Genomic DNA, 72,089 nt, shown 5'->3' with positions numbered 1-72,089 from the left:
TAGATCAATGTTGAGTAAGACTATAATCTCAAATAAGGAATAAAGCCTGATGATCACTCAGTAGGCACTGGCCACGGTGGGCATTCAATGTGTATTTGACTGAAATCTAGTGCATGAAACTATAGCCAAATGCCAAAGGATGCATAACATTTGTGACTGTGGTGTGAAACAGCTAGTCTTCCAAAAAAAAATAGTGGGCATTCTCAGTGGGGCCTTCAGAATCTACCCTGCCATCCCCAATGTTTCCACCACAGAGTATCAAACTTTTCAGTAAAGGAAACTTTGTGCAGTGATGTTCTGTCAACTTTGCATGTGCTGATAGTAAGATAGAAATAAGAAAATAAGTTTCTACTAGTCAAAGAAGCTTGGGAAATTCTATAGCCACACACTGCATCTGTGGGATATGCACATGAGCATATTATGTTTTGAAAGTCACAAAGGTTAATTTTGACAAATCTAGGATAATTCTTGATATTTTAGCAGCTGAACACAATTTTGAGCAGTACACATGTTAACCTTCTCACTAGTGTTCTGGTGACATCATACTGGGAAATGTATGATCCAAATATTGCCTTCAGAAGGAAGATACATGTTGTCATGGCTGTTCATTTTTCTACATTTGTATTGGGATCTATGTTTCTGGAGTGTTTGTAGTGTTTCTTGTGGTAGACATCTGGTCTTGTAGTGATATTTTGTTGGTAATCTAATGTAGTCCACTGGAGCTGGATGGAACATTACCTGGTAAGCAACAGCCACGTGCCAATACACAGATTAATAGAAATAGGTTAAATTAAGATGTAAGAGTTTGCTAATAATAAGCTAGAGCTAATGGGCCAAGCAGTGTTTTAAATAATATAGTTTCTCTGTATTTATTTCGGTTCTGGGTGTCCAGGACAAACAAACAGCCTCCCTGTTACAAATTGGCATGTGAACATGGAGGACTAAATCGATGTAAAACCCGAGAAAGCTTAAGAAGGAATCCTAGACACAAAAGAACAGAGTTCGACACCCAAAACTCCACCAAAGAATTTGACAGCTGATAAACACCTTTAGTAATGTGGCAGAATACAAGATCAACTCCAAAAAATCAGTCGCCCTCTTATACACAAAGGATATGGAAGCAGAGAGGGAAATCAGAGAAGCTTCACCTTTCACGGTAGCCACAAACAGCATAAAATATCTTGGGGTAACTCTAACCAAGGAAGTGAAAGATCTATTTGACAAGAACTTTAAGGCATTGAAGAAAGAAACTGAGGAGTATACCAGAAAATGGAAGGACCTCCCTTGCTCTTGGATTGGGAGGATCAACATAGTAAAAATGGCAATTCTACCAAAGGCAATTTATAGATTCAATGCAATCCCCATCAAGGTCCCTTCAAAATTCTTCACAGATCTTGAGAGGACAATAATCAACTTTATATGGAAAAACAAAAAACCCAGGATAGCCAAAACAATCCTATACAATAAAGGATTGTCTGGAGGCATTACCATCCCTGACTTCAAACTCTATTACAGAACTACAGTGATGAAAACAGTGTGGTACTGGCATAAAAACAGAGAAGTCGACCAATGGAATCGTATAGAAGACCCGAATTTTGACCCACAAACCTATGAACACCTCATTTTTGATAAAGGAGCCAAAAGTATACAATGGAAGAAAGAAAGCATCTTCAACAAGTGGTGCTGTCATAACTGGATGTCAACCTGTAGAAGAATGAAACTAGACCCATATCTATCACCATGCACAAAACTCAAGTCCAAATGGATTAAAGACCTCACTATCAGTCAGAACACATTGAACCTGATAGAAGAGAAAGTGGGAAGTACCCTACAGGAGATGGGCACAGGAGATCGCTTCCTATGTGTAACCCCAACAGCACAGACATTAAGGGCAACATTGAATAAATGGGACCTACTAAAACTGAGAAGCTTCTGTAAAGCAAAGGACACTGTCACCAAGACACAAAGACAACCTACTGACTGGGAGAAGATCTTCACCAACCCCGCAACAGACAAAGGTCTGATCTCCAAAATACATAGAGAACTCAGGAAACTAGACTTTAAAATGCTAAATAACCCAATTAAAAAATGGGGCACTGAACTGAATAGAGAATTCTCAGCAGAGGAAGTTCAAATGGCCAACAGACACTTAAGGTCATGCTCAACCTCCTTAGCAATCAGGGAAATGCAAATCAAAACAACTTTGAGATATCATCTTATACCTGTCAGAATGGCTAAAATCAAAAACTCCAATGATAGTCTTTGCTGGAGAGGTTGTGGAGGAAGGGGTACCCTCATCCATTGCTGGTGGGAATGCAATCTTGTGCAACCACTTTGGAAATCGGTGTTTCGGTTTCTCAGGAAATTCGGGATCAACCTACCCCTGGACCCAGCAATACCACTCCTGGGAATATACCCAAGAGATGCCCTATCATATGACAAGAGCATTTGTTCAACTATGTTCATAGCAGTATTATTTGTAATAGCCAGAACCTGGAAACAACCTAGATGCCCTTCAATGGAAGAATGGATGAAGAAAGTGTGGAATATCTACACATTAGAGTACTACGCTGCAGTAAAAAACAATGACTTCTCGAATTTTGCATGCAAATGGATGGAAATAGAAAACACTATCCTGAGTGAGGTAACCCAGACCCAAAAAGATGAATATGGGATGTACTCACTCATAATTGGTTTCTAGCCATAAACAAGGGTCACGGAGTCTACAATTGGTGATCCCAAAGAAGCTAAGTAAGAAGGTGAACCAAAGGAAAAACATATAGTTGTCCTCTTGGCTATGGGAAGTAGACAAAATTGCCGGGGAGAAAATTGAGATCTTGGGGGTGGGGTGGGATGGGGGTAAGGGGAGATGGGGAGAGAAAAGGGAGAAGGGGAGAATGGGGGGAACTTGGGGAAAAAGGAGGATTGGGATAAAGGAAGATTAGATAGGGGAGCACGCAAGCACAATTCTTAGTTAAGGGAGCCACCTTAGAGTTGGCAAGAGACTTGAACCTAGAGTGGCTCCCAGATGCCCAAGCCGAGGTCCCCAGTTAGTTCCTTGGGCAGCTGAGGATAGGGAACCTGAAATGACCCTATCCTAGAGCAATACTGACGAATATCTTGCATATCATCATAGAACCTTCATCTGGTGATGGATGGAGATAGAGACAGAGACCCACACTGGAGCATTGGACTGAGCTCCCAAGGTCCCAATGAGGAGCAGAAGGAGGGAGAACATGAGCAAAGAAGTCGGGACCACGAGGGGTGCACCCACCCACTGAGACAGTGGAGCTGATCTATTGGGAGCTCACCAAGGCCAGCTGGATTGTGACTGAAAAAGCATGGGATAAAACTGGACTCTCTGAGCATGGCGAACAATGAAGGCTGATGAGAAGCCAAGGACAATGGCACGGGGTTTTGAACCTATGTAATGTGCTGGCTTTGTGGGAGCCTAGCCAGTTTGGATGTTCACCTTCCTAGGAATGGACGGAGAGGGGAGGACCTAGGACTTACCACAGGGCAGGGAACCCTGACTGCTCTTTGGACTGGAGAAGGAGGGGGTGAGGAGTGTGGGGAGGGGGATAAGGGTGGGAGGAGGGGGATAAGGGTGGGAGGAGGGGGAGGGAAATGGGAGGCTGGGAGGACATGGAAACTTTTTTTTCTCCTTTTCTCAATAAAAAAATGGAAAAAAATAAAATATTAGAAAAAGATTAATTATGACAAATCCAAAAAAAAAAAAAGAACAGAGTTAATCATGGCTTGGTAGTGGTATTTTCTTGGGTGGGATCCATTTGCTAGAAGCAAGCAGAGACATGGCCCCTTTAAGAGAGGTTTTCCTGAATCAGTGGTAGCAGAAAAAAAGTCATGCTGTTTTGAAATGCCAGTTTTCCGGGCCATGCTGTCAGCATGACCTCTGACTCTTTCAGGAGGCTGAACATTTAAATAGGGTTTGTAAGAAGCATGTTACAGACCGTTTAATGGATACATATAGACCTTCTACACACTTGGAACTGGGGCAATGTGCATGGCTTGCAGCTTTGGTGAACAGACTTCCACCATGTTGGGCTGCGTGGAGCAAGCAGACAATTCTGTATTTCTCCTAAGAATGCCACAGCTTAAGTTTTTAAGAAGCACTTAGCATTTTAAGAAGTGTTCTTGGACAGCAAAGAATTGAAGATATACAATAGGACAGATTCAGACATAAAAGACCTCAAACTGGGTCACAGTGTTGGATATATGTACGTAGGCTTGGAAGAGAGAAGAAAAAGAGTATAAAGAGAAGTAAATGGTTTTTAAAAGATAAAACAAAGTCTTTAAAAAGATAGAGTACAGACAGTCATAGAATAAAAGGAAAATAAATAATTCACGTAAATATGAAAAATACACAGATAGTATTTTTGTATATTATTATGTTGTTTTTTAAACTTTTTTGACTGTGAAAGAGCTAAGTACAGAGAGACATCTCTTTGTATGGGCTGCTAAGCTAAACCAGCATGTATATTATAAAGGTATCTTGACTTTAGACTTTGGATCTAGGGATATGTTGCTTTGGAAAAGAGGTTCTTCTTTTGTTTCCACAGAGGATGAGAACCTGTGGATTGCTTCCATTTGGTTTGATGGACCAAGACCCCCTGAAAGGTCACTGAGTTCACCCCCCAAAATTACTTTACCCCCTCAAAAAGCAGGAAGTAGTCTGGAGAACTATGCCTATATTCCCAAATATTGTTTAAAAATGTTTCTTTATATTTAAAGGGGGATATGCTATAAAGATTTGCATTGGTATGGATATTGGTTTATTGATAAAAATTTAAGGTCAATTCTGTTATAATTAAGAAATATAGGTTAATAGATAATCATCTATATTAGTTATGTTGTTATGTTACTTAAATTTTCTAGATGTACAGAGAGGTGTTTTAGATGGATAGACATTCTTTAAACCTTTCAAAGACCACAGAATATGGCATTTAAAATGCTTTAGGAACTTAGAACTTTTCATGACAATGAGTCACATCTGCTCCTGGCAGCACCAACTATTTCAAGAGGAAGATGGTCATTGAAGAGGTTCCTTATGGAGTTAGTTAGCCATTTGGGCAAGAAACTGCTCTTCCTGGAATATTTGATGAACTGGACATGCAGGACATGCAGAGAAATGACTGCTGAACTTGCCTAAAGGTAAATCCACCCTTCAGGGTTCCAGTTTCATGAACGAGCCTGCTAGATGTTCTTCAGGACACAGAAAAAAAGTGACTGACAAATTGCTAATATAGGCGAAACTGTCTTTAAAATTTTCTGCTTTGTGCAAAAGTCTGCTAGATACTATGGGCCTGTAGACTGAAGATGAATGCTTCAATGTTATAGAAGAACTTTGGGTGACTCTTCAGGCAGCAAGATGTCTCTTTTGTTTCTAGAGTTGTAGAAGTTGCTTACAATGCACTTCCTTTTTACTGAGGTAATATTGTATCCTTCTGGAGTCTTTGATGGCATTGAAGAATAGGTATAGTTCTCTTTAGTCATGATAAAAGATAAAATAGATATAAATGCTGTAACTGTAATTCTTGCTTGATACCTGTTTTGTTATATATAATTTTACAATGTTAAAATTAAAGCTTCTTTTTCATTTAAACAGAAAAGGGGAGGTAATGTGGGAATCCCCTCTGTATGCTGTGAATACTATTGGTTAATAAAGAAACTGCCTTGGCTGTTGATAGGGCAGAACATAGTTAGCCAGGGAAAACTAAACTGGATGCTTGAAGAAAGAAGGATGGAGACAGAGAGAAGCCATTTAGCCCCGCAGGAGCTGGATGGAACTTTACCTGGTAAGTCAGAGCCACATGGTGATATACAGATTAATAGAAATGGGTTAAATTAAGCTGTAAAAGTTAGGCAATAAGCTAGAGCTAATGGGCCAAGCAGTGTTTTAAATAATATAGTTTATGTGGGATTATTTGGGGGCTAAGTGGCCGGGAAACAACAAGTGGCTCTCTTCTCCAACAATCTAACAAATAAAGATTGTCTGAAGATCAGAGTGCCACTAGTTAGCCATAGAGGCCAGGCAATGGTGGCACACACCTTTAATCCCAGCACTTGGGAGGCAGATGCAGATAGAGCTCTGTGAGTTCAGGATCACCCTGGACTACACTCGATTGATCTAGTCTCAAAGAGAACCAGAGCCAGGCAGTGAGAACGCATGATACATGGCCTTGTCTTTGTTGTGCGGGTTTTTCATTCTTTGGTTGCTGTTGCTCACTCTGGATCCTAGGCAAGTATGGTCACTGTGGGGTCTGCATTAAAGAGTGGTTAATCAGGTCAGCAGGGCTGACAGAAAGGAATGGTGATAGTCTAGGAAGAAAGATAAAGAGGGGCAGTGGAAAAGAGCTAGTTATATCAAGTAACACCAGTTACACCAAGAGGTGAACTATTCAGGAAGTGGAGGTGGGGTGGGAGGAGGGCTGTGTACCAGCTGGTACAGGACAAAGAGTAACTCGAAGGGACTGGAATGTATGACAGGAAAGATATGAAAAATCCACTACCTGCATCTTAGTCCAGTGAGGCCACTCGGATCTCTGGTAGAAAGTATTTTTGTGGATCAGTAGCTGACACAAAGGAATGGAGATGGGCTAGAATGGAAGGAAGCAGAGCTGAAATGTATTATGGCTTTGCTATGGTTACAGTCAAATTGTTATGTTTAGAAATAAAATAATTCTGAAATTTAAATTAGACTTCTTCAAAATTAGAACTTCTTCTCTTTTCAGACACAGCTAAGAAAAAGAAAGGAAGCCATGATGGAGGAGGTTCCACTCCACATATAAAGTACCTGTGTTCAGAATCTATCTATCTTCCCCCAGATTCTCACAAATAACAATAAGAGAAAAAAAATCCACATTCAAAGGAATCAAAGTATTTTACTCTATATCATACGAAAGAGATGCACTTGAAAAATATATGGCAACATTATTCATCAAGGAAAGTAAGTTCCAACACCTGGTTAGAATGTTGACAAATAAAGCAATTGATATTGTTTCAAAAAGTTAAAAAAAAAAACAAACTACAAAAACCTAGAAACTTTTTTACACTGTTGGAAAGACTTAAAATGAAATAACTATTTTGCAAAAAGATTTAGCAGCTCCCTTAAAAATGAACCCCCCCCCCCGTCTCTTTATGTATGTGTGTGTTTTGTATGAACTGATGAGCACAAACTATTGCAGAGGCTAGAAAAGGACTTTGGATTTTCTTTGTGGATGGCTGTGAGCCATCTGATATGCATGCTGGAACTAAATTTGTGTTCTTGACAAGCAGTGGTAGGTTTATTTGTTTGCTTATTTTGGTATGTGTGTGTGTCTGTGTGTGGTTTGCTTTGTTTTATCAGAAAAAAAATACTCAAGCAGTATCTAAAATCTGCTCATTGACACTTAGATATCTCAGAGTAAAATTATTAACCAAGTATTGAAGAATTATACACAATAAAAATTTACATGAATGAGTGAACAACCTTACTTCTCAAATGATTTGTTAAATGTTAATGCAAAAGCCTTTGAATAAAAATAACATCCAATATTTCCAAGAATATATTTATTTGGATCCCCCGGTCCTAAAATTACACCACTGTCTGCACACATAGCTTCTAGTTGAAAATTTTACATAAAATAACTTTGTTTCTAGTGATTTTGGCATCAAAATCATCACTATTTGGGTAGCACCAGTTAAAGACACTTACAAATGGCTGTTCATTCAATGATCCAATAACAAGAAACAAAAATTAATCTATCTTCTCTGTTTCTGAATATGTTCATGCTGCTACTACTGATAAACTCTGGTTTATCAGAAAACAATGGCCACCATAAATTTAATATGTTTAGAAGAAAACAACTGAAAATGAAAGAGCCCTGGAGCAGAGAATTTCTAGCACTTACATATGAAAGATCATAGAAAACACATGGCAAATATATAATTTCTAACACCACTGTTTAGCTTTGAGCTTATACTTGAATGTTCAGTTTTTATTATCTATGTGTATATGAAAACTATGAGAAATATGACACATGTTTCTTAAACTTTCAAGAAAAAAAATACAAAAGAAAAACAGCATACAGCTGGAAGTTAAACCTTTGGAAACACATTGACAAGTGATGTGTTCCCATTCTATAGCCTGGCTTTAGCAGCAAGCAGTTCATGCACACAGCTGTAGAAGTACAGCTATTCCTGACTTCTTTTAGGTAAAATCAGTTATCTTTAAACAGGAACCGTCTTTGACACTATCAATATTGTCATCACCTTTGTACTCACTGTCTACTTCTGTTACAAGTATTCCTCTGTCTCATCTCTCTGTCTCTCTGCCTCTCTTTCTCTGTCTTTGTGTGTGTGTGCATCATACAGAGACATACACGACTATCATTTTAGTACTCAGAAATCAAGGAAATAGAAAAGTTCTAGATTGTAGCACCTGCACTGTGGGATGGTACACGAGGTAGGAAAGGGGCTGGAGATTGTAAACACACAAAGACACACACACAGAGACACGGGGACATGGGTCATCTTTGATACAAGAGTGCCACTTTATTGTGCTCCAGGGAAGCTTATATAGGGATCCTTAACTGATAGTCATGCCCCAGCTCCTGTAATTTTCATTAACCCCCCCCCCCCCGAAACCACTCCCCTGCCATCAGGAACTCATGAGGGTCTTGAGCTCAGAGCAGCTGCAGGCACAGGAAAACAAATTGTTTACTAGAGCAGGCAAAGGGTCTGAGGCAGGCAAAGAAAGTCAAGGGGCCAGGGGTCTGCAGTCCCCAACAGCTCTCTCTTTTCTATATAATTAGACCAGGCCTGTCTTGGGTTGCAGAAGCACATATTCACATCTTACCCATCATCAAGAACACTTGCCTCGGCATGCAAGGCCTCTGTCTTAGGTTGACTGTGACAGGCTCCTGTCTAACTCTGGCTCACTGGTCTTTCCATAGCCTGCTAACTCATACTGCATTTGGAGGAAGCCCACTCTCTTGGGCAAATAGTGATATTACATTGCTGCTGCTGCTGCTGACACCTGTTGTAGAGGCCGAGCAACAGAAACCATCCAGCTACAGGAGTTCCTAAGGCCAGCTGTTCAGTAGGCCTAGGTTGTATGGGAATGGCTGGACTGGCATGGGCGTGGCACAAATATAAAGAAAGGAAAGGGAGCTGCCAACCATATACTTCAACTGCTCTTATAAAAGGAGGTCTATAGGTCAAACCAAAAAATGCCCTGGTGAAAATTATATAGGGAATTCTGGATCTCTAAGGCAGTGGCAACTTGTCTGGCTAGGGGATCAACAGTGCTAGACACAGCAGTCATCTGACTGGTGGTAATTCTGGTTGTCCCAGAGGCCGCAGTGGTGACAATAGCAGTCACCCGTGATGATCCCAAAATCTCTGCCAGGATAATTCAGCACCAGTTGACTTCACTGGGACAGGCAACAAACTAGAACCCGGCCACAGTCAGTCACGGTCATCTTGTTAGCCCAACAGCTGTCCAAAATACATAAAACTTGAAAACAGTTAAGTGCAGAATCATCCAAGGCCTAACAAGCCACAGACAGCCTAACGAGAAGGCCCACATTGGCTCTGATTCCCCACTCCACTGTGACACCAAACAACGTCCAGGTGACAGACAGGCTTGGGGACCTTCTGCAGCTACTACATGGGTTTCTCAGGTCCTGCTGGAAAGCCTGACACTCACACTGCAGGCTCTTGGGTGCCCAGAGCCTGGAACCACCGCAGCGTTCTCCATTTGCCACATTTGCCACATGCAGATGGGCATCCCAGTGGGATCTGAGCAGCTCCAGCTTGCCTCGGTGGTTGTGGATGTGCCTCACTCCCTGTGGCAGCTCTTGGCACAGCTGCTGCCTAAGGCATTCCCCAAGGTCCCACGACCTCCAGTAAACAATCATTTAGGAAATTTGGGCATAGTTCTCTCTCCAGACTACTTTCTGCTGTTTATTGGGAGAAGTAATTTTGGGGGGTATTCACAGTGACCTTCAGGGGGTCTTAGTGCATTAAATCTCATTAATCTGGAACGAATCCACAGGTTCTCATCTTCTGTGGAAACAAAACAGAACCTCTTTTCCAAAGCAACAAATCCTTATACTCATTTTAAAGGCAAGATACCTTTCTTAGTAGTTCTCAAATCAAAAAATCAAAAGACAACACAATAACATACATAATCCAAATTATCTGTGCACATTCCATCTTTACGTGGATTATTATTATCACTTTTACTCCTTTTAATCTCACTGTCCATACTCTGTCTCTTTAAAAACTTACTCTTTTTCTTCCACTCTTTTTGAGGCCTTCAATTCACCCTCTCCATTTCCAAGGGTGATCTCTCAGCATGTCCCCAATTCCCAGTCTTGCTGGGAGCCTCCACATGTACCATTCGTCTGTACTAGGTGTACTACGGCACTGTAGTGCCTGTAGTACATGTACTATGGTACTATGCCTATAGCATAATGCCTGCAGTATGAGACCATTTGAGAGCTGGACAAGGGACTGGTAATTTAAACACAGAAAGACACACACAGAGAGACACGGGGACACAGGTCATCCTTGATACAAGGAAAGCTTATATAGGGATCCTTAACTCTATAGCCACGCCCCAGCTCCTGTAATTTTCAGGTGTAAAACCCATCAGAAACCATTCCCCTGCCATCAGGATCTCATGAGGGTCTCTTACACAGAGAAGCTGCTGGCACAGGAAAACAAGTTGTTTACTCCAGCAGGCAAAGGGTCCGAGACAGGCAAAGAAAGTCAAGTGGCCAGGGGTCTGCAGCCCCCAACACTAAATGGCAACCAACAGATTAAGGAATTAAAAAAATGTGGTTCGTATGCACAGTAGAATTTTTTATTCAGCCACAAAGAAAAGTAAAATTCATGACATTTGCAGGAAAACTTGTGGAGGTAGAAACTATATGAACCAAAGTAACCCCAAATCAGAAATACAATTAAGCATGCATTCTCTCATATGCAGAACTTAGATTTAGCTTTGGTATGTATGAATCTATGTGTGGACAGGGTGTGAATGCTGTCAATGCGCTAGAAAGAGTTCAATAAGAAGGGAAAAGAGGTCTTCTGGACAGCCAAGGAGGGGAATAGAATACACATGAGGATGAAAACAGAAGGGAGTTACTATAGGGATGAGTAGGAGGGGGTGGAGATTTGGGAGGAGTGGGGAAAGGAGGTCAATAATAACAAAGTATGAAGGAAAATGCTCTAATTAAACAGGTTACTTTGTATGGTACTTTTTTTAAATAATAAAAATGTTAAGTGCTCAAATTTTTTTATTCACAGACCAATTACATAACCTTCCTCCCTCCCTTCCTACTTCCCTTATTCTTTTCCTCTCTCCTTCCATCAATAGTTAAAAGGACTTACTGAAAGACAACAATAAATCATAAAATGAAAAGTCAAGGTCCGTGGCTTATGCATGCAGAATGGGAGACTGCTGAACAATTGCTCAGTGCTTGAGAGCTTTGTGCTAAGGAACTGGGGGCTAGGAGACTTGAGGGTGCAAGGAAACTGGGCCACAAAGGCCTCAGAGATATTTGCTTGTCATTCGATATGAGGATACGGAAAGTTCAGGATCTCTAGGAAGGGAGAAGCAAGAGGAAGACTAGAGAAAAACAACTCTACCTGTAAAGAGAGGAAGGCCAAGCAGCATCCAAGAAAGGTTCAGCTGTCTCTGTCTTGCCCAGCTCTGTCTTTCCATGTCTATGCCTCTCAACAGACTTGAGTCAAGGATCCATCTGAAAAGTACAATTAGGTGTGATTTCTATGTCACTATGATGACTTAATACTAAGGAGCAAAGGTTTCCATGTGCCTCTGAGCAGGTTTGATAAAAGCATCTCTGAGATGGTTGTTACTGAACAGTATGTGAACCAAAGGGTGGACTTAGGACTTCTAGAGCTGAGTCAGAAGGATGCACCTAAATTTCCAGTGTAATAAAGTGATACTGCAAAATCATGATGCCTTATAATGAAGGCATCACCATCATACTGCTGGGTCATGGCTCTTAACATGACACCTTGTTGATTAAACTTCCTAATTTGTAGGCATCCCTTCCTTAAAAGACTCTAGCTGACATATGATAGGGCATCTCTTGGGTATATTCCCAGGAGTGGTATTGCTGGGTCCAGGGGTAGGTTGATCCCGAATTTCCTGAGAAACCGAAACACCGATTTCCAAAGTGGTTGCACAAGATTGCATTCCCACCAGCAATGGATGAGGGTACCCCTTCCTCCACAGCCTCTCCAGCAAAGGCTATCATTGGAGTTTTTGATTTTAGCCATTCTGACACGTATAAGATGATATCTCAAAGTTGTTTTGATTTGCATTTCCCTGATTGCTAAGGAGGTTGAGCATGACCTTAAGTGTCTTTTGGCCATTTGAACTTCCTCTGCTGAGAATTCTCTGTTCAGTTCAGTGCACCATTTTTTAATTGGGTTAATTAGCATTTTAAAGTCTAGTTTCCTGAGTTCTCTATGTATTTTGGAGATCAGACCTTTGTCTGTTGCGGGGTTGGTGAAGATCTTCTCCCAGTCAGTAGGTTGCCTTTTTGTCTTGGTGACAGTGTCCTTTGCTTTACAGAAGCTTCTCAGTTTTAGTAGGTCCCATTTATTCAATGCTGCCCTTAATGTCTGTGCTGTTGGGGTTACATATAGGAAGCGATCTCCTGTGCCCATCTCCTGTAGGGTACTTCCCACTTTCTCTTCTATCAGGTTCAATGTGTTGTGACTGATAGTGAGGTCTTTAATCCATTTGGACTGGAGTTTTGTGCATGGTGATAGATATGGGTCTATTTTCATTCTTCTACAGGTTGACATCCAGTTATGCCAGCACCATTTGTTGAAGATGCTTTCTTTCTTCCATTGTATACTTTTGGCTCCTTTATCAAAAATGAGGTGTTCATAGGTTTGTGGGTCAAAATTCGGGTCTTCTATACGATTCCATTGGTCGACTTCTCTGTTTTTATGCCAGTACCACACTGTTTTCATCACTATAGCTCTGTAATAGAGTTTGAAGTCAGGGATGGTCATGCCTCCAGACAATCCTTTATTGTATAGGATTGTTTTGGCTATCCTGGGTTTTTTGTTTTTCCATATAAAGTTGATTATTGTCCTCTCAAGATCTGTGAAGAATTTTGAAGGGACCTTGATGGGGATTGCATTGAATCTATAAATTGCCTTTGGTAGAATTGCCATTTTTACTATGTTGATCCTCCCAATCCAAGAGCAAGGGAGGTCCTTCCATTTTCTGGTATACTCCTCAGTTTCTTTCTTCGATGCCTTAAAGTTCTTGTCAAATAGATCTTTCACTTCCTTGGTTAGAGTTACCCCAAGATATTTTATGCTGTTTGTGGCTACCGTGAAAGGTGAAGCTTCTCTGATTTCCCTCTCTGCTTCCATATCCTTTGTGTATAGGAGGGCGACTGATTTTTTGGAATTGATCTTGTATCCTGCCACATTACTAAAGGTGTTTATCAGCTGTAAAAGTTCTTTGGTGGAGTTTTGGGGGTCACTTATGTACACTATCATATCATCTGTATTATTTGTAATAGCCAGAACCTGGAAACAACCTAGATGCCCTTCAATGGAAGAATGGATGAAGAAAGTGTGGAATATCTACACATTAGAGTACTACGCTGCGGTAAAAAAACAATGACTTCTCAAATTTTGCATGCAAATAGATGGAAATAGAAAACACTATCCTGAGTGAGGTAACCCAGACCCAAAAAGATGAATATGGGATGTACTCACTCATAATTGGTTTCTAGCCACAAACAAGGGTCACGGAGTCTACAATTGGTGATCCCAAAGAAGCTAAGTAAGAAGGTGAACCAAAGGAAAAACATATAGTTGTCCTCTTGGCTATGGGAAGTAGACAAAATTGCCGGGGAGAAAATTGAGATCTTGGGGGTGGGGTGGCATGGGGGTAAGGGGAGATGGGGAGAGAAAAGGGAGAAGGGGAGAATGGGGGGAACTTGGGGAAAAAGGAGGATTGGGATAAAGGAAGGTTGGATAGGGGAGCCCGGAAGCACAATTCTTAGTTAAGGGAGCCACCTTAGAGTTGGCAAGAGACTTGAACCTAGAGTGGCTCCCAGATGCCCAAGCCGAGGTCCCCAGTTAGTTCCTTGGGCAGTTGAGGATAGGGAACCTGAAATGACCCTATTCTATAGCAATACTGACGAATATCTTGCATATCATCATAGAAACTTCATCTGGCGATGGATGGAGATAGAGACAGAGACCCACACTGGAGCACTGGACTGAGCTCCCAAGGTCCCAATGAGGAGCAGAAGGAGGGAGACCATGAGCAAAGAAGTCGGGACCACGAGGGGTGCACCCACCCACTGAGACAGTGGAGCTGATCTATTGGGAGCTCACCAAGGCTAGCTGGACTGTGACTGAAAAAGCATGAGATAAAACTGAACTCTCTGAACATGGCGAACAATGAGGGCTGCTGAGAAGCCAAGGACAATGGCATGGGGTTTTGAACCTAAGTAATGTGCTGGCTTTGTGGGAGCCTAGCCAGTTTGGATGTTCACCTTCCTAGGAATGGACGGAGAGGGGAGGACCTAGGACTTACTACAGGGCAGGGAACCCTGACTGCTCTTTGGACTGGAGAGGGAGGGGGAGAGGAGTGGGGGGAGGGGGGGAGAAGGGTGGGAGGAAGGGGAGGGAAATGGGAGGCTGGGAGGAGGTGGAAACTTGTTTTTTTTTTTCTCCTTTTCTCAATAAAAAAAAAATGGAAAAAAAAAAGACTCTAGCTGAAAGGTCCTATAAGAAAGGAGCAGCTGGAGAGGTTCTCTCTGGGGGCAGGAATCCTTTAAACTGAGCACTTACTCATTCAAAGGACAAGAAGGGAAAGGTTAAGAAACTGACAGCCTGTACGTGGGAATACCTTGGAGCTTGTCTGTATTGCTCAAAACAGACCAACAAGAGTGGCTCTGAAATCTCTAACTACTGAAGCTGATTCAACTTCACCTAATGATAAGGAAGCCACTCACAATATTACAATGCTTTGTCTACCGGTAAAAAAGTTTTTTCCAGAGAAGTGATTAGGCGGATCCTTTTCTTCTACTTGAAATTTATTTTATATAACCCTAGGCAATGAATTCTATGAGGTTATGAGTGATTTTTCTAGTTGAGTAGTCAAATTGCAGCATACAATGAGGAAACAGAACAGTTGGTACCCTTTGAATATTAGTTTAGCCTTCTCACATCTGCCAACAACACTTGAAAGCATTTTCCATGAAGAACCAAAGCTGAGTTAATTCTTGTAGTAAGACCACTGTGCATGCAGCTGAATACATTGAGATTGAAGTTAATGAATCTTGGGGTCCCTCCTGTATGTCCCCATGAGTCTCTGTTGATTGATTCTATTGAAGAACAAGGTAGAATCTTCATCAAAATGCAAAAATTTCTCAGAATTAAATATATCTAAATAACAATAATCACTTTGGAGTATACATTTATGTTTACGTATATAATTTAAACAGAGAAACTCCTGTGACATGATCCTTTTGAGTCAAGTATAGATTGAACTAAGAACCCAGTAATTTGTTCATTGACAAAGGCAGACTACTTTGTAACTGGAAATATGGAATTACATATTATTACATGGATCTCACTATAGCAAGTGGAAACTTATGTGAAAGTTTTATCTTAAAAATTTATTGTGCAGGGCTGGAGAGATGGCTCGGTGTTGCCTGAGATTTCTGTCCTGCCTGTCCTGCAGCCATTCAGTCCCAAAGAAACACACAGAGGTCTACATTATTTATAAACTGGTCGGCCTATTAGCTCAGGCTTTTTATTAACTCTTTCATCTTAAATTAGCCCATAATTCTTGTCTGCATTAGCCATGTGGCTTGGTACCTTTTGTCACTGAGGTGGTCTCATCTTGCTTCCTCTGTGTTGACAACTGCAGGCTGAGACTTTCTTCTTCCCAGAATTCTCCTGTTCTGGTTGCCCCACCTATACTTCCTGCCTGATTATTGACCAATCAGCGTTTTATTAAAACAATAGGAGTGACAGGGTACAAGACCATTGTCTCATAGCAACTCAGTCGCTAAGAGCATTCATTACTCTTGTAGAGGTCAGGAGTTCAATCCCAGAATCCACCTCACTGCTGACAATCACCTCTGACCCCCCAGCTTATAGAAATCTGACACTCTCTTCTGGTTGCTCTAGACATATGCATACACACACTTACTTAAGTAAAATTAAAATACATACTTAAAATTCATTATCTGATTACATCATTTTGGAGAGTCTTTAATGCACGAGGCTATTGAGGCAGTGTAGAAATAAAGAAGTGTGGGCTGGAGAGATGGCACAGAGGTTAAGAGCGCTGGCTGCTTTTCCAGAGGCCCTGAGTTCGATTCCTGGCAACCACATGGTGGTTCACAACCATTTGTAATGAGATCTGGTGCCCTCCTCTGGCCTGTAGGCATACATGCGGGCAGAACACAATCTTTAAAAAAAAGAAAAAGAAAAAAGAAATAAAGAAGTGTTGTTTGCCTAAATTTGGTTTGAGATAGTTGAATGCATGTATATCTGAGGCTTTGTGTAAGCCATCTTCAGTTACAGTGGATGAAAATGTAGGCACAACGCAATCATCCCTGTTTAGTAAGTACCTATGAATTTAATAAGGGCTATCTTGTTAAAATGGCTTCAGGTTGATTTGTTGTCTCCTTTGGGTACACAGCTGACAATCTCTTGACTTTGGAAGTTTGCTCATATTGAAAGAAAGGGCCCAAAGGGAAGAAGGGAGAGTGAGACAGACGTGGGGATAGCACAGTGATTTTCTTTAAAGTCAGTTTAATGGCTGAAGCTGTGCTGATCATCACCTCTGTGGCAGCTTCCCCAGTTCAGCCTCTGGTTTTCCTTTACTAAGTTTGCAAAGGAGAAGGTGCATTTCATATCTACTCTTGGGTCTGAATATGGCGGCTGACTATTCATGCCATTCACAGCCAGTCCTACCCTCTCAAACTCTCACCTGTCCTCCGTATTAAGGTGCTGGGCTGGACTCTACCTGACTGTCATGAGAAGCTCTATACTTTATTACTATGCAGTTTAATTTCCCAGAGCACAAGCAGTCATTGAAAAGTTGGAAGTAACTCAAGAAAATTAATTATAACTTAGGGAGAAATGAATTCTAAAATTGCATCTTCAATATGTCTGTTTCCTGGTCCAATGGAAGAGGGTAAAAAAGAAACAGACAAGTCCTTGACAGGTTCTTATTTAAGTGTACATTTTCTGTGCCTTGCTCTTCTTTCCCGCCCCTTGTCTCCAATATTCACTGACATCCTTTTTAGTAAAACTCTATTGTCCTCCCCAACTGGGACTTGTCTTGCCCTAGTTTCCATGTGTAAGAAACAGAAGAACTAAATGTGTAATCAGTAAAATGAAATATTCTCCAGCCATGTATTTGAACTCTCTAAGATGCTCAGTTTGAGCAACATGCTATGACTGTAGCTGAGGGTAGCAGAAATGGAGTGAGCTTTGCCATTTCAAATGATGAGTGTCCTAATGTTTCCAGGAGAGTTGGGTCTTTTCATCCTTCCTGTGGGAAAGCAATACTAATGGACAAAGTGTGTGTGTGTTGTGGTGTGTATGTTGTGGTGTGTGTATGTATGTATAGTTGTATGAACATTCACACACTTTCAGGAGGATGGACATAAATCTCACAGCAGACAAGGCTGAACTCATCACATGCTTGTTATATGTTATATAAGAAGCTGAGATACACTTTACATCAATAACCACAGCCATGTTAGTTCTCTCTAGATTACTTCAGCAGATACCCTGGATTTCCAATGTAAATGTTAATAAAAAGACTCCATACTGGATTCTCTTGATGATCCTTGGTCTTTGAAACAAAAGGGCATTTTTAAAAAATAATTTTAATTCCCCATGCATGTATTGCACACTAGTTGCTTTCATTCATACAGAAAGCCTAGAAAAGTAGATGCAATTCTATTTGCATGATAGATAATGGAAGAGTGTTATGTAGCTTAAACCATTCAGACAAGGTTACATGACTATAAAATTTGACTGCATGATTTCATAGTCCATGCTAATTTTTTTTGAGTTTTAGTAACACTGTATCTCATAAGAAATTCAATATCATGAGACCAGGTCTAGACTGTTCCAACTCACACAAGTGTGCAAATAGTTTACAGCAACAGAAAATAAATGCTTTGATTAAATCCCCACTAACTCTTTTTTTTTGTTTGTTTGTTTGCTTTTGGTTTTGTTTTTCAAGCAAAGAGTGGGTACTCAGATTTGAATATTTTCAGAATTAAACTGAGCAGGGTTTGGGGATATGTTTGGCAAACACGAAGTTCCAATACTGTAGTAGGAAATGGCTGCAGAGGGAAAACGGACTTGTGATATGTAGCTCAAGCTGACTTTGTTATTATAGACCTCTTAGTGCTGACATGTGTTATTATAGACATATGCTATCATGCCTGGGAGATTTCCCTTTCTAATGCATGGACCTAGAGCTCCAGTTGCCCTTCAACACGGATATGCTTGTGCTCCACGTATTTCATTATGCTTTACCATTCAATAAATAGAAACAAAAATTCCCTTGGGGATTCTTCTTTGACTCCTGGGTTATATAGAACTTTCCAAGTATTTGAATATTCCCCTACTATCTTTCTGTTAATAATTTCTAACTTGATTTCATTATAGCTGTAGAAAATTATCCACACAGTTTAATTTCTTTTGTATTTGCTGAAGTCTTTTTCTGTGAAGCAGGATGTAAGATGTGTTGGTATGTGTGCCAAGGCCATTAAAAGCACTGTGCTTTTTTTCTGTTCTTAGGTGATGATGCACAGTTAGAAGTTTGAGCCTGTTGGTTGGTGATATTATCGATTCTCAGTGATCTGTCTATGTATTTGTTCTATCATTGGTTAATAAAAAGTTTTGAAGCTGTCGGTCATTGCATATTTACCTACTCCTTCTCTGCTTCTCCTTGTTTTATATTACATGCTCTAAGTTCTGATGTTTTATGCACATATATTTGTTTTCTGGTTATGTTGACCATATAACATCATATAACATATAACATCCCTACCATCTCTGGCATTTTATTTTTGTTCTGATGTCTATTTTAGCTGACATTAATTTAGCTACCCTTGCTCTTTCCCCAACAGTTTTTATGATGATATATTTATCTTTCTTCCATCCTTTAATCTTAAGATATCTGAGTCTTATAATTGAAGTTATTTTCTTATAGAGAGCATATAGTTGAATGACATTAATAAACTATTTTGATACACAGAGAATTGCTGTGTATCGGGTAGAAAAAAAGAAAAAACTATTTTGCCAACTTCTTTCAAACACAAATTACTCTTATTTTTATTTTTTGCAAGTATATGTTTATTCTCTAGTTCCAAGCGTTGACTCCAAGGTCTTGTGCATACTTTGTCTTCCCTTAACCATTGAGATAAACCCTCAACCTAATGTTATTCATTATTGTTCTGATAGAGTTTGAACATGCTATTTTATTTTAGTTTGCGATATATTATTTTGGTGTTTCTTCCTCTTTTGTTTTCTTTTGTATAACTCGTGAGCATTTTCACAATCCATTTTAATTTTTCTACAAGGCTTTTTCAGTTAAACCCTTTTGCAGAGAACTGAGTAGTTGGGTTGGGTATTACACTGTCGATGTTCATACCCCCTGTGGTGTCATCCTTGAGTTGTCTTATTAGCTAAAGTGCAATTTAGGAACTTTACCATTTCCCTTTTCCCTCCCCCTTTTTAATTGTCCTAAGTCTATTCCATGAATGTATACTAGAATAACATCAGATGTTATGATATTCTCTCTCCCTGTGAAGAATTCTTAGAAAATGCAGGAATGGAAGAAAAATCCGTTATACTCACACCTATGATTTTGCTCACTTAATTTTTTTCCTGTTTTAATTTGGTGTGCCAATGTTCCTTCTTTTGTTGTTTTGTTTCCGTTTAAAAATTTCTTCAAACATTTATCAAGGTGGATCCAACAATAGCATCTTTCAGGCTATGTTACCTGTGGACATCTTGATTTCCCCTTCACTTTTGAAATATATTCTAGCAGGACATAGGACTCTGGGATGACCACTCTTTTCTTTCAGTACCTGAGAAACGTACTGTTGTTCTCTCTGGCTTCTCCTCTGACTCCTGCTGTCATTTGAGTTATTTTCTGTTACAATGAAACAAACATTATTTCCTGTCTCAAGGATTCCCCATTCCTTGTTTTCAGAAGTCAGAGGCTGATATGTCCTGTCCGGTATTTTGTTAGGTTTTTCCTAGGGATTTTTCTTGGCTTCTAGATGCTTTACGGCTGTGTGTTCTGTCTGACTTGGACAGTCTTCAGTCATTAGAGCAAAACCATTTCCCAGCACTGGCTTTGGTAACCTTCTGGAGACAGGGATGCTAGATCTCTTGGCACAGTTCCACAGGTCTCCAAGGCTCCATTTGCTTATTATTTCACTCTAGTGTCTCTCCATTATTTAGATTGCACTATCTGCAATGTTTCTAATTCCAGGTCTCCATTTATTTCCTCAGTCATCCCTAGTATGCTATCAAGCTCAGCCATTGAATTTTTTGTTGTTGTTTATTATTATACTTTTTCTTTTTATTTTTTTTATTTTTTTTTATTTTTCGAGACAGGGTTTCTCCGTAGCTTTTGGTTCCTGTCCTGGAACTAGCTCTTGTAGACCAGGCTGGCCTCAAACTCACAGAGATCCGCCTGCCTCTGCCTCCCGAGTGTTTCATTTCTCCTTATGTTTTCTATTTCCTTGCTGGATTGGTTTTTTTTTCCTTTATTTCCCTTCCTGTCTTCCTCTTGCTCATTCTCCTCCTCTCCCTCTTGGATATTAGGTGTAGAATTTTCTTGTACTGCCCAGATTGACGACAAATTCCTGGGGCTTGAAGGATCCCCCTTTCCAGCCTCCTAAATACTCTGCAAGCCTTTAAACTGCCCCCCCCCCCCAGTTTGTGTTTTTTATTTGTTTTGAGTATATTTGTAATTGTTAAAGAATTTTTTTGACGACTACTTTTAAATCTGTGAGCTGATCCTGCCATCGATCTCGCCTCCTATTGATTGTACATCACTCAATCGAGGTTGACTTGTTTTTTGACAAGGAACTTTAAAACTGGAATCTTTGCATATTATTCTGTGAGACTGTGGATGGTATTTAAGGTTTTGGTCTCATTGGGCCCTCTGTACCTCACTCCAGCAAGGTAAAGGAAAGCGCGAGTAGCAAAGGACACACCCAGATTCTTCATTCAGCACCAGGGATTCGTGACTGTCACTACTGATGCCACTTGGATAGAATCATTTTGTTCCTGTTTCCTGATATATTTATGTTAGTGCCGCCAGGCTCATGATACCAACTCCACGGGCAGAGGAGGACATACAGATGCGGTATGGATGTACTAATGGGAGGGACTTCTTCCCATGTGTCTGCCCCTGCCGCTTTGAGGGGCGGGACACTTTCTGTTCCTCACTCCACCTTCACTGACACTACCCAGGTTGTGGGGCCTTCGCGCTTGCACAGCCAGCAAAGGTGAAGTTCTAGCATCCCTGCTTGACTTCTGTTCATCCGGGTCAAGGGAAACTTGAAAACGAATTGATCTGCTGATGTTTTGTTGGAGTAGACTGGTTGGTTTTGAAATGTTACTAGGTTGCTAGTATGTTCTTCCCCTTTTCCCACGACAAGAGAGAATGGGACTTCTTTGGTGTCTTCTTCATGCCTTCACTGATACTTCTAGGCCATTATCTTCTCTGACATCATCTCTGTGGTATGTGATACATAAAGAAAATCCGGGAATCAACAATTGGGGCTGGTTTCCCGTATCTCCCTTACCGGTGTTTCTTTATCTAGTTAACAGTTTTATTATATTTGTTTAATAAATAATGTTGGTGTTGTTGCTCAGGAGTTTCATCATGACAGTAGAACCAAAGACAACCATATGCACATTTATGAAATTATCAAAGAATATTTACATAAAATAAATGCAATTGAATGCACACAAAGAAATTAATGTCCAGAATTTGGTGTCATGTTTTGCTGGAGGGCTAGGAAAAGGCCCTTCTACTTCATCTTCCCTGACATATCTCTTCATTTAATTTTAACCACAATGAAGAGAAAACTAGTTTAATGATAGTTTTTAGATGATGATATACTATAAAACATCATCTTACAGTTAATTTTTATTGATTATATTCAGAGGTTTTTAAACATCCATTCATATTGAGCTTCATTCTTCTTTACACATGCGTAATATCTCACTAAGCAAAATGTCATTACTTCTTTAACCAGGCTCTTACTAATAAACTTAGCTTTCACAATGATGTTGCAATGAATAACATTGCATATATTATTTCACTGCAGTTATTTCAGTAAAAAGTTACCAAATATTAAACTCAACTACTGTATTTCACAATAGGCAAATCAGAAGTACAAGGTGCTCCTTTTGGGTTTACTAAATTTTCTTTCTTTATAAAAACAAACTGTAAGTCCCATGGCTTACAGATAAAAGTCTGGCCACTATTTCCCTCTCACAGTGTCAACGAATGTCCTGATGTCATCTGCAGATCTTTGGCTGAGCAAGGAATTCTTTAATTCTCTTCCAGTTCAGGGTCCCTGAGTTGGTGTGGCTTGCGGACAAGTTGGTGCCTCCCAGTCTTAGAGTCTGTCCAGTCTTTTTTCACATTAATTTATATCTGTATTTGATGATTTGTGTATATGTGAGGAGTTTCAGAGAAGTTTAGAGGAGCATGTGTTCTTAAAACAACAACAACAACAACAAAAAACCCAACAACTTTTCCTAGAGGAAAAAAAATACATAGGTCAGTGAAATAGACAACAAACACAGTTTTCATGACTTATTGTTTTTTTTTTTTTCGAGACAGGGTTTCTCTGTGGTTTTTGGAGCCTGTCCTGGAACTAGCTCTTGTAGACCAGGCTGGTCTCGAACTCACAGAGATCCACCTGCCTCTGCCTCCCGAGTGCTGGGATTAAAGGCGTGCGCCACCACCGCCCGGCCCTTTCATGACTTATTGTAAATATTTTCAGAATTAATTTCTTTTTGTCCTTCAACAGAAATCACAAAATCAAGCAAGACTTCTAAGCACATCCTTTAGCATCATCTTAAGAAGGGACAGTAGTTTGTACACATCTTAATGAAACCACAAATAACGATGACATTTCTTTGTTGATTCTACTTCTGTGATGGGATCATTATGACCATCAGGCCCTATGGATTGGAAATTGCAGAAATTTCTCCTCTATTGAACATGGGATTAAATTTTGCAAGTTTGCAATTCTAAGCCTAATTTTCCCATATAATAAACATACTCTCAGAGATTCACAGAGAGGATTGTAGGCTATTAAGAAACCAAATTATAACTGCACAATTACTTACCTGCCTATTTAGTTGGCCTTAAACTCCTGGGGTGAGGAGGGAAAGGAAGACTATATCGCCTCTCTTTCTGTGCCTCAGTATGTAACACAGATCCGGTACATACTATGTCTTCAATACGCCAGAATGGGAGTGGGTGTGAAGATTCTTACTGCTCTGTGCAGATCCCTTTACATGAAGGTAGATCCATTACTACAACTTCTTTCTAATTTTCCAAGAAAACAATTCTGTCAGAGAATTGCATTTGTTCTACTTGGTGGGTCTCTTAGGATGGGGCACCAGAGAAAGAGCCAGGGGTTCTTAAATGCCAAATCTTTGATACGAGGACACCTTCCAAGCCCAATGTCGTCCATTATCAGTCTGAGATATGGGGATGTTGGCATTGTATGCTAAACTACGTTTTCCAGATCTGTAGAAACAACTGGCTCTATTTTGTCTATGCCTTAGTCTAATTTCTCAGTTGTTTGGAGTGGGGTAGCGAGAACTGTAAGACCAACCTCAGAATTAGAGATGAAGGAACAGAGGCCCACAGAATGGAGGCTAAATCCAATGACTAGTTTTTGAGTACTTGTGATACAAGGAACACACACGTAAAACACAGCTCAGAGGTTTCTGAAGCAGTTAGCGGTCAGCCTGAAGCCCCACAGCAAGCTACTGCCAGAGTGGAAGCCAGGAGAGGATTTCTCTCACTATGCTTACACGACTTTCCTCTAGTCTCATTTCCTGTTTCCTTACTCCACTCTTTTCTATCCTCTTTGATGATATAATTAAGAGCTAGATTTTCCTATGCAAACCATACAATTCTGTATTTTTCAAATCACAGGCTTTAATCATCTGACCTACCTTTATGCTCCTGCACACGGGAGGAACCCTTTAGTCATTTCTAAACGTCAGCTTATAAACCGACTCTTGGCAACCAGGACCAGTAGAGAGAGGTGGGACATCCTGAAGTCCTGCTTACTGGCTTTACCTGTCTCCTCAGTGGAAATGTCCTCTTCGTGGCTGATTACAATCTACCGATGACTTGGAACCAGCTTCTGAAAAAGCAACACGAAGTTCCAAGTTAGAGAAAAGCTACCTCCAGGAGGTCTTCCTGGGGTCATCTCTCCCCTTCTCGGTAAAAAGCAGTGAATACTGACTGAACATCTGTTAGAGTGTAAATCTCCGGGAGCATCCAGCTTCGAGAAATAGACCGTTTATCCCAGCACCATGTGGAGAGTGTTTAGCAATGAAAGAATACTGAGTGACAGGATTCGGGGTTCAGGGCACCATCTCTGTGACACTGGCCTTTAAGGACATCAAGGGATGAGTCTGGCTGCTCTGTGCATCTACTGCAGTGATGAGAATAGAGACAAACGTGAACCATACTCTCTTTGATGAGAGCTGAAGGGAAGCCTGCAACTCCCACTTAAGCTTGTACTCCCCATTTCCAGCCTCGTACCTGACAGCCATGGTCTGTAATTCAGACACATTCCACCCAAGCTCTTTCTGCCTCCCTTCTCAACACAGCCTATGGCATTCCTCACCTTTTACTTCAATGACTGGATAAGTATTTTGAGACGGTACTTTATTTTTTCCCGCTTGGTGCTTATCGTTACGTGACAGGGGATGCAGGCATAGCCCTCAGGACATTTATTCTTACTACATTTAGTTGCCCAAAGCCTGGATCCCAGAAAGAGAACCAAGTTTTCTGGCAAAGCAACTGGAAAGATAGAAGGAAGGGCAAAGGCTTTCCTGAGAGAGGTTTTCTTGTATCTGGAAAGGAGGACAAGAGAGAAGCCACAAATCCTGGAATACTGCGATTTGAGGCCTGCCTCAAAGAACACCACAAGGTCCTAAATTTGAGTGACTGATGATGTGGGATGCTTTCCAGCATGGTTCCAGATCCGAATAATGGCTTTGGTTTTAAGTAGTGAACAGAGGAAAAGAGCCAGTCATGGTGGAGCACACCTTTAATCTCAGTACGTGAGAGGCAGAGACAGGAGAATCTCTATGAGTTCAAGGGCAGGCTGGTCTACATAATGAGTTCTAGGCAGGTCAGGGCTAAACAGAGAGACCCTGTCTCAAAAGCAAAACAAGGAGTGTTTGGGAAAAGACCTAAAAAGAGAGATTATATGTTTAAATCAGGGTCATGCCGTTTATGACATGCATACTGCAATATTTGGCTCTAGGTGGTAGTTGATTAGAGAGCCTACAGGACACCTGTGGGGTACCAGGGCAGGAGGAGCGGAGACTCTGTGGTACATTTCCCTTTTCTCCTTGCCATAGATGCTTCCTTGGCAGTCATCTTTTACTCCTGTGGAGGCTGCTTGTGCCACCTGACCCCACAGGAGCCTCGGCTTGCATTTCCCCTGTCGGGGCTGTGGTAACTAGCATCTCAGTCTCTTCACTTTGGGAGACACTGCGTAGCCTCTGAGACCTTCACTGCGTCCAGTCACTGTGCTGGTAGACATCGACGTGGGCATGGTGGCCCTTTCTGATGACAACCTGCTGGAAACACCATGGTTACGGACAAGGCGATGTATTGCCTGCACAGCTACATTGTAGTTTCAGTTTTACAGCACTGTGTTTTTACCAAGTTCACCGTAATCTTGTTCTTCTTAGATGGTCGTTTGCTAAGTGGCAATCTATTGATATGTAATTCTTCTGAGACAAGTGATGTTTGAGAAGTGATTGTTTTGGGGATGGTTGCAGGGACGAAGGTCAAGATACAGTCGCATTTAGGATGGAGCACCTGAGCCCCAGGATCTGAAAGGCCTTTCAGAAACAAGTTCAGTTCAGCAATCGGAACTAGTTCTTTGAAAGCATGTCTTTTTAAAGAAATTATTATTTCTTTATGGATTGAACTGAACTGCTCTTCCTAGAACACACAGTAAGCTTGGCAAAGTGTCTCCATAGAGCCTTCCTCTTTCTCAGGCCCATAGCCACAGTCGTCACAGGCTCCACATAATTTAATTTAAATGGTCTCTAGATAGAACTCTCATGAAACGCACATAAAGCTAAAGTCAGCCTTGCCTGTCCAGTGAATAGGTGTTCTTTGTCACACTCAAGAACCAAACTAACTTTTGATTGGATAAAAACAAACAAACAAACAAATAAACTCAGATATCAGAACACAGGGCACCATGAAGCAAGGACACAGTTGGAGACAATGCTCTCTCATGGAGTTAGCCTTGAGACCAATGAACCGGGAGGCCAGTTGGGGTTTTATTGCTTCTGTCCAAAGAACAATGCTGAATTTTCAGAACAAAGGCCAACTTACAAGGTTCTCCTGAAAAGATTATGAGTTCAGGCAGGACAAAATGAGATTAAGCTTCTTAAAATAAAATATAATGTTTTTAAAATAAAAAGTTCTGATAAGAACGAACATCATAAAAGACACCACTGTGACAAATTCAAATGGAAAAGACTTCCAGTGCCTTCTCCAAGGAACCCATGAGGAAAAACAGAAATCAAAACGCAACAATCTCACAAATAAATGTTATATAAATCAACCGCTTATACATACCTATACATATATGCACTAGGGTCTTTTATCTGACAAGTTACATGTGTCCCATGTTGGAGAAAAGTAACTATTATTTTGAGAACAGTCATGAATCCGGACTCTTCTTCCGTTTTCCGACACTTATATCAGAGCACACAAGAGACAATTCAGAAAGTATCCTTCTAGTTCAGAGAAACCCGAAGCCATCTCTTGAATCCACCCACAGTGTTTATATACGTTTATTAATATGGTTGGGGACACAATTTATGATCCTTTATGATCAAATAAAGCATCCTTCCAAACATCACACAAGACTGGAACACAACTCTACATTTGTAAACGCATAAACATCTCAGCCGTATATTAAGTCTGTGACTTTAAGAAAGTTCCTTCCGTTTTCCGTATCTTCAGAAGGTGGATTAGAACGGTTGAGAGGTGTAAACTTGGAAATGTGTTTTAGAAGGGTTGCTACCTAGAGCTAAATAAATGTCAGCAAATACTTCTGTGCGCATTTGACCTCTTTGGGGAGACTTGCGAATAGAGAAAAGAAAATCTTGTTGGGAATGGCACGTCACTAACTGCAAAACCCGAGCTCTGAGAAAGGTTCTCAGGAGCTTGAATCCAGCCTAGCCTGCAGTGAGAGATGCTGTCAAGAAAGAAAAGGGAAGAAGGGGAGGAAGAGAGAAGAGAAACAAATGACTCTGAATCGAAATTTGGCCTTCACCCTGCCCCCCCATGTTTAGTTGTTTTTCTTTTTTTGTTTGTTTTTTAGAATTACAGTATAATTTGTAACTTCATGGGCTTCTGCTCTCCCCAACTTGTGTTCAAGCAGAAACTCACAAATGACAGCCATGCCCACACAGCTCAGCACACGGCTCTATGGGGAGCCGTCCGCATTCCCAGGCCTGCCAGCTGCGGCTCCCTGGCAGGAGCGCGGGGTTTTCGTCTGGGAGAGGCGGTGGCATCACGCCGCCTCGCGTCCGCGCCCGCCTCCGCTCCTGCGCTCTCCTGCCGGGCCGCCCAGCGCCTCGTCCGGCCGCCCGCCCTTCAGAGCGTGCGAGCCTGGCGCAGGAGGCGGGCTCTGCGCTCACCGGCCTCGCCTCCGCAGGCGGAGGGAGGGAGGGAGGAGGCGGGAAGGCGGGCGGGGGCGGGGGAGGAGGCGGGACTACGGCGGGCCGTAGCTGGCGCCTTGCGCGGTGGGAGAGCAGCGGGTACCCGGCTGGCTTGGCTGGCGGCCTCTGCCCGCACCTCGGCGCCGCAGCCCCGCGTCTCTCTCGCCCTTGGCTTCGACTCTGCGGCCGGGGACTTAGAGGAGCCGGCGGGAACCCTGGATCACTGGTACGTTGGACGGAGACCGCCACTCCTTCTGCAACCTTTTGTGCTGCAGAGGTGGCGGTGGTGATGGGTGGAGTACGCGCGTGAGTGTGGGTGCCCCAGTCAGCGAGCCACTGTGCCAGCCCCAGGCACGGCGCCGCCCCTTCCTCCTCGCCTCGTGTCCCGGCTGGGCGAGCGGTGTATGTGTGTGTGTGTGTGTGTGTGTGTGTGTGTGTGTGTGTGTGTGTGTGTGTGCAGCGCAGAGAAGCCCCGGGCGCGCCGGCCTGCTGGGTGGCTGGCATTGCAGCCTCGGTGGCCACCGGCTTCGAGGGGGGCCGGTCCCCGATCCCCAGTGCGGATGGCAGACTGGGGTCTGGAGACTGGGGTGGGGCCCGCGCGGGGTGCAAGAGCCCGCAGCTTCCTGGCACAGGGGTGGGGCTGGCGACGCCGGGAGTGTGCAGCGCGTGTGAGTGTGCGGGGGCGTGCGCCCCGTGTGCGCGCGGCGGGCGGACGAGCAGGCGGACGAGCGGGCGTGCGCTCGCCGCCAACGTGCGGTGCGGGGAGACTCTGCGGCCCGGAGCGGCGCTCCAGCGGTGCCGAGGTGCGGAAGTCTGGGTACGTTGGCGCATGCCAGCTCGGCCGCTAGCGGTGCCCGCAGCGCCAGGCCCAGGGAGGGCCCATTGAGAAGTAGCTCTTGCCCTGCCTGTCGCGCCTCTGTCCCCAACGGTGTGCGGGCTACTACTGCGGGGGCCAGATAACGCTTGGCGGGAGCCCAGACGACCTTATCGCGCCCGCCCTGTGCGCGCTGCACCCCGCGGGCGAGGCCGAGACCGGCGTAGCGGGGAACGGTCGGGCCACCCGGCGGTGGCGTCTGTGGACTGTGGATCGCGGCCCGGTGCTGGCCCAAAACTCCCGCGGCAGATGTCTCGGGCACCTCCGCCCTCGCCCCACCTGTCGCGGGTGGACTTTGGGGCGGTTGGGAAGCGTAGAAAAGGGCATCTGGTGGCGGGCAGCGGACAGACCTTGAGAAGCAGCCCATTGTGAAGCTGCCCAAGTCGCTCTAGTGGTGGAATCTGCAAATCTCGGCCACAAGGCCAGAAAGGAGCCCGGGTCGCGGAGAGAACGACGGCCGCGTGCTTCCCCTCCCTGGCAAGTGTCTGGCTCGCTAGAGACTCCAGGGCTCTCCTCCCACGCCGCTTTGCTCCGGGTGGGCTCTCGATCTCTGCAAAGCCGGGATTTGCGCGCGCGTGTGTGTCTGTGTGTAAGTGTCTAAGTGTGTGTATGTGTGCGCGCTCAGGCGCGGGCTTATGCGAGACTGGGAGACACAGGGAACACTGGAGCTGAACTTTTTCATCCTTTGAAAAGGAGTAAGAATGGAAACAGCAACACTGCACATTGTTAGCTGCTCCTAGCAGGGAGAGCAGATCCTGGAGAAGATCTCCGAGGTTTCTAAACTTCGTTTTATGTTGATTTTCCTCAAGAAAGCCACCCTGAAATTGACAGTGGCGAGGTACTTTATGGTGGTACAACAATGTAGACACTAGGGATTGCCACCTCTTCACAAAGTTTATTCTCGCAATTAGTTCAAAGCACAGTTATTATCCAGGATGCTTTGGGTCATAGTTTGTGCTTACTTTCTTTTAATGAATGGAGGTTCCGCTAATTTTTTTTTTAATGGTGCCTTGGATTATAAACAAAACAGAGAGGATGAAATGTAAGCGTTCATGAATGGGCATGAAGACCACATAACTTTGGCAAGAGCTGGTGCATAGATTGTGTTTTTGGTATGTTCATTTAATTGTAATTGGGACAGTTAGCAATAAATCTCCCAGAGTGTAAGGTATACCCACCGGCATTACTGACAGCCAGTTAGCTAACATTATGTGCTCCGTGTTTTCGAAGAGTACCTTAACATTAAGTCTTTTTTTTTTAAATTTATTTATTTATAAAACATTTCTGTCTCATCCCCGCCACCACCTCCCATTTCCCTCCTCCTCCCCCAATCAAGTCCCCCTCCCTCCTCAGCCCAAAGAGCAATCAGTTTTCCCTGCCCTGTGGGAAGTCCAAGGACCACCCTCCTCCATCCTGGTCTAGTAAGGTGAGCATCCAAACTGCCTAGGCTCCCACAAAGCCAGAACGTGCAGTAGGATCAAAAACCCATTGCCATTGTTCTTGAGTTCTCAGTAGGCATCCTCCTGAATATTAACCTTCATCAGGCAATGAAAGGAGACAGAGACAGAGACCCACATTGGAGCACCGGACAGAAATCTTAACATTAAGTCTTAAAAGTAATTGGTGTGATGAGAACAGTAATTTACAGGTGCTATTTAATGTTTTGTTTCCTCATTTGAAGCCTTGGTTATTTTCTCAATGAGTACCCAGTTTTCAGCTTTTCTTTGGAACTTGCATCATCTCCACCATAGATTTCTGTCTCCCTGTGGCTCTGCTTCCAGAAGAGGGAGGATTCTTGTAAAGACTTCGTGTAGACTTGTGGTTTCAGCTATTGTCAGACATGTTTAGGGGGAAGCTGAATATGATGTAGTAACGTGGGTTTGGTTTTAACTAGCAGAGGTAGAAACAAAATGAGTGCCGGGCACTTTAAGGGAGTTGCTATTAAAAGAACTGATACTAGAAAGAGGAACACGTTTATGTCTTACTAAACCAATTATGGGTCGCCTTACCATGCTGGGAAGGTTGATGGTTTGTTGGTAAGGTCAAAGAAGACCTGTAAAAAGTCACACGGTACTTACTAACTGCCCTTCCAAACACTTCGTGGTTTAATTTTACAAACTGGGGAAAGATAGGAAGGTCGGAAGTGGTCTCCATGGTAAGAGCCCATGGCTTCGGCTAAGCATTTTCTTTTCCACTCATTGCTGCAATCTGGCAGCTGAACCATTTTATTTTTGTACAGTGTTTTTCTACTTGAAGAATGTTTTGGTCCCTTATTTATTTTAGAGTAGGCTTTGAGAGCAGAAAAATATTTTGCTTATGAAGCATTTTCACTACTTGAACTAGAATTTCCCCTGCTCCAGGGTCTCTCCTCAAAGTTCCAGGTTTTGGGTGAATTAAAACTCATCACTTAATACTCTACTTTTTTCTCCTATGAAATTCTGTCTTTTCCCAATACCATCTTTAATTAGTAGTGGAATTTATTAAAATGTATGGTGCCTCCATATATATATATATATATATATGTAATATAATATATTGTGTTAAAATTTGCCATTTTTCTTGATATTTAGTTAGTGGATGTGGGTTGATGCCTCAAGTATGGCAATTTAGGATTTAAGAGTAGAGCATTTGTTTAGAACTGAACATTTCCACTTTCTTTGCTTTGTGGAAAGAGGAAAACTTTGGGGTTGCTGGCGTTATTCCCATTTGCTGTTGGACGGATGAAGTTTGTGTTTCCTGACGTTATGCTTGCCTCCCTGCTTCTATGTACTCAAGAAATATTGTTGAGTGGCCTGCTACGTCATTGAGTGAATGACTGGGTGGATGCACCTTCCAAAGTCCACAAGCGGAAAGATGTCTTTTCCTTTATAAAAGCCCATACCTTTTTACTGCTTTGTATGATTCTGGGATAGGGTAGCAATATGTTTCTCATCCGATGATATTTGAAGGTCCAAGAGGTTCCACAGATAGTTATGCCAGGGTAGGAACTGTGAACCGACATGTTTCTTTTTGAAGGACTTTATTATACTCACTGTAATGATACATATCATTTACCAGTTGGCGTTGGAAACTTTCTGTACTTGCGGAGCCTTCTTGCAGTCAGTGTTGGATGTCTTCCCCTCTTCCTCACCTGTGACTTCCTTGCCAACAGTAGTTGGCTGCACTTGGTGATGTTTAAGTTTCCTGTCCACATAGTTTACAGAGCAATGTCATGGAGCTTTCTGTTTGTTTCAGCTCTCGCTATTGGAAACATTGTATCTTCAAGCTTTAGGTTTATTGACTTTAATCTGTTTTTTTCTATGCCTTTTTTCCTCCTGTCTTAAGAATTTGTAACCAGTCTTTTCCATTCAAGCCTTCAAATGCCGAGTTAAAACCAGAGTCATTTTCGTTTTGGGGATGTATAGATTTTTAAAGCATTCTAAAAATGGATGATTTTATTTGAGAGTTATATTTTTGGGGTTGCTTTATTAAAGCTTTTAATCTCTGTTTTGGGAGTTGGTAGTGAAACCTTTGCTTTAATTCTGTAGTGGGTAGCTCTGTATACTGTCTCAAAGTAGGTATGTAACTACACTATTTCTTGGCTCTGTTGTACTTATTTTGTGTCTCTTTCTTCACTGTATCATTTTTCCCTTCCTGGTGCCTGTGTCTAGCTGATACTCAGTTACACATAAATAGCAATGTCAGGAGCAAAAATGAGGACCAGGCAGATGCTTCTATACTTGGCTCACCTTGGGTCACTGCTGAGGGATCTGTTCTATTTTTGACTTGGCAGTGGCAAACTAGGGATAATAAGTCACTACACTTTGCTCATTATGAAATTAGAGACCGTTTCCTAGACTTCATCATGAGCTCAGTGATGTTTGATAATTGCTTTAAGGTTCCTCTGCTTTCAGTTTTAGACTGAGGGTTTAACCAGGTCTTTCTATTGGTGTTAAAAAAATGTTCGGAAGTATAAATATTGTTCTAGTGCTTCTAAACGCTTGGAAAGAATATGCCACCAAATACCTGGCATAAATTATGTGACAGTTGAAAGGAAATTTAAAACTTTCTTTATTCAAAATTAAGGCATCATATAAGGCAGACAAAAGGCATTCACATTTTTCTAATGTTTACTTTTGCTTTTCAATCTAAGTTTGTAAGACTCTAGATCAGATATCTCTCACTTTGTAAGTAGTGTTGCCCTGGCATCCAACTGTAGAATAGCGGTAGCTTGCAAATATTGTTGGAGATTTTTTCCTGCCATACTATTTATCTTCCTTAGGATTACTGTTGCTGTGGTGAAACACCATAACCAAAGCAACTTGGGGACCAAAGGGTTCATTTGGCTTAAACGTCTACATCTTAGTCCATTCCATGGGAACACAAGCAGGGCTGGAGTCTGGAAGCAGGAAGTGATGCAGAGGACTTGGAGGAGTGCTGCTTGTTGGCGTGCTCCTCATGGCTTGTTCAGCTTGCTTCTTTTTTATAGACCTCAGGCCCACCTGTCCAGGAATGGTACCACCCACAATGGAGTGGGTCATCTCCCATCAATCACTAAGAAAATCCACTACTGACTTTTCTACATCTTGATAAACAGATCTAGCATATTATATAAATTTTAAAATATTTATCGTGTGTGTGTGTGTGTGTGTGTGTGTGTGTGTGTGTGTGTGAGAGAGAGAGAGAGAGAGAGAGAGAGAGAGTGTTCCGAGGATTGAACACAGGTTGTCTCTGTCTTCATACTGTAAAATCCTAACATTTAAAAAGTTTGACGTCACCTTGGAACTAGTAATAAAACCGTTTCCCTCCCGTCTTTACACCAAGGAGGTAATGCAACATTTATATGAAGTACCTTTTGAAACAGAGTAGGATTGCACCCACAGAAATGAATGAATGCATGCTTTCACGTGCATGATTATTGTGTGACCTGCTGTGCTTACACAGAAGTTTGAGAATGGGAAGAAGGCCTTGGAGCCAGGCTAGTTGGTATGCAGATTCATGCACTGCTCGCAAGTAGGAATACTTAACTGAATACTTCACGGTGGGAATAATAATACTTTCTTTAAGGGGTAAAGATTATATCACATAAAGTATGTCTTTTGACATATTTTTGACATAAAAAATGTTTCTTTTTAAGTCCCATCCCCTGTCACAAATCTATTTACTTAATATATCAGTGTGTATTTCCTAACAACATTCTGTAACTCTTTGAGGGGTAAATATGTGAAGCAAATATTTTTATCCTTAGGAAGCAGATTTTGTTTCACTATTCTTCAGCTTCTGTTAAGACCACGGGCCTCATTGGAAAGGGAGGTCCTAGACTTAATTACGCAGATTGCTTGTTTGCTAAATGTAAACATGGTTGGTGGTAAAAATAAATTAAATAGAACATGTCTGATCTCCACATGGCTGGTAGCATCAAGGTTCTTATCATGATGGTTTTGCTGTATTAGCCATTTCTGGATATTAAGCAAAATTCCTTGAGTTCAGTAAATTATCTATTTCCTTTGGTTGAAACTCCTCTGTGCTGGGAGGAAAATAACAACCTAGCAGTTCTTGGCCTGTTTCATTTGCTTTGGTCTTTAGTCTGAGAACATGTTGTATAGCACATTGCTACATTTCCCGACTTCACACAGCTATGTAGATAAAATGAATCCTAGCCACTCGTAGGAGCTCCCACCTACCTTATGTTGAGCACAACCTTGAAAACTCAGCAACCTCTGAAGCTTCTACACATTGAGAAAAGGACTTTGGGGAAGCTTTTGTTTTGGTTTTCGTTGTCTTAACAAATCAATCCAGTTAACTGGGGATACAAGAGGTAAAGACAGTTCCCTTTAATTCCCATGGTGAGAGGGGTATGATGTTGAAGACATGCTCGAGACCATGAGTATGTTGCTTTGTTTGTCTCACTAAAAATGTTTTCTGATCAGGGAGGTGCCTCAATGGGCGAAATGCCTGGTGTGCAAAACTGAGGACCTGTTTGTTCCCTAGCATCTACATAAAAGCTAGACATGGCTGTGCACTTTTAAAACCCCAGTTCTTGGCAGAGACAGGAGAGCCCAGTGACTGCTTGGCTAGTAGCTGAACCAAATTGATGGTCTGTCAATTTAGTTAGAGACTCCATCTCACAAAATAAAATCTGGACTTATGAGGATAGCTCAGTGGCAGAGTTCTTGCTTAAGATGTACAAGGTCCTGGGCTTACTTCCCAGTACCAATAGAAATAAGGTTGAATAGAAAAGAAGAAGATAGCCCCTGATGTTGACCTCTGGCTTCCACATGTGCATGTATGGTTGGTTGTTTGTGCACGTATAAATGCACGTGCACATGCACACACAGACACAGACAGACAGACACACACACACACAAATACACACATGCTATCAAGAGCCTTCCAGTCATTTGCCTCAAACAATCTAACAAAAGTCTAACAAAAGATACTTTTATTGTTGCTATTTTAGAATTCAAATGAGTAGACACCAAAATTAATTGTATAATAATGGATCACACATCTGTTAAGAGCTTGCAGCCTGAGTTCCCTCAATCCATATAACCTATGTTCGAGAGGAACAGGGGTATGAATGGCCTCATTTTAGAGATTGCTGTTTATGCACAGGAGGGAGAGTTCTTTGCAAGGCCACAGCTAAGATCCACTTTTTGTGCCTGCTTGAGCATTGCTTTTTCCCCTATACAGTCTTCTGAACACATCAGTGGGAATGGAGTGGGTACAATTATTATTTAAGCCTTTAGTGTTTTATGTGTCTTTATTTAACCTAGCTAAATACTCTTAGTTTGTAGGTAGGGTTTACACAGCATAACATAGGGGAACAAGTACCGTAAGATGTTTTTTGAGTACTCATTTAGCCAGAATAACTCAAAACAACTTTTGAATTGAATTAATTAGTTACAGTGTCTCATATACCCTGTACCAAACATTTTAGTACCTCCTGTGACTTTCATTCTGCTTTGCAGTTAGTATTAATATAATTGCTTTATAAATTGTGTTACTCATTAAATTACAGGCTTATTTTTGTGTCTCATGTTTAGTATCTGGAGTAGAACAGAAAAATTATTATGCCTGTGCTCCCTTGGGACTCTTTGGAAGTTGCACAGTGACATCATCTGGGATTTAGTCCGGTAAGTTATATTTTGCTGTTTCTGTTTGTTAACCATTAAATGAGCATAATGTCATGGGGTCTGTTAAAGATTACATAGGTAAACATGTGAAAATGGTGCCCATGTATTGTTACAGCTGTGTGTCACAGTCATAAGACTCATGGTTGGGATTGAGATTATGATTGTCGCATGCTAAAATTATTTGAAATGTTTAGCGCTTTTATATGGTTTCCTTCTTGTGAAATTCCTAGAAGATATGGGAGGTCTTAAGGAATAGTATTTCAGAATATATGGTAGAAAGAGTTGCTCAACTCTTTAAAACTCTGAGGGATGTTTTAATAAAAAAAATTTCCAAAAACTGCTCAAGTCTCAATGCATTCTATTTGTGTGTTTTCATAAGCAATGGTGGCTGAAGGAGAATTACTTTCACGTAGTTGTAATTGGCAGCACACGTGACTCCTCTCTATCTTACCGTACTATGGGTAACTTAAAAGTATGCAACACTTTATCATCTTTTAGTTTCCCTTCCCCCAGACCTGTGTTTATGCTCACTTGTTGTTTGTGTGATTTCAAGTCTGATGGGGAATGATTTAAAATAGCCTTGTAGCTCTTTAGCATTTTCAGAACTATATTAATGTGAGTGGCTGCTCTTTGAATCCTTGTGGTTTCTTGCTTTGACTTAGAGGTCATTGTGTCTGCAGAAGGCAGTTTCGTACTCAGTGATCGCCAAATGGTCAGCAACTGGAGAATGATTTAAAAGGATAATGGGGGAGTGTGCTGGCATTAAGTAGATGGATGGATCATATTTCATCCGTTGAATGCGCACGAAAGATTTCATTTTTAATTTTGTGTATTTGTTTATGTCTGTCTGTGGGTTTGTACATATGATTGGCTTTCAGAGGCCGGAAGAGTGCCTTGAATCCCCTTGGAGTTGGAGTTAAAGGTGGTTGAGAGCCAACCAACATAGATAGGGGGAGCAAACTTGGGTCCTCTTGGAGGGCTGTAAATGCTTTTACCTGATGAGATAGCTCTCCAGCTTCCAAGATGCACTTTAAAAAACTGAAAGCACTACTAAAATATCTAGTCTTTAGGAAGGGAGGTAATTTAGAAATTCCCAGCACATTTAGAAAGAATACAGTCACCAGCCCGCCCAGCTAAAGTAAACTAGAAGAAATGGGCAGGAGGCTCGGGGAGACATTTGCATGGCTCTCTATATGTATCTGTATGTACATAGTGTACATTTATACTGTTTCTATGCACACTGTTTGTATTTTCTTTAAAATAAAGTAGCAATCTAGCAGAGCTACAAAAGGTGAAGTTACTGTGGGATAATGCTCTTGGACACTGTAAAAAATCTGTCACTCATATTTGTTTAATAAAACACTGATTGGCCAGTAACCAGGCAGGAAGTATAGGCAGGGTGACCAGACTAAGGGAATTGTGGGAAGAGAAAAAGGCAGAGACACCGTCACCAGCCAGAGGCAGAGGAAGCAAAATGAGAATGCTGCACTGAGGAAAGGCACTATAGCACATGCCTAAAAATAGATAAGAATTATGGAATAATTTAAGTTGTAAGAGCTAGTTGATAATAAGCCTGAGCTAATGGGCCAAACAGTTTATAATGAATATAAGCCTCTGTGTGTTTCCTTGGTAGTGAACAGCTGTGGGACTGGGTGGAACAGAAACTTCCTTCTTCATGAAGTAATTCAGCTTGGGGGATGTTATCACTGAAGGTGGTCAGACACATTACAGGCTAACTGCTGAGTTTTCCTTTTGACTGAGACTATGTAGCCAAGAAATTATAATGTTTTGGAGAATCATATAAAACATGGCCCTACGTTACCATCTGGCTTTTAATTTCAGGGTTGAAGAATAACTTGCACATAATAAAATTGATTTGAGTGTAGCTTGAAGGTTTCATTTGTAGTATGTTTCTTCTCTCCATCCTAACTTCTCTATCAGTCACTGATTAATTTCTGGCCTAATTATTTTGCATTTTCCAGAATGCCACATAAATGAAATCAAATGGCATATAGTATTTCTACCAACTTACTTAACTTGTTGGGTTCCTAGTTTTACAATGTTCCTCGCTGAATGGTATTCCATTGTTTCTTGGAGTGATGTTTGGACTCTCGCCAGGTCTTGATAAGCATGAAAGATGCTGTTGTAATTATGTTCATGTCTTAGTCTGTACGCTTATTTTCACATTGTCTGTGGTAACTGCCTGAGAGTGAGGTGGTTGAATTATTTAATAAGCATTTATTCATCTTTATAAGCAATGCTAAACTGTTACTCAATATACTTTTATAAGTAAAGTGCAGTCAGGTGAACTCAAATCTCATTCACCATAGATTTATTTAGTTTTATATCCAGTTTTAGTTAGTTTGATTAGCAGATTTTTTTTTGGCCTTCAGTATAGTAGAAGGAGTAAATGTGAAGGCTTCAGGGATAATGACTGTAAGACAGATGATCTCCATCTGAGTGACTTAAAGAGGCAGAAATTACAAGAGTGGGATTTTTCTGGCCTGTACAGTGTGGCAACCTTTGTGTATATTAAAATTACCTGGTGGTTTCGCTGTTGTTACTCATTTTAAAACTACTTTTTTTTTTAAAAAAAATAGATTTATTTTTATATGTCCATGTGTTTTACCTGTATAAATGTATAAATGTATGTACACCTATGCACAGAGGAGGGTATCTGAGCTCCTGGGCCTGGAGTTAAAGATGGCTGTGCACAGCCATGTGGATGCTGAGATCAAAACCCAGACTTTAGGCCGCTTGTCTCTATTCCAGCCGTGGAGGTAAAACAGGCAAAGTGCTAAGATCAAATAGACCAATAAGCTCTTCGTCATGCTTAGGAGTCCTCATCTGCCAGAGGACGACTCTGTTCCGCTCTGTTCATTTCAGGTCCCTTGAGAAGGATTTTGTTAACATGGTGACGTTTTTGTTTTATGTATTTAAGACAATCATGTCTCCTTTTACATTGTATTGCTAAATGTTGCTAAACACAATAAAACGTATGAAGCAGCATTTAGATTACTCAGGTGAATTTTTTTAGTTAAACCCCAACTTTAAAAAATCAAGAAAATAAAAAGTTGGGTTTTTGTTTTTGTTTTTAGAAAAATAATTGTGAGGTTTGGGAAATGGTCCAGTCAGTAAAGTGATTGCTGCACAAATACGAGGACCTGAATCCAATTACAGATTTGTAATCTGTCTTTGGGAGGACAGGGAGAGGTAGATCCCTGGGGCTCTTTGGCCATTCTTGCTAATCTACTCCAGGAGTATCAGGGTTATGGGAGTCTGTCTGTAAAAACCAACCAACCAACCAATAAACTAAAACAAACCAAAAAAGTCACAAGGAGGATGGCTCTTAGAAATAATACCATAGATGTGTTTTCTTGATGTCCGCATGCATGAACATACATTTATATGCACATTTATATACATGAACACGGCTCTCTATCACTCTCTCTTACACATACATGAAAGGTATGAGTTATTTTCAGAGCAGTTCTAAGAAGCCAGGACATTTGTGTTATATCTTCAGAACATTACCCCTTTTTATAGGAAATATACACAATTTTTAATAGGAAATAAGGTTTCTTGGAGAGCGTTAGAAATGTACACATTGCATTCAGATTGTGGTCTTCTGGCAGCTCATGTAGGTGCCTGGAGAATCTCCGATGCATGTGTTGTCAGCCAGGATTCAAGTTGGGCTGAGACATACTATGCTCACTGCCTTTAACATGTGCATTCTGCATATTTTTGTAGTATATATAAACATTTTCCCCATTTGTTGAAGGAAATTGTATACTTAGTTTATAAGTCTGTGCAAGAAATGTCTGTTGGCAGTGAAAGTACCTGAGTTGAGGTCAAGACTAGAAGCCATGCCTGTTTTGTTTATCTTTTCCCTTTGGAAAAGGCAAGCACGCTATCTTCTTAGCTCACATTTGTCCTTTCTTAAGCAATTTTTACTTATAAGAAATGAGAGTAGAAACACAATACTCTCCTGGCGAACGTATAGATTGTACTTTATACAAGTCTTTACATTAGCTTTTGGTTATATAAAATAATTTATTCTCCTTATGAAAAAGATGGGAATATTTTATGTAAAGCTTTGTGGTAGTTGCTATAAAAATTTACAAAGCATATGTTCTTTGACTCAGCATTTTAGTTTTGGAATTTCTTGCAAAATTAGACTCTCTCTCTCTCCCTCTCCCTCAGACATGGGTGTGTCTGTGTTCCTGCAGTATACATTAAGTAAACACCTACTCTCATAATTGTGACTGTAGGGAATACAGTTAAATATCAATATGAGTTTCCTCTAGCTATTGCACTGATAGGGGATGAAGAGAGATTTTGATTTTAATAGAAATGTGAACATGAATTATTTGAATTGAACATCTTTCAGTCTGCATGGATAGTTGACTGAGGTTTCTATTCTGCCCAGTTCCTGCAGTCGTTAAGTCCCAAAGAAATGCACAGAGGTCTACATTAATTATAAACTGATTGACCTATTAGCTCAGGCTTCTTATTAACTCTTATAACTTATATTAGCCCATAATACTTGTCTGTGTTAGCCTTTGCTTGGTACCTTTTTCGGCAAGGCAGTCACATCTTACTTGCTCTGTGTCTGGCCTCCTCTCTGTTTGGGAGACAACTGCAGACTGAGCTTTCCTCTTCCCAGAATTCTCCTGTTCTCTGTGCCCTGCCTCTACTTCCTGCCTGGCTACTGGCCAATCAGCATTTTAATAAACAAGTGTAAGAAACAAATCTTTACAGGGTAAAACCATTGTCCCACAGCAATGGATTACTTTTAGACGTTTCAAAAATAATAAAATAATCAAATAATCATCAAATCAGGCTGGAGAGGAATGGAAAGTATCTGGGTGAGTAAAGTATCTATGGAAATGTCTGTGGACTAAGGCTATTTGAGGATCTCTGCAGTTCCTTAAGGAAATAGAAAAGATGGTGCTCAGATCTGTAGCATGGAGGCAGTTGCTCCAGACCTGTAGCATGGAGGAGGATGGTGCTCCAGACCTATAGTGTGGAGGATGGTGCCCCAGACCTGTAGCGTGGAGGGTGGTGCTCCAGACCTGTAGCATGGAGGATGGTGCCCCAGACCTGCAGTGTGGAGGGTGGTGCTCCAGACCTGTAGTGTGGAGGATGGTGCTCCAGACCTGTAGCATGGAGGGTGGTGTTGCAGACCTGTAGTGTGGAGGGTTGTGCCCCAGACCTGTAGTGTGAGGGTGGTGCCCCACACCTGTAGTGTGAGGATGGTGCTCCAGACCTGTAGTGTGAGGATGGTGCCCCAGACCTGTAGCACACTGAATTTGTCTCTTTAGTGTTCCCGTCAGATTTTCCGTTTGGAAATACTTATTGTCCTTTTTCTCCTTAAGCATTACACTATAACCAAACTTCACAGATCCTTGGTACCATAAGAAATATTTCTGGTAGCCTAATACCAAAGTTTTATGACCGAGATGAGAAAGGTGTGTTGAGAGAGAACAGCAAAGCAGATCAACATCGTAGTTGGTTCAAGAGTCCAACCACGGGATTCCATATCTTTTGACTTCGCAGATAAAGCTTTAGGAGACAAAAATTTTTCAGGTGTATAGTGTGCTAATGAGTACATGTAATGAAGGGTAATGATCAATGATTTTTTTTTGAGTTTGTAAATGGAATACAGCTGTTAGGACACAGTGTTTATGGAAAAGAATTTTTGTATACCCGCTGTGTAGTCCCACGGCGTTTTGGAGAACTCGTTCAGGGTGCCATGGTGCCTAGGCTACTGTCAGTGTTGGTGTTTGTGCCCAAAGAATGGAAGACTCCACTTCTTGGAATATTGAAGAGCTGGAGTATACTATCTACACGTTTTGAACACTAAACAACATTATTTTCTGTGTTATTTTCCGGATCTCTTTCTTTTAGTATCAGCCAAAATTCAGAGTTTTACAGTAGCCAATAGTGAAAATATATGATTGGTATGGGCTAACTGAGGGTCATCTAGTTGAATTATTCTTCATGTATGCCACCGATACATAGTCACACCTGTGAGCATTGCCCACTCTTGGCTGTTTTGAGAAGATCTTGTCATTTAAAAATTTGTATTTGCCAGATCTCTGTGAGTTTGAGGCTAGCCTGGTCTACAAGAGCTATTTCCAGGACAGATTCCAAAGCTACAGAGAAACCGTGTCTCAAAAATAAATAAATAAATAAATAAATAAATAGAGCAAAACAAAATAACAACAACAACAAAATTCGTATTTGCTTGTTTTTTTTTTTTTTTTTTTTTTTTTTTGAGACATGGTTTCTCTAGCCGGTCCTGGAACTAGATCTTGTAGACCAGGCTGGTCTCGAACTCACAGAGATCCACCTGCCTCTGCCTCCCGAGTGCTGGGATTAAAGGCGTGTGCCACCACCACCCGGCTATTTGCTTGTTGAAAACACAGTTTCAAAAGCACCGTGTAACTACAAATCGACTTTTCTAGTTTTTATCTTTTTTCTGTGTGTGTGTGTGTGTGTGTGTGTGTGTGTGTGTATGTGCAGGTACATGAATGTGTGTGTATGTAGGGGAGAACAGAAAGCAACAACTTGTTGTATTGTTTCTTAGTTGCTGTCCACCTCCCCCCATTTTGAGACAGAGTCTCTCTTGACATGGAACTCACCAAGTAGGTGAGGACCTAGGGATCTGTCCCTGGATTACAAGCTCTTGTCTTGTATGTTTGTTTTAGTATGAGTTCCAGGGGTTCAACTCAGGTTCTCATGCTTGCAAGGCAGACATTTGGCTTGCTGTCTCCCCAGCCTTATAGTTTTTGTTTTCTATTCTAGACTTTTTTTTTTCCATAGAAATTTTTACTGCTTCTGTTCATGCAAATTAACCTTTTCTACCTTCTAACTTTTATTTGCAGTGTTCTGCCTTAATTATGTCTAAGAGACATTCGGGGAAACAAAGAGGGTGTCTTCAATGATGCAGACTGTAAAAGCATTGGGTCTGTTTTCTTGTGTTTGTTCATGTATGTGTGTGTTTGGCCTTAACCATGATACGGCTGTGGAGGCCAGAGGTCAACATTAAGTGTCTTACATCATCACTCTCCACCTTATTTTTGAGACATGGTCTCTTCCTGGCCCCGGGCCCTTGCCTTTTTGGCTAGGCTGGTTAGCCAGTGAGACCCAGAGATTCTTTTGCCTTGCTTACCCCCCAGCTCTAGGATTATGGATGCTACAGCACCTAATTTCAGTAGGTGCTGGGGATCTAAACTCAGGTCTTGATTCTTGCACTTTGCCTGTTGCATCATCTCCCCACCCCCTATGCTATGGCACATTTCTTGATTCACTGTTTATTATATCTGCAGAAGTAGTTTTTTGCCTGTTCATGTGATGATGGTCACCAGAATATTTGTGATCCAGTCTCAAGGGGTCCTTTTAGAATCTGAAACCAAATGCTGAGTCATGAATGGACTTGCTCAAAGTAGTAAGCCCCATGGCAGTATTTTCATGGAAATGCTGAAAGAATATGTAGTTATAGTCACCGTAGCTGAATTTTCTGTTAAATGCTATTAAAATAAGAAACTTGGAGGCTGGGGTATGGGTCAGTAGAAGAGTATGGCTTAGTATGCTTGGGAGTTGCAAGCATACTAACAAACAACATGAAAGATACTTCCCATGGAAGAGTTCCTGTCTCAAGATGTGCCCCAGGTGTGGTGCTGTGCACCCCGGAGTCTTCAGCTGTGGCAGCAGTAGGCTGACTTGGAGAGTTTTTTGAAAGTAGAATTTGGGCATTAGCAAAGCGGCTAGGCCTTGTCTACAGCTGGAACAGTTCTGTTTAACAAATGGTCCATGAAAATTGATTCCATTATTTCTTCAGATTTTGGTCTCAGTGTTTAAATTCATTCAGGAAATACTCAGGAATTGAGTAACACAGAGCGTTGCTTTTCTTTCGGACGCACTGGAGAAATGGGAGCTGCGCGGCCGCTCGGTGCGGCCTTCCATCTGAGGAAACTGAAAGCTTGCCCATAGGTGTTCTCTTTCTGAAGCTTGTCTCCACACTGCTTTCAAGTGCAGCGCCATAGATGTCTTTTAGAAGAACGATGTATGAGAAAAAAGAGATCTAGGGATCAGCATGTTAAGGAATACAAGTTAGATAACTGTCCCATCTGTTCTCTTATTTGTGGAGGGGCATGGAAGGGGAAAGGGGACTGCTAAGGAGGGCAGAGGAGACTGGCGGGAAGGGGAGAGGGTGAGTACAGACAGTGAGGAGAGCCTAGCATGTATTTGTGAAAGTGTCCGTGAAGCCACTGTTGATCCAGTCAGCATATTAATAAGAATGCCAAGCAGTCTGTGGGAGTCCTGGTTCTTGTGGAGTATCAAAGCACGGATATGTTCCTTTTCAAATGTCAGTCAGTGCACCACCGAGATGAAGGAAGCCACCCAAAGAGCTGTTTCGTGAGTATACTCACTGCCTGTAACTTGGGATTAAAGTGCTAGTGTGTGATACCTAAAGTGTGCAAAACATTTTCCAGCTCTTAGAATTTCTCATGAGAAGATCTTCAGGCAGCTACTACATATATGGTACTTAAAGTCAGTTTGTATCTGGGGCAAGAATATATAATTCAGTTATTTTATATGAGAGATGACCTGTTTTGCTTTGGTCTTAGTATTAGATATTTATGCTATAAAATATTAGACACAATTAGTTCTTTAATTTCTGTTTCAGAAATGTTTTCCATAGTGAGTGTATTGTTTGCCCATGTAGAATGCATTATGTGTCTCGTACTAGGCACCTCTGTTTCTTCTGATAACAACCTAAGCTAAGTCATTGTCTCCCATGTAGACGTGTAACGATATATTTGCATAGAATTTTTTTTCTAGCTGGGTGATATTTCTTATTGACTTCTGGAAACTTAACTAATGATAAGTTTTCATCTAACAGTAATGTATATCTCATGACATACAAAAGTTTGTTTCTTCAGTTTTCTGGTTTTGCAAAATGAGATACCATTTCTACCTGTTTGTCTAGATCATTGTATTCTGCTATCTTTATCTTCAGTCTCAAAATATATATCCTAAGAGCTCCGAGTTTGCCTTAGTAAAGCAGAATCGGTGCAGTGTTGGAACACTCTGACATCTCTGACATTCCTGTTGACCACAAAAGCCTGTGCTTGCCCCGTATGCCTGCGGCCTCATTCTTTTGAAACCTGCTGAGCAGTCCTCCCCCACTCTAGGCAAAGTAGACATCACAGCACAGCATTTATGTGGATTACCACCCAGTCCAGAATAGATAGGATTTGAACTATCAACTTTAAGAAGCTCATAGAGCAAGTAAAAACGAGGGGGTTGGTAGAAAACCGTGGAGTGCCAGACCCGGGAGAAATCAAACCAGTACTCATTCAGTGAGGGCAGGCAACTGCAGTGTTACTGTTCTAGGCCGTGTGTGTGTTCCTGCCTTTCCCTGACTGGACCTGATTGCACGCCTGTTCTTGGCCTTTCAGCATCTCCGTAAACATTAGCGTTCAGTTGTGTTGTATATGGGGACTGTCGTAGGGACAGGTGGCCACTTATGCCTCTTCAGTCTCCTAGTGAAGGGAAGTCGAAATCAACTTCACAGGGTTTCTGTTTCATTTGGTTTTAGTTTTCTAACTGCCTGAAATTTAAATGAACACTGAAACTTTAGGAACTAGTTCCTTGTTTTGTGGAAGAGCACACGAGAGTTATGTGACATAATAGCCTTTCTCAGTAAGTTTCTCGTATGAAAATTAGTTACGTGACATTTTGATTAGTATTCGGAGATACTTCCTTAAAACCAGTAGAAATTCAAGTGAAGTTAAACTTCCGCAGAAGCCATTCATCTCTGTTTTCCCTACTATGTTTTTGCCCGGAATTGTATTATCTGCAGTTTTCTAGGAACCTAGCCATTATTCATGACACCGTGTGTCATTATGTTTTCAAAACTACACAAAGTCATAATTGCAATGAACAATCCTGTTATTCATTGTGAATCATTCTTTTTGTTAAACGATTCAGGAGTACTGTCTTAAGCTTTGTACAATAAAATAACTGTGCTCATGATATGTTTATGATTAAATATTCACATAAATGACATTTGGTATTTCACATGTAACTTAAGGACTGATCTCCATTGATCTTGTGTGTATGAGTGTTAGTGGATCATTTGGAGGCGTTACAGAAGGTAATGCTGCCACGTGGGTGCTGGGAACCAAACCTGGGTCTGCTGGAAGCGTAACAGTGCCCTTGACATCTGAGCCATCTCTCTGGATTCATTGTACATATGTTTAATATTAAGTTTTCCATTCTCCCAGTAGATTTAGGGCTGGCTTCTAACTAGGGAATGGTGTCCTTGAATTCCGTTGGCGATTTCCCAGGAGGAATTTTTGCATGGCTTCTGCCTCTCCTCTCAATGCTCAGCCAGCCATAGTGTCAGAATAGCTTTGAGGTGAATTGATCGGTCAGTAAGTTGTGTTATATTCTGTTGTCTTCCTTCAAAGCGCAGTTGCAAAGACTTACAGGTGTGAAGAATGAGGCACTTCTACAACGAGAGGACATTTAATTTTCAAGTCAAATTTATTTGAAACTTTTTTTGTGGAAGCCTGTGTGCCTACTTGTCCTTGCACATCGTTGCAGTCCATAACGCATTTTAAAGCATATCAAGAGGTAAACTCCATGTGCATGAACTGAATGCTGTCTTGGAGAAGTACCTCATTCTGATTTCTTCATCTGAACCCCTCTGTAGGCCTTCAGATTCTCGTTTACCAGCCTGTGAATCTTTGAATAGCAGTGGTCATTTCTCACCTACTCTGGAAAGTTTCCTAGACAGGCAGAAATCTCTCTCTTGTACACCGTCTGTCTTCCAGACAAGTATTTTTCATGCTCCGTCCATGTGTTCTGGCAGGATCAGGGGCTTGGCCCAGAGCTCTGCGTTACCCTTCTCTAACCCGAGTCTCTTTACTTTCAGGAGTGTGCAGCCTGGTGCCTAAGATGGAAGTAGATGTAAATGGGGAGACCAGAAGTCCCCTGACCACCCTGCCCTTACCTGTGGCTGAGGGGAGCTCACCAGGGAAAGCGGAGACAGAGAAACCCCGCTGCTCTAGCACGCCATGCTCACCCATGCGTCGGACTGTGTCTGGTTATCAGATCCTCCACATGGACTCTAACTATTTGGTTGGCTTCGCAACTGGCGAGGAACTCCTGAAGTTAGCCCAGAAGTGCACGGGAGGGGAGGAGAGCAAGGGAGAAGCCATGCCGCCCTTGCGCTCCAAACAGCTGGATGCAGGACTTGCACGCTCCTCTCGTCTGTATAAAACTAGAAGCAGGTACTATCAGCCATATGAGATTCCAGCTGTTAATGGCAGGAGGCGAAGGCGGATGCCCAGCTCAGGAGACAAGTGCACCAAATCCTTACCTTACGAACCTTATAAGGCCCTCCATGGGCCCTTGCCTCTATGTCTTCTTAAAGGTAAGAGGGCTCACTCCAAATCCCTGGACTACCTCAATCTAGATAAAATGAACATCAAGGAGCCAGCCGACACAGAAGTGCTACAGTACCAACTTCAACACCTGACCCTCCGAGGGGACAGAGTGTTTGCTAGGAATAATACATGAGCAGCTCCCACCGAATTTCAACCGCTTTAGGCCAGCCTGTACTCGGCTAGAGAAAAATCTACTGTCGTACTCTGTACATGACCCTTCACGTTAGAGATGGTTATATCAGCTGAGTGTTCCTGGGACATAAAAAAAAAATTGTTTGGATCAAGTTTTGGATACAGGAATGAGATCACAGGTACTGGGGGTGGGGCGGGGGGCTACCATTCTAGAGCACGCAACTGCAAAGGAAACAGAATGTTGACCGTTAGTTTGCATAGCTTCTTAGCTAGAACAGGTTTTGGTGCAGTCATTTCACCTTTATGATTCTGACACTCTAATGGGGAATGTTACCTGCTTGGTTGTCGCTGACTTGGTAGGATTCACTCGAAATTTCCATTGAAGTGCTCAGTGCTTCTTGGATCTCTGTATTTTACTATACAATGTATGTAATGATTTGTCTTATGAAATTTAGAGCTTGAACACTGCTGAATTGGACCACTTTTTATTTTTAAATATTGAGTTTAAATATTTTATAACTGGTTTTGCACTGAAAACAATTAACATTTCAGATTAAGAGAGTAATCTTTTCTTCACTTGCCTCAATAATACTATTGGGCGATGGATTTTTTTAATTTCCGCATGGGAAGTTACTGATCTCTATGGCTGTAAAATATTCCTTTATAGCATTATTAAAGTGTGTCTTAATGAAATTAAATTTGGGATACAAAGTATTTATTTTACAACGGGTAGTGGGTGGGATGCTTCCCCAGGATGTTTCTGACATGGGGTCTCCATCAGTTGGAAACATATCCTTAGTGCTTAATATCTAATTTAAAATCCACATGGAACTTGAAAACGGAAAGGATTCTCTCCACCGGGTTGTTGACGTAGCATTGCTTGTATCTCCACTTCTGGTAGGTGAATAACAGCTTTAGCAGAGACTCTGGCTACTTTGCCTTTCAAATGCTTAAATTGAGTATGAAGTGACACCAGTCAACACGTCTTTGGCTCTGTCCAGGTTCAGGTCTCTGCAGCAGGGCACTCATTGAGATGCCAGTTTCCGGATTAGCACTGGAGCCTAACGTGCTTCTGCAGTTTTAGTGGGCTAATCCTGGATTACCTAACCATTTATGTCTCTCACACTGGTTTAATTTGTTGCTAAAGAAATAACTCCTCGCCTTTAGTAACAGACGCGACTCAACTACTCTTGACCATAAAATGTATGTCACTTACCTTTGTAAACATTTCGATTTCATTCAGTCTGAAAGGTGCAATTTATTCCTGGTTTGGCATTGCTGGCTCTACGGAACTACACGTTTTATGTTTTCTTTTCGGCACTGTGAGTTTCTTAGGGGTTATCAGACTTACTAAAATAAGAACACATTTTCATTCGTGGCTGGGTCATTCCTGGAACAATTGTGGTTTTCCTGTGTCCAGAATGAATGACCAACTTTATTTAGAGCAGAATAAGTGTTAGAAACTCCAGGAACTCTTTAACAGAGGCTTTATCATGCATTCATAGAGGCAGCCGTGTGACAACGTGTATGAGAGCCGTGAAGATGCTGCTTCGTGTCTTACTGAGTTGATCAGAGTTTTCGGTGGCTGGAAAGTTTCCGCTGTTGTCTATTTTAAAGTAAACTGCACCTTTGTAACATATTGTATTGATGAATGATCACTAAGATTAACTATTATCTATACAGTCAATAGTTTGACAAGTAATAGAATCCTGTCAGATGCCAAAGAGTTGGGATTTTTACATTTAATAATTAAACACCGTTATTTATTGATGATTTACCCTCTGGAACTGTATTATTTCTAACTATGAAATAAAAGGGTGATGTCAACGTACGCGACTTTGTGGTGCTTTCAATGAAATACACCATTCCTAAGCTAGTTAAGGATTCTAAACCCAAGGGGCTGCTGAGATCGCTTGGCTGGGAGAGGCACTTGCTCCCAAACCTGACCTCCTAAGCTTGATTCCCAGGACTGCCATGACAGAAAGGGAGAGACAGTGGTCATAAGTTGTCCTCTAACGTCCACATATATGCCATGGCATATGTCTACACGTGTATGCCTGTGAACACACCTAAGCAAGCAAGTACATGTGTGAAAGAATTCCACTCAAGCACTTATTTTAAGGCTCTAGTTTTATGAAACAGAAGCATGTGGGTTTGATACTCCTTGTCACTTTAAGGTGAAGGCAGTCTCCTGCAATGGTACAGATCCAACCTCCTCATTGATACACCATGTGCCTGACAGATTGTCCTAGGTACCTACATTTCTTGAACCAAATAAAAAATATGTCACTTTCTAAATTTTTTCTTTTCTTTGGAAAAAAACGGGTGTGCAAAATGATTTGTTACATAGCTGTAGATAATTTGATATAAAACTTGGGAGTTCCGGGCCAGCCATTTTCAAAGAATTGAATTCCTGTGGTAAGTAGCATGTTACCAGAGGAGGAGAAGAGGTCAGAGGGAGAAGAGGGTTGGGGGTGAGAGGGAGAAGACAAAGGAGAATGGATGGAAATTACATTTAAATGCCAAGTTTTAGAGACTCAGAGGGTGTACAGATAACACAGGAATCTTGGTGACTTCTGTCTGGCTCAGTTGATAGCCATATGTGGCTGCAAGGCTGCTCTTGTCAACAGCCAGGGAGCTGAGGGTTCAGAACATGGAAACCCTATGGTCTGAGAACCGCACATCTTTTGGACTGTTGAACAGCTGGGGATCTTCTGTTCCAGGTACATCCAAGCTTGTTCTTTCTCATCAAGTTTTAATGCTTGTCTGTGGGCTGCAGTGTCTTTTTCCCAGACTTCCTTAATGGTCTCTGCAATTTTACTTTAGGAAACTTCTAGAAGCATCTGAGTTAACTTGTAAAGGCAGTTTGAGCTTTCCACCAAGGAAGGAATATGCCTTCAATCTTGAGAAAAGCAACCTAGCTTTACTTACTTTTTCTTCCTCATATACTTTTCATCTTGGAAAGGCTTTTGTTCAGTTCCAGTTGGACTTTTTTGTCATGAAACGTTTAAAGGGTCCTGGCCTAAGTGGTTTGTTCTCAGAGTAAGGAGGAGGAGAGCCTGTCACAGTTTATAAATGGCATAAATGCTTTCAAAGAGTTGGGTGGAGAGAGAGAAAAGGCCGTGTGCTCTTACAATGCAGAGTGCAGTAAGTATTAAGTGAAATTGCCTTTTTAAACAATGTTATTTGATTAGGGAGATGAAAATGGATGGGGAAGATTGCTTTGGAAAGATAATAAACATGATCACAAAGCTGGAAGTGGGGATTGTCAGCAGTGAATGATGGTCCATATAATAGGCTAGGTAAGAATTTGGAAATAGATTTCTTTGATGTTTTACATCAGAAAAAAAATAACTTTTTTTTTTCCAGCTGAGAACACTAAAAAACAATCAAAAGAATAATGGGCTTGATTGTTTTTCATGTGCTAAGTTCACAGAGCACTGCTCCGCTCTGGTGTGTGTGTGTGACACACACACACACTCACACACAAATTCACATGGAGCTTATATTTTGTCATTGTGAAGTTACTTTGTTCAAGGTTTTCTTAAATGGTTTTAGAGAGATGTCTGAAGTCAAATTTGAATGTTACCTCTGATCTTGAGACTGTGATGTCTGGATCTATGGAAGACCATAGGATGAGGCAAGGCAGGAAACTCAGCATCTGGGTGGAGAGGGTACCTGCACAGACCGAATCCTTAACTGCCTCTGGCTGAGCTACCCTCGAGAGAAGAATTTTGAACTCTTTGGTTTTATGGGAAAGTTAGCAACAATTTCAAAGTTCGGTCTGATGTTCTTACTCTTACTGTGTGTGGTGAAGAGGTGGGAACGTGGCTTCATACTGACCTCTAACCCCGTTCACCAGGAGGAATAAGCTATGTCACACTCTGAGTGATAGTAGTACCCACAGAAACGGATATTCAAAAGGCTTTGACTCCTCTAACTCTTGCCCAGGGCTTCAAGAAGGATAAGTATTCAGGCATCAAGAAGTCTGCGAATTGAATGAAATTCAGACTTTTGTTCAGGTTGGAGATGGAGTAGCAAATATTGAACGTCTGCCACAAGGCTCCCTCCTCACTAGTGATTGTGGCAGACATAACTCCTGCGTCCTTGAATCCAGATGTGATCTCATTATCGTTTTTGTCAGCCAGCCATTGGGCAGCTGTGAGAAGTTGATGAGCATGAGGCAGGAGATGAAATATGTTTTCTCTTGCCTCTGTATTCCTCCCACGATGAGGAATAATTTGAATGAAGAATAGTATCTTAGTGTGAATAATAAAAACCAAGAGACAGATTTTGGGGTTCAGGCTGAAGATCAGTAAAACAAAGCCCCCAAGCCACTAGAGAGTTCTTACCTTTGCCAAGGCTCGAACAAACAAAGGGGCGATTCTGTCCTCAGAGTGACTAAAGACTGCAATGCTCACCACCAAATCTCAGACCGCAAACTGAGACCCTGATCTGTCTTCTTCCGTTTTATATTCCTCTCTAGTGCTGGGATTGAAGATACGTACCTCCCCCATCCAGCTCTATAGCTAACCAGTGTGGCTGCTGGGATTAAAGGTGTGTGCCACCACTCCCCGGCTTCTAGTGGTTTAACTCTGCCTGCATTCTGATCTTCGGGAAAGCTTTATTTATTAAAATGCAAATAAAATATAAGTACCAATAGTTTGAATAAGAGTCCATTCTGAGCCTCAAAATCTAAGAGCAAGGAAGAATATTGTCAACACCATAACCTGCAGGTTACCCTCATGGGCTCTCGGGCCAGAGAGAGTTTCAGACCCGTGTGTTCCTGGGACCGGTGGGTCAGGTCTAGGAAGATGAATACAAACTTAGTGTTTCGTAGAGTGGCCAGCAGTTTAAGACAGGAAAACTCGATTCTTCTGGACCTGAAACCTGAGGAAGAAACCTTACTCAGTTTTCTCAAGGTGGTGTAGTGAGCCTGTTGAGTGTGCTCTGTTATGTTGCTGATTTCTGTAAAAGCTGAGATGTAAAGACACCTTTTGTTTCTCAAAAGTTCCTTCATAGGAAAATATAGGGAAACAAACAGACAAAGAGAAAGGCACAAATCCTTAGCGACGGGCATTTATGTCAGGGTGTGCCAAAACGGTTCCAGCGTCTCCTCTGCCTGTATCCGCAGCTGTCTGCTGAGGCGAACTGACCTACTTTCAGGAAGGGTTCAGGTGAAAAGGAGTTAAAATTGACGTTTTCAGGCTGGGCATTGGAGAGGGAAGAGCCATAAGGGAATAATCTGAAAAGTGATATTTTGCTGATTCCCCGCCCCCATTTTCTACTATTACCTTTATCCTGGTGCAAATTTACTCCATCATTTAAGGTGAGAACCACACTGATAAATATTCCTTCTTAACGTACTTTTTCTCAGGCATCAAATTATAAGGAAAGCATTTTGCTGTAAACTCTTCCTAAATATCGTGAAGCAACGAACCTAGAACACTGAGTTGGTTACTTTTAGTTTCAGTATTTTAGTTTCTGATGACTTGGTTAATATTTCACATGTGTTTTAGTGGGGTGTTTACCTCACATGGCTTTATTGCAGTTATAGGAAAGACTTTGTAAAGGGTTAGGTTATGTACGGGATTGAAATGCTATTTCCCGGCTGGTCATGTGAGGCTCTCTGTAGGTCAAAGATACTTTCACCCATTCCACATGACAAATCAAACTTTTGTTTGCAGGAGGGGAGGGGATGCTTTATTCCACTTGGGGTTGCATTGTCTCCATGGCTAAGAACGACCTGTGCATCGGGCAGGTTCGTAAAGTGAACCAATGGGGCCTGTGGTTCCAAGTTATATACTCTTTCTTTGAAGTTTAAAGTTTAAGTAATTGTTTTTGGAAAATTTCCTACGTGATCTGTGCATTCACAACATTGTGCTACTTCCGCTCCTGTCATGCCTCCATTCTCTTGAGTTATTTATGTGCTTGTTTGTTTATTATTTTTTGAGAGACTTTCTGACTGGGTTTTGTAAAGCCCACCTTCCCTTCCTGGAGTCAGATGACTGTAGGAAACTGTGAGAAATACTGCAAATGGTCTTGGTTTTTCCTCTGCAAAGTGGGAGTTCGGAAGAAATCTTTCACCGACGATCACTGGATAAAGAAAGGATGCTCCCGGTGTGCACAGTAGTGACGTATGGCATTAGGGGACTATTCTACAGTCTACACACACATACACATATACATAAGACCATCAAAAATAAAACAACACTTGAGCCTTGAGAGTCAAAAGGAGCTTTCCTGATGAGGCGGGGAGAGGAAAACTCCTCAGAATGCTATCATCAAACTGGAAGGGGCTCATCTATTCCATGTTCTCCATTGTCCTCACCAGCATAGACAGTAGTGTACCATACATGCCCCTAACACTCCAAGTAAAGAAAAGATGCTGACACTACCACCCCAGTCTGATCCACATTTTCTGGTATAAAACTTAGCAGCAGAATTTCAAATCCTGATGTTTCCACTGCCAAATCTAAGTGCTCAGTTCCCATTCTCCCAGTCCAACAATGTTTTGATGTTAACCAGGTAAGTGGCCTCTCCTCCTTTATGATTTATGCTGGTCTGGAGTTGGCAGCTGCCTCAGAAGTGGATTTGAGCCCCAGGTCAGAAGGACCACCGGAGGCAAGTCCTAGATGCTCTACTGCTGCACTAGCCTGTGGGAAAACTGGGAGGAGCTGAGCTTATTTGTGGTATTGAACAGAATGCATCACTCGGCAATCTCCAGAGCCTGCGTTCTTAGGATTGGTTCTTTTATAAGTCAACCTAGAATGTAAATTGTGCACAATCAAGAAATGACCATTTTTAGACATTTATGGGTAATTCAAAACTTCTTATCATATGTGTGTTTACTGGTCATTTCCTGTCAGGTTCCATGACCCTTTAGAGGCAGCTACTTGTTCCCAAGGTCAGTGCTGTTGCAGGTAAAAAGATGAGAAGTCAGGGCACAGCCCGTGTTTCACTGGATCCCTTTAACTCCTGTCTGTGAACCTCCCAGCTGAACTCTGTTTCTTCCTCCTGGCAACTCTGGGCTGTAAAGAAGTACTTTCTGATTGTTATTTGTTCCTTGAATAAGTTGTGCTTTCGACAGTGTTTAGTGCCTTTTAAAACTATGGCAAATCTTCACACAACAAACTCTGGGTTTTCCAGTTCTCTTAGGCAGCTATCCCAAATCATCTGAGCACCATTTTCTGGAGCATTAGCACAGTTTTGTGTTTTTTGTCCTGTGACTTTGTTTCTGAATTTCTTCTCTCCAGCTAAGGACTCTTCCAGAGACCCATAATAGTACTAGTAAATACTATATTGTGTTGTCTTTATGGTGGACAGAGGCAGCAAAACCAGAGACTTCCCTGATTAACATGGTTGTCAAAACATTTGACCCTTAAAAATGTAATCAGTATGAAGGACTGGAAGGAAATGCCTAGCATTGCCTTCCTCCTTGCCTTCCCTCTCCATCCTGTCCTGCTTTTTCCTGGCCTTGTTATTAGCAGTGCTTCTCAACCTGTGGGTCAGGACCCCTTTGGCAAACCTCTGTCTCCAAAAATATATACATTTCAATCCATAACAGTAGCAAAATTATAATTATGAAGTAGCAAAGGAAAGAATTTTTATGGTTGGGGGTCACCACACATGAAGAACTGTGCTGAAGGATCCCATCGTTAGGAAGGTTGAGAACCACTGTGTTTTAGGCTATGTTTTAGACAGTTAATCTAAATGTGTTCTGGGCCCAGGCTGCTTCTGTATGCACATCCCACTGGGTTACATGGTCCAGGGATCTTCCTTCTGGGAACCCTACATCTTTTTCTTCCTAGGATGAGCCTGCTCCAATGGTACATTGTAGCTTTCAACATTATTTGTTGCAGTTAGCTCTGGTAGGTGACTGTAGCTAACTTGTTTTGATAAGTACAAGTTGCTTGGAGAAAGGGATCCATCCTCGTTCTTTCCTACTCTCCTTATGGAGAAAAAAAAATGCTCTCTGAGTGTGTGTGCTGGAACTTCTGTGTTCACAACCTGCATCTTATCCAGGTCTCTCAGAATCGTTTTTCCTGTCATCTCACTAATTAATCTATGTTTTGTGGGGTTTAGTTTGTTTTCATTTTAGGGTTGTTTTCACTTTCTTTGTAGACATTTAGAATTCAGAAGGTCAGTTTTCTGTCATGTCTGCTGTAGTTTTCCAGATCTGCTGGTGATGCTCTTGACATCTAACCTCTGTACAGGCTGGCTTTGACAAGAGAATTTACTCTGTTATATAGAACATATTAATTGTTTTGTTATCCCCCCCTCCAAAGAAAGCCACTACTAGGCTTTAGCTGAAATTTTTTTTATGGCTTCTGAAGAAAACTTAAATGTCTCCCTTTTACATACAAACTTAAAATTCCCATTCTTTGTGAGAGCCCCAGAATGATATTAATTCTTCCCCTTAAGCCTCTATGATGCATGGAGAAGATGAACAAATGGCAAAAATAAACATTTATTTGGTGGCAAATGGAAAAGGCAAATTGCCTGTCTGGTTTAATGCTGCATTCTCTACCCCTCCGTACCTGCCAGCATCAATCAACACAGTGATTGAGAAGTTGCAGTGGAGGAGGACTTTGTGTGTGATTGGGCCTTTCTTTAATTATAAAGATTTCCACAAGACATTTACACCTAAAATCTCTTCAGTGTACGATTCTGTTCACGAGACTGGATCTATGACGTTTATAACAACCTTTGATGCTGTCGGTCGCTCCGTCTAGCACTTGCTCTGACGCTCTTCGCTCTGTACTGTGCAACAGGCCCTGGCCTACTGACAGAGTTTCCAGTTATCTTACCTGGGAAGAGCTGGGCTTCTCTGAAGACCTGCAGATGCCACATACTCTTCCTTAATCTGTCTGGGCTTTATTTTGAAATCGTTTTTTTTTTTTTTTTGTAGTATTCTTTTTTTGTTTCTGTGACTTAAAATTTAAAAGGCTCGGTTTAGATTGGTTCTCGTGTTTGGAGACACCTGACTCTGAAATGATATTTGTTTCCAGAGATTCCATTTGCTTTTTGGGGTGATAAACTTCTCACTGAAAATAAAATATGGAAAGCACCCCCCCAAAAGAACAACAACAAACCAAACTCCCTACATTTCTTTAACAACACCCTGAAAACCTACTGTGTGTCAAATTAGGTAATGGATGAGATTAGTGGTTAAAAGTCATGGATTTCCTTTGAATTAAACATTTTATTCTCTTCATTTTGTGCCAGTAACCAATAGTATTATGTAATTGGATCATCATGGCAACTTTATCATCAGTTTGACAACTTGTTAATCGTTGTGTGCTCTCTCAAGGAAAGAAACATTGAAATTTCTATTTGACAGCAACATAGTTTTTGGGTGAGGATAAAGTTCAGCTGTCGGTGTTTGCTTAGCATACATAGGCCCTGGATTTAATCCCCAGCAACCTGTCAACCTAGTGCACTGATTGTAGTCTCAGCATCCAGGAGCAAGGGTGGAGGTTCAGAAGACTGTCCTATTTTTGGCCACATAAACCTGAGACCAACCTGGGATTCATGAGGTCGAGTTGACACACACACACACACACACACACACACACACAAACACACACACACAGTCATGGAGAGAGACAGAGTCAGTCTTTCTAAATATAAGTATATTATTTGAAGGAATTTATGGGTAAACGGTCCCTCTACAAGTAACTCAGACATGTACCGTGCTTCGGAGATAGCTTCTCTGAAGGTTTCAACATCTTCCATCACTGGCAGTGCCCAGACACGAGCAACGCAAACAGCATGGGAGCTGGGAGAACAAACGCCGATGGTTCAGTAACATTCAGTGCTTGTCTCTGTTAGTTATCACCTGGTTCAGATAAAAAGAATACTTTTCCAATTGCTGGCGTCCAAGTTTACCTCAGTGTTCTCAGTGCTGTGGGTTCTATATTGATTTTAAGTTAACAGCGCTTTCATGATGATTCTGGCATTGCTATATTGTTTGTTATTTCTGGGAATTACAAAAGCATGCCTGCTGAAATATGCAAAAAATCAGAGCTGGGTGGTAGGATGTGGAACACCATCAAAACCTGACCTTGGGCTTTAATTTCTCTGTCTCTATCTTAAGATCATTTTGGAAGCTTGATTGCATTGTGGGCTGTTCTTTATTGATTGGAACAGTTGCATCAGAATGACTTTGCAGTGTCTTTGGTACACTTTTGGCTTAGGTACTCTTGCCGTCGTCATTCCGAGCGACACCGGAAAGTCTTCCCCACTGCGAGGCTAGAGTTCTGAGAGAAGCCCTCCTAAAAAAAAAAAAAAAAAAAAAAAAACAGAGCAGTGAGAACCTAGGAAAATGGGTCTGTCTTCTGCTCTCAGTTCTGCTCTTCAACAGAGCTTACAGTTGTTCATCACATCTGCATGACTGATAGGAGGTGGTTTGCCCAGAAATGGAGTTGAATGGCCAATCCAGAGAATGCCGCCCTTGAAATATGCTAGACCTGGAGCCCCAAGACTGACACTTGAAGCTGTGTAACTGGGAGCCTCTGTCTTTGAAACTCAGGCTATTCAGTTGTTGTTGGCGGATATGAACTAAGTCTTATGTGATTACCTGGCCCAGGTCTGGTGTCATGGTTACTTTTCCTGGATTCCGCAGCTGAAGAAGCAGACAGCCACTCACCCTTTACAAAGAGTGAATAATGTCTAAACTAATTTTTGCTTTTTCATTATTTTATTCAAAATTGTCAAGGTATGTCAAAGACCACACAAATGATTTATAACTTTTTTTTTTCTTTTTGGCCTAAGAAATAACCAAACTTTCTCAATATGTTTGTGCTGTGTGTGTGTGTGTATGGTTTACGTGTGTGTGTGTGTGTGTGTGTGTGTGTGTGTATGGATGCCAGAACATAACCTTAAAGTGTTGTTTTTCAGGCTCCACTCACCTTTGTAAAGAATTCTTGGAAAGAAGCCGGGCAGCAAAGACCGATCGACCGAGTAGAATTGCAGTGATGTGGAGATGTTGGAATGTTGCAGGTCCAGAGCCTAATTATATTCTATTTGGGGCTGGTTGTAGCCTCCTGAATAACTAATTCCTTCCCCATCTCAATCTCAGCACTAACATCCAATGACTACCAGATATAAACCTTTTACAATCTATGAACTTAGCAGATCACTGATTTCCACCACCCCAAAAGCTAAGGACCTAAGAGACGGCACCTGAATGCTGAATGAATCCTATGGCAGAGATTCCCCCATTTTCTTGTATCTGTGTCTGATGTTTCCACCAATATATCCTAAAAGTGTCTTGATTTATGACTCTCTTTGTTATGCTACTATAAAACTACATGGGTTTGTTCCCATGTGCTCTGTGTTCCCTAGGTCTTGGGTACTCAAATTTGACTCTACATCAAAATGTTTTTTTATTCCCTTGAAGTGAGAGTTGTAGTTGTGGTTTTTATTTTTACTTACTTTTTTAAAATTAACACCGTTGAAAAAACTTTTGGATTGTTTTATATCTGTATTTAATTTCTCATTGCCCATCCCCATTTCCCTTTCTTTTCCCCTCCCATTGGGACTTTTCATCTTCCTGAAAAAGCTCCATCCATCTTTTCTTATTTCCTGCTAGTAAGTTTAACTAGAGTTGCTTATACAAGCTGGATAGGAGGTTACCTACTAAGGTATGGGCAGTTGAGCAGCAGTTACACACTAAAAACGACACCACCATCTTCCCCAACCATAAACTGCTACTAGGTCCTCAGGCAGGGTTTTTCGATGGTCTGGAACTCTTCAAGTAGGCTGGGCTGCCTAGCCAGCAAGCTCCAGGGATCTACTACCTGTTTCCACGTACTCAACACTAAAATTACAGCTGCACCGGACCTGGGCTAGGGCTGTTCTCTGGGGCTCCAAGTCAGATCCTGATGTTTGCAAGATAAACCTCACTGAGTCAGCGATCTCCTCAACCCTCAAGCTATGGTTCACATTTAATACTGTGCAGTAGAAATCAATGTCAATTCCATATCATATATAGCTGAGGGTCAAGCAATTGTGCATTTGCTTCCAGCGGAACCTTAAGATAATTCCTGTCTCTTATAGTGATGTCTCATTTTTATGGTGAAGGTAATTTGTAAATATAATGTATAACCAAATCTGCCTATCATTATAATATAGAGGATAGCCCACCAATTAAAACACAGTAGCAGTGACAAAAGAAATCCTAGTCTCAAACCCCAAAGTCTCCTTCACACCAATTGCAGAGTTAATGACTTTACAGTTTAAGAAGTTAATTGCTTTTAGACCTAGAAGAGCTGGGCTTTTAAAATATTTGAAAACAATGCTGAGATGACTCGGCTGATAAGGATGCTTCTTGCCAATCCTGAGGACCTGACTTTGATCCCCCAGACTCATATGGTGGGAGGAGAGAACCAGCTCCTTCAAGTTGTCCTCCAGAACATGTATGTCTTCCTCCCTCCCTCTCTCCCTTCCTCCCTCTCTCCCTTCCTCCCTCCCTTTCTTTTCCCCTCCGACTCTCTCTCTCTCTCTCTCTCTCTCTCTCTCTCTCTCTCTCACACACACACACACACACAGATGTAAAAAAATAAATATTTCCTGATGTAGAGAGATAATTAAGTAGATACTTATTTTGGAATTAAATGTTATGGGGTAGCTAACTAAATTAGATTGAAAATTAGCTTAGAGGCCCGGCATTTGGGTGTAGAATGACCTTGGTTACAGACAGTACCTTTTATAGCGGGTATCAAAAGCCCTAAGGTATTCATTTTGGTGGGACTGTCCATTAAGTCCTTCCAGCTTGCCTCCTCTCGCTCTTCAATTGTTAGCCTGCTATGATGTAGCATCCTGCATATGATTACATCCTTTATGGCTATAGTTTCGGGCATATGAAAGCAGCATAGAGTCTCATCCTAAAGATCATGGGACTCGCATGGGTGTTTGTCGCAAGGTGCTTTGACTTCTGGTTACAGATCTGCTTTCTGTGTGATTCCCGTTCTATCAGGTGAGATCTTGTTTGCTGTGTGATTCCTCATTCTGCTTAATGAATTCCCGATGACCTAGCAGCTTTGTGAGTTTGTGCCTTAGAAGTGCTTATTGTGACAGCCACAAATCTCTGCAAAAATTTTTACCTAGGGATTTTCTTTTTTTTTTTCCCTCAGTGATACAAGGGAAAATAGAACTGTGCTGATAAATAGAATCATATTTTCCACGTTAAAAAAAATGAATCATTTTGGGCCTGTTTTGTCACAAGGGAAACTGCTTTTTCTTTGACATACAAATGAGAGCAAAGTTAAATTTAGTCGATAATCTTGATGCAGTGGGCATGCTGCAAACTCGTAAGGACAGTCATTTTCCAATTCGAGTTCTCTAAATGGGACAGTCGGTGTAGGAACCCGCGGTCAGCTGGAATGAATGAGCGAAAGCAGCGATGACCTTTGCGTCCCGGAAAAGACATCATTCTGCTCCTGGCTTTTCACAGCTTCTGCGTTTGTGTTGGTAATGTATGGCCGAAGCTGAAAGTTCATCTCGGATCTTGTTCTGTGGGGAAATGGCAGAAATCCTAACCAGTCCAGTGATTCACATTTAAATTTGCTGTGCAGGAAAGGTCAATAGTGCCCTGTTCCCAGGGACAATCTGAGCATGGCTGGCAGGGCTGATTAAAATTCCCTTTGAGAGCTAGGGATTTGTCTGATTGGAAAACCAAATAGGTCCTTAATCACCTAGATACAATGACCTCACCGGGGCATCATAAACTATCCAATAGATGAATGTTTTCTTCCAAGTATCAAGTTCATTTTTAAACTTGAACAACAATAGAGAACCACATTTAACAACAGCTATTTATAGACGATGAGGCAATCTACTCCTATAATTCCCATTGTTCTATGAAAACAAAGACCCATTAGAGGGATTGGCAAGTGAGCTTGTGATGTGTCTGTTGTTAAGTGTGTGTGGCTAGGGAGGAAACTGTTGTGTGGAGTGAACACCATTGGCATCTGACTTGATGGGCTCTGACCTCTGCCCCTGAGGATACCCAAGAGCTTGCATTGCTTTTGAGAAACTAGAACTTCTGAGTTTGGCACCTATGTTTGCAATAAGGACCACGGGTCCATTTGTAAGATCAGCACACAGCCGGTGGTGATGAGAGGTAGACCCTGTGAATTCGATATTCCTATCCCCATCTAGAAGACTCTTATTTTTTTTTTTTTTTTTTAGCATGAAGGTATCGTCCTCATAGCATCTCCCTGGAACTAGGACCTCCCCAGGAAGTCTTCGACTGAAGTATTCCCTTTCAAGGAGATGCTGATGTGATGCTGAGGGTTGTATAACATCCTTGTCCGTCCGTGGACACTTGCATTCTGGTACTGGATACACTTTGGCAGGCATAGTTTGCTTCATTTTCTTTTCCATTCATGTATACACTGTGGCATGTCTGGTGCCTCAGATTTGCTCCAAGAAAGAAAGGAAAAATAAAAGTTAAGACAAAGTATATACACACTTGCTTCCATGCCTTCACACACTCTGTCTTTCAAATGACCCTGTGCAATCCTGGCTTTCCTGGCTTTGCCAATAGTGCAGGGTTTCACAGGTTCTAGGAGTCCTTGTTTGTAGATTTCCATTTCATTGCTGAAAGACAGAAAGGGGATTTGGGGATTCTTTGTAATAGTAAACACTGATATTTGGCCTCTAATCTTCCTTTTCGTATGAACTTCGATAGATGCTCTGAGAAGGAACCCAATTATAGTTGCCATTGCTTCCAGCATTTAAAGCTGGAAAAGATAAGGGCTTCCTTTACAGGAAATACAGTCATGAATGTGCACACTGAGCTTGTAGCTTTTCATGTGAAATGATAATAAATTATACACAAAGGTGAAACACTGAGGAAAAAGCAGTCTTATTAAATTGAATTTAGAGGATGGGTTAATTCTGATGCCTGTGAAATATTGCTCATCCTGAAGTAGGCACATCGGTGCCAGGAAAGTCCTTGATGCGTGTGGCAGAGAGCTGTGACATTTACCTATTAAGCTGCAGTGAAGCATCTTGAACAGAGCTGGGGAGTGAGTGCTGAATGCCTGAGTGGTCTGGCTGCTAGTGCCTTTCTGCTGATTCCAGCTAATAACTTTAGCGATGTTCTCAATAGTGACTCCGGTACTATAACATGCGGTGGAGCTATCTCCACTCTATAGTTCTTTTTTTATGCTATGAATATGTTTTATTACCATTGGTTTTTTTTCTTTCTTTTTATTAAAAATTTCCACCTCCTCCCATTTCCCTCCCCCTCCCCCCAATCCCTCTCCCCCTCCCTCTCCAGTCCAAAGAGCTGTCAGGGTTCACTGCCCAGTGGGAAGTCCAAGGTACTCCCGCTCCATCCAGGTCTAGGAAGGTGAACATCCAAACAGACTAGGCTCCCACAAAGCCAGTACGTGCAGTAGGATCAGAAACCCATTGCCATTGTTCTTGTGTTCTCAGTAGTCCTCATTGTCAGCCACATTCAGAAAATCCGGTTTGATCACATGCTCCATCAGTTCCAGTCCAGCTGGCCTTGGTGAGCTCCCATTAGATCAGCCCCACGGTTTCAGTGGGTGGGCACACCCCTCGCGGTCCTGACTTTGTTGCTCATGTTGTCCCACCTTCTGCTCCTCATTTGGACCTTGGGAGCTCAGTCCAGTGCTCCAATGTGGGTCTCTGTCTCTATCTCCATCCATCGCCAGACAAAGGTTCCCTCCGATGGATCTTCTGGTTCACTCTATAGTTCTTAAATAGGAAATCTTAAATGGATTGAGAAGCTTTTGAGGTCAAATAAATACATTTCGGGTGTATTTCTTAAATGTCTAAATTTCACGTTTTCCATAACTAGGAAGCAGCCAGAATTGTGTGTGAACATTTGTTTATTGTGTTTCAGAAAGATAATGGAAATAAGTGATAAAAATGGAAGGAACATTAGTACTTAGCAATTTTATAAGAAAAAAATGTTTATTTTTAAATGCTTATATAGTATTGGATGCTAAGAGTAAATGAAGATAATAGCTTATTGGTCAAAAGCTTGATGGCAATTTGTGAACAAATAAAATGAAAATTAAAAATTGGTGAAAAGAAGAGTTAAATCTTTCTGAGGCTCATGGGCAATTTTACATCTCCTGATACTGTCAAGGCACTGAAGCAGAAGATAGCCGGGGTTTTCTTTCGTCATTTAAGATTAGCTACAATCATACCAGGATTTATCCCTACTGCATGTACTGGCTTTCTGGGAGCGTATTCTTTTTGGATGGATATCTTGCTCAGCCTAGATATAGTAGGGAGGACCTTGGACCTTCCCCAAAGCAATGTGTCTTACCCTCTCTGAGAATTGGATGGGGGTGGGGTGAGAGGGGTGTGGAGGGGATGGGAGGAGTGGAGGAAGTGGGAACTTGGATTGGTATGTATAATGAAGAAAAGATAGTTTGTTCTCTTTTTTTAAAAAAAATAATAAAAAAAGATTAGCTACAGATGTTTGTGTTTTGAGTGAAATTGGAATTCTAACCCCAATTCTTTGCAATCCCCTTTCAAGGTCTTGGTGTTGTGAAGTTATTTCATCTTAGTAACAAATGATTTTCTCATTATCCACTGTTGCCATTTTATAAATGGGGGGGGGGGAGAAGAAAAGAAAGCCGATGAAGACAAACTCGTCTGCTTAGCCATTAGCGCTGTGCGTTCTGATTTGTTTTGCAGGCACTAAGGAGAGCCCTGTGAGGGAGACAGACCATGTCATATCGCCTGCACCTCAATTGTTCCCCCGGCTGTACCAGGGTCATGCAAGGACAGCAGGAATCTGTTAGCTTGATGATTTTCAAAGAGGCTCCAGATGGGATTCTAGTTATGTGCCTAGATTTCATTGGGGGCTGTATAAGGTCTGAGACGGTAGCCAGTGTCCCCCAGGGTCACAGACAAGGAAATCATCAATGGTCTAGTCTGTCTTCAGCAAATCGCCAGGCATAGCCTGTCTTTTTCTGTCATGCTTTATTATTCTCTACAATTTATTCTAGAAAAAGTCCATAAAACATCTCATCTCATGCCTAAAATTAAGAAACATCCAACAATATTAATGTATTTGGCTGACTTTCTTGTCCACAGAGGACTACAATCTTAAATGCTTATTTATATGTAAGTTTTTCCAAGACCAATATTTTGAAAGCGCCGATGAACTGTGTCAAGAATTTCTCCCATACCCACTTACCGAATGTCGCAAACCACCTCTTGCTTCCCTATTGTATTGTGTTTGCTTTATTTTTCCCTTAGTTCTATGACTGTCATAGTCATTATCTTATTTATATTTGTTTCTCTGTTCCTATCAGCATGCAAACTTCATAACGGATAGGGCTTTGTGTTTCCTTTGTTATGTCATCGTTACCAAGAATAATGCTGGAAACACAATGACTACTTGTTGAATAAATAAATAAATAATGAATTTCAAAAGAACAGAGTTCATTTGTTACCTCTACAGACAGTTTTCAAGTAAATGTGTTACCTGGGCTTTATGTGAACAATGAACTTGGATTTTTAGCATGTCTATTTAGTTGACACAATTATTCATTTCCAAGTTCCCCTGTCGGCTTAGAGTCTGTGAATTTTTTCAGTATCTATTGGGTGAACTTCTGGACAAATGACTTCATTCGGAAGAGCATGACAGACTTGTGAAAACTAACATAAAGATGGGTGGGGCGGCTCAATAGAAAGGCGTTTGTTGCAAAACCTGATCCTTGAGTTCGATCTGAGAATCCGCAAGGTGGCAGGGGGAGGAGCAACTCCCTTAGGCTGCCCTCTAACCTCCGCAGGCACGCCATGACATATGTGTGCCCCCTCAATAAATAAATAAGCATTTAAGAAATTTCTACTTCTCTTTGAAAATGGTATCTATAATCTCTTTCTTACCTGGGAAACAAATGAAAAAATACAGGGAAAACATTCATTGCGGGAGAAGGGGAGGAAGAATTCCAAGACACAAAGGTTGGAAAGTGCTCCCGGGGGGGGGGGGCGGGGGGCAGTTTTCTAGACATGCCCTCAAGAGCTCACAGTGACTGTGCTGGCAGCGCACGACCTGGACAAGACCGAACCAGACAAAATTTCATAATGAGTGATGGGAAAGGGCATAAGAGTTCCTCCCTACAGCCGAGGAGGTCTTGGCGGTTGCTGTCTGCTGTGTAGGTTTACCTACACACATACATATTTTGTATGTGCTCTAATTGAATTCAGTGGCTGGGGGGCAGGGGATGAAGCTGAGGGGAACCTGGTGGGGGGCTCTGAGAGGAGAGAGCAATGGGGTGTGGATAGGGTTAAAATACATTGTATACTGGTGTGAAATGATCAAAAGAGACCTTTAAAAATGTGTGCTAAAAAAGAAAGCTTAAAACATAGTCAAGGCATTCGGATTCTTTTCTGATGCCCTGAAGTTAATTGCAGTTTAAAAAGCCGAGTGCCCTGTCGTTCACAGTCTGCAAAATGTTTGTGTTAGTTAGATGAGGAAAAACAATGCCTATTAAATTCCCTTAGCCCAGTCCTGCCCTCACTCACAAGGCAGCCAGGGGTTATGTGCACTGTGTTCCTAAAAGGAAACACACGGATGGAAGTTTGTGAATTCAAGATTTGGGAGGCGCTTCTAAAGTGCGCCATACCCTGGGGGCTGGGGTTATGACAGTGCTCCTGGGAGCAGGAATGCTGGAGAAGAACGTCCTTGCAGCTCTGGGACATCAGTGTTGATAGGGTAAGCGGGCAATAAGATGACATGAGCCCTCCGGCTTCCTAGAAAGAGTGAAGAATAAATGTGGCGTAGGCTCCAGAGAATCCTACCGAACAGTGATAGTTTGTGGATTTTGGGTTGCATTTGCTGAATGTCTTAAAGTCTTACATTTGTAATCCATACAGTGATCATAAAAGAACTTTTCTCACAATGTTGATAAGGTGCTTAAGAGTTACTTTGCACAATTCTAATACATGAAAAAAAAAAAGACAGGACATGTTGTTGCTGTGACAACCAGGAGTACCAGCATCCATGTAAAAAATGTTGGGGATTAAATGTAATGTGCCCAGCCCCTAGCATCAGCTTAATACAGGTTCTTGCCCTTTCTCTCTTTGCTTTCCTGAGAATTTCTGCAAATTCCCATACCCCCACACCAAGTACTTTCTCACTTTAACTCAGTGACAGCGCTTCAATCGTGGATCTGCCCACATCTTTTGCTTCGTGCTCCCGAAATGCAAGATCCAGAAGGATGGCAAGGCAGGCCACTCAGTGAAGTCGCATATCTCATCCTTCTGAGGTTTTCCACTGAAAACAGCCACCCACACCCCTCACTTCTTCCCAAAGATGGTTACTCCCTAGTGCTTGACATTACAGGATCCAAATGCTAGACTGAGCCTGGCTCAGAGGTAGACAGCCCAGTGTCTGAGTGCCAGAGGAGGCAAGAGACTTGTGCCTTCAGTCACCCAGAGTTGTTTGGTGCGGGTGCTGTTTGAAAGCTTTCAAATTAATTGTTGATAAAAGTTACTATTACACACACACACACACACACACACACACACAATGATAAAGGCCAAAGGACTTTAAGTATGAGTTCAGAACCATCCTTTAAGAAATATGTTTTGTCTCATTGATTCTTTGTATTGTTTTTTTGGTTTCTGTTTTGTTGATTTCATCTCTCAGTTTGATTATTTCCTGCTGTCTAGTTCTCTTGGGTGAGTTTGCTTCTTGAGTGAGGTAACCCAGATACAGAAAGACAATTATCACATGTACTCACTCCTAAGTGGTTTTTAAACACAAAGCAAAGAAAACCAGCCCACAAATCACAATCCCAGAGAACCTAAACAACAATGAGGACACTAAGAGAAACATACATGGATCTAATATACATGGGAAGTAGAAAAAGACAAGATCTCCTGAGTAAATTGGGAGCATCGGGACCTTGGGAGAAGGTTGAAAGGGAGGGGAGGGGAGAGGCAGGGAGGGGAGCAGAGAAAAATGTAGAGATCAATAAAAAATGTGACTGTTAGAGGTTTATTTATTCCCATTTATTCCCAGAAAAGGTTTAAATAAAATATTGAATATTAAAAAAAAGAAATATCTTTTATCATCCCTGAGAAGGTTGATATGAGGATTCAAACCAGAGGGCACATAGCAGGGACTGAAGAAGTTACATGATGGTGCATTTGAATGTGCATCTACAGAATCATAGTGTGTTTCCCTTTCTCACACCACTGTGGGAATGATGGGTGGAGACTTGACTGTCATTTCTGAGTTCTTGAATACTTACTTGCTTTCTGGGGCCCAGGGCTAAAGATGATCATTTACAAAAAGCTAAGGTGTATTGATTGTTACCAGGTACAATTAACAAACATTTCCAACATGCTGCTGTTTATGACCTCTAGAGGTGAGTCAGCAATTAAATACATTTATACATAGCATTACAAGGCAACAGTTCGCTGAGAGAAAAAGTTCTGTATTTCCAGACAGATTTCAGAGCTGACATAGATACCAGAGCAACCCAGTATGCTGGCATACTCAGATGGTCTATTTTATTTTTAGCCACAGTGCAGTACTCATGGGAAAAATAACCATATCTTATAACTTTTTTTTCCTGGCCAAATTAAGGTATTTCCTCACTGAATCTGGGTGAACTTTGAAAGAAATTTCATACCCTTTTGAACAATAATCCTTTTTAGACAGAAATGCTCACCTCTTTCTTGAATTTCACCTCTGGTAGTTGGAAGACGTGGAAGAAGATGAAGTACATTATAAAATTCAGAGTCTTCATTGACCCTTTTATCAAGCAACTGAAATTTCTATTATCATAATTTTTCAGTGTGTGTGTGTGTGTGTGTGTGTGTGTGTGTGTGTATGTGTGAGGTAAGACTTAGAATATTAAGGAAGGAATTAAGGAAAGCCTCAAGGAAATATAATGGACATTTTTTTTTGTGAACAGAACCAGCCAGAGGGATGAGATTTCACTCCCCACTTCCATTTCTCTGGTTTTTATTTTTTTAATCATTTTATAATTTTGAGGATTTCATACATGAAATCCACTGTATTTGCATCCTTTCCAACCCTTCTCCCACTTCCAACTCATGTCTGTCCAGTCATTCCTCAAATCCATGGCCTCTTCTGTATTTATTTTATTTTTGTGAGTATATATGTGTACTTACTGAGTTGAATTAGTGCTGTTCTTATTTGAATAGGTAAAACTGATCATTTAAGATTGGGGTCCCATTTCTCAAAAAAAAAAGAGGAGGAAGAGGAGGAGGAGGAAGAGGAGGAGGAGGAAGAGGAGGAAGAGGAAGAGGAGGAGGAAGAGAGGAGGAGGAAGAGGGGGAGGGAGAAGAAAGAAGAAGAAGCTGGTTCTCCCTCTTCCAGGAGCCATTGACTGCCTCCCTCCCTTCTTTCCTACCCCCTCCTTCCAACCTTCCCTTCCTCTCCTCCCTCTGTCTCTGTTATACAATGAGTTATAATGGTTTTTCCATCTCTTAGTGATTTGGACTTACTGAAGAGTTAAGTTTTAGATATGGTCAATTTTTTCATTGTGGTATAAAGCGTGCGGGGACAGTGTGTGAAGCAAGTCTTAGACTAGTAAAGGTGTGACCCAACACATTTGCATATGACAATGCCCTATTTGAGTTGGACACCACCATCAAAGGAAATGTTCTCATGACCAACATTTTTAAAACTTGTTAAAAATCTTTTTATGTATTTCACCATTTTTTTTTCTTCTTCTTCTCATGATACAAGTGGTCTGAGAGTTGTGTAATGAAGCTGTTGCCAGGGAAACTTGTTTTTTTAGTGAGTAGCAATTTTCCCAAGCAGATGCATTTCCTTTCTGACTAATGAGTGTGTAAATGGTACCTCTATTGCTTTCTGCCTCCATATTTTGGAAACAACTTGAACTATTTGCTTAGGACAGCAGACATCTGCTTTGTAAAACCGAAGCAGACAGTCTCCAGTATGCCTTATTTATATGCAACTTGTGTTACCTACTTCAAAAGCACATATACCAGTTTGCGCTTTTTTGTCAGAAGACATTTTACACCTGTTAATGGCAGAAATGAGCGTTTAGATTAAGGGGAAAAAAGCTTCCGTGTGAAGATTTAACTCTGTCTTTCTGTACTGTACATAGTGTGCATTTTATTCCCACAGGTCTAACTGCAGGCAGGGGAACTTGAGTGATCCGGGCTGGGAAGCCGACTGTAAGCTGCATAATAGCGATCTGGATATTGTTATGCAAAGCTGAGGGAGCAAGACTGTTTCAGAGGCAATGATGTTTTCTTCTCGTTCACCGATCCACTAACTTCTATTCACTTTAAACTGCTCTCGTATTTCTCAGAGGGGGAAAGAAGTTATTTTCTGCCCTTGCTGCGGCTCTAATCTTTGGCTTTGAACAAAAATCTTCTTGATAACAAGGAGATATATAGCCACTCTCTTGCTCTTTGGGGCAGCTGGCCATGGGTGCAAACACATGCAAATAAGGACCAGGACTATTTCCATAAAAGGTGGAGCCGCATGCCCTCTAATTATGCCTTTGATTTTCAAAGGAGGAGAAAGATAGATTTAAGGAATTAAGAAAGGGCAGGCCAAGAAAGAGAAAAAAAAAAAGAGCGGCATTGTGAGAAGCAGGAAGGATTATCCAAGCAAAATAGAGTTTATTCGTTCACATTTTCTTAAAAGTATCTGTCTCCCTGAAAGAACCCTCTAAAACTTCAGTATACCAGAACTTCCACAATACCTTTAGAGTGAAGGACTAACAATGTGCTAACCTGTGTGAATGCACTGGACCTCTCTTGGTATGATTATGCAGCATTACATTGTTTTCATCTTAAAAAAGCATTTATTCATATTTTGTTAGAAGATTTTCTTTCTTTACACATCTCTCCGAGTGATTGAAGCGAAATCTTTTAAAGATTAAACTGAAGGTTCAATTTGAGGATGACCAGGGTTTCCACCAAAGACTTTCTTTGTCCTAGGGTTTTATACAGATAACCCCTTTCTCCACTTCCTACTCTCCCTTCATTTATTTATTTATCATTATTTTTGTTTGTATCCTAGGATTTTGACAGTTTTGGAGAGTATTCACCAAATATCCAGAAGAATGTCCCCAATCTGAGTGTGTGTTTGGAGCATGTGATGTCCATATAGCTATTGCCAACAGTAAATATTATGGTATCAACCCTCACCTCCTAAAGTATAGTTTTAAGCTAAAGAATATCTCCCCAGTTCCTGGTGTTGCCTCTTACTTTTTTCTGTCATTCCTTGGAAAAGAGTTTTTTACTGTTACCCAACACCCAAAAGGTAATTTTGGGGTGGTAATTAAATTCACTTCTTGGAAGGACAGGGAAATCTATCTAGAATTAAAGTCTCCTATGCAACCTACTAGATTATGCAATAATTTATGTATGCAGTATGGATCTATGCACTTGCTGGATTCTTTGGGCTATAATTTAATGCGGATTTACCTTGCTCAAAATGCTCTACCTTTGGAAGTTGAAACTCTTACGGGTTGGATCCTGTGCTCCTTGGACACATTCCCGATTGTTTAATAGTTGTTTTAATGTTTTCTGATTTTCTTATGATTCAGATACTCTGCCCCAACTTCAAATGATAGGCACTTTTAGAGTAGCCATAGCTTTATTTATTTTAAAGAATTGGGAAGAGCCATTATGGGCATGTAATAACATCATAACACCTTGAGTCTCATGGACAGTAGCAATTATATTTTTTTTTAAAAAACATTCAATTAATTGTGTTTTCGCTAGAAAAATCCTTAAAGGAATGCTTAGAGGTATATTATATATAAAATATACTTTAAACATATGTAAAAAAGCTGGAGCTCTCTTATATTCATATAATAAATCCCTGAGTCATGCTGGCTTAGACTGTAAATACATTGGGGAGTAATGTCCCTGGGTTAGATCAATAAAGAGGTAGGCTCTTTGATTTTTGACTTGAATCTGTAATGACAAAATACTAAGATGGGCACTGTGCCACGTAACCCACGTAACACTTAGAAGGCTGAGGCAGGAGGAAAGGCAGAGAGTATGGGCCAGCCTGGGCTACATACAGAGATAGTGTTTCATAATGATATGACATTAAACAAAAGAAAATCAACAAAAACAACAACAATCAACAGCAGGTTTTCTGTTCCACAGTTATTGAGGCAGTAAGCCCAAAGACAAGGTACTAGCACATTCTGGTTCTGGCGATGACCCTTTTTCTGGGTTCCAAATGCTGGCCTCTTCTTGAGTCTGCCTCCCTTTGCTGAGCCCTGGCTGGGTAGTGTTGAGTAACAATTTCTCCAATGGAAACACTTCATTCCGGAGGGCAATTTAAGACCAAGAAATTAAACAAAAATTCCAAGTGTCTGGAAGCAAAACAATTGGTAGTCTTAGGAAACTCCTGGAATAAGGATCTATAGCACCTACCTCTCCAGGGCTAGGTAGGCAGTAACAGCGCCAGCAGAAGGGAGGAGA

At 41.5% G+C, this 72,089-nt stretch overlaps 1 protein-coding gene across 7 annotated transcripts; it reads left to right on the top strand.

The window, feature by feature from the left end:
- Positions 1-28,071: 28,071 nt before the first annotated feature.
- On the top strand, positions 28,072-49,454 carry Macir (macrophage immunometabolism regulator). Of its 7 annotated transcripts, none has more exons than XM_041631910.1 (3): positions 28,073-28,267; positions 35,941-36,030; positions 46,982-49,454. In XM_041631910.1, the coding sequence occupies exon 3, from the start codon at positions 47,005-47,007 to the stop codon at positions 47,626-47,628; it is 624 nt and encodes a 207-aa protein (XP_041487844.1). In that variant the 5' UTR covers positions 28,073-28,267; positions 35,941-36,030; positions 46,982-47,004; the 3' UTR covers positions 47,629-49,454. The 7 variants fall into 7 exon arrangements, with proteins under 7 accessions (XP_041487850.1, XP_041487844.1, XP_041487847.1 ...); XM_041631913.1 differs by lacking the exon at positions 28,073-28,267 and adding an exon at positions 28,493-28,844; XM_041631911.1 differs by lacking the exon at positions 28,073-28,267 and adding an exon at positions 28,493-28,858.
- Positions 49,455-72,089: the final 22,635 nt, after the last annotated feature.

This window comes from Microtus oregoni, unplaced genomic scaffold (genome assembly GCF_018167655.1).
Source record: "Microtus oregoni isolate MIOR12 unplaced genomic scaffold, Mior012 000038F_ref0000394, whole genome shotgun sequence".
Lineage (NCBI taxonomy): Eukaryota > Metazoa > Chordata > Mammalia > Rodentia > Cricetidae > Microtus > Microtus oregoni.
This window is presented reverse-complemented; position numbering and strand designations above follow the sequence as displayed.

What these genes read in the sequence shown, in the direction of transcription:
- Macir (XM_041631916.1), top strand. Translation starts at nt 47,005, where the DNA reads ATGGAAGTAGATGTAAATGGGGAGACCAGAAGTCCCCTGACCACCCTG.